Genomic DNA, 72,089 nt, shown 5'->3' on the forward strand with positions numbered 1-72,089 from the left:
CAATATTTTTTTAAAAATTTCATCCAGTCACAGCCTGGAAAGAATAAACTGAGTTAGCATCTCACTTGCCTGACCTCACATTGATTATTCTATTTCCATGACAATGATCCCACAATCAGCAAATATCAGTTGAATGCTTATAGTTCAAAAAGCAAGGGACGGCCAGGGCCTGAACATGAGATCCATTAATAAGTCCCCACTCCTTCTTTTCCTGTTTTGAAGGGAGTTGGGGGTTTACCCAGCAACCATACTGTTTACTGCTTCCCCGCTTAGCACAGAGAGAATCTGCCACCCCATGTGGAGACTGTGAGTGCCAGGGACATACTTTCCCTTGCATTTAGACCATGGGCATGTGCCCCAGGCATGGCCACCAGAACCTAGATGGCACTCTGCTGAGACTGGAGTGAGAAATGGAGGAAATAGGGTAAGAATATGGTTCTTTTCTGTGATCAAAAGGACTTTGAGAAAAGTTGCCTTTATTTAGCCTTTTTAATACAGTTGTTTAAGATACTATGCCAAGAAATTCAGCAGCTCTCATGTAATCATGGAGGGAAAAGCTTAAGAACAAAAACCAGCATTCTCAGAAAGAGCAGAAAGGAAGAAAGAGGTCAAGTCTTCAATGATATTTTGGGCCATTGGACTAAACCTGGAATTTCCCTGCATCTGTACTTTATGTTATGGGGAATAATGATTATGCTTCTAATCACATCTATCTTTAGTTGGGTAGTCTGTATTGGAAGCCAAAGACATCTCCATTAATATGCCTGTCTAATTCTCCTTCTTTCAAAACTCAAATGAGACATAAATGTCCAAAACAGCATGTTGACCCATGCCACAGCACCTCCACTTTGATCCCCACCCTGGTGGGACAAAGAGACCCTTCCTTTCAATTCCCATGTTACAGCATACAGATGCTCACTTTCCTAGAAACAACTTGGGTTCCCTAAGATCTGTCTCACCCATTAGCTCTCAAATCCAAAGCAACAGTGTCTAGTTGATGTGACCACCTTCCTCTTCTGTGGGTGGCAGGGAGAGTTCAATGCCTTTAAACTAAAGGGGGACCTTGCCCTAAGTTAGAAAAGACAAGGATAGTAGTTGAAAATTTTAAAGCAAGGGGAATTCTATGCTGTGATATATTAAAGCCATTAATGGTTCAGTCTCCCCCTCAAGATTATAAACACCTTGAATGAACATATGGTGTCTTCTTCTTTTCTTACATCTTAATTCCTCCAGGGCCTTGCAGAAAGTTTAGCAGCTCGGCTAAGTGGGCTGATAGATATAGAATATAAATGTTAAAGCTCAATGAGCCCTTAGAGAGTCTCTAATATAAGGTTCTAACTTTACAGGCAAAGGTGATGAGGACTGGCAAGTTTATATAACCTTTGCAATTTGTAAAAGAGAGGCAAAGCTAGAACTACCACCCAGGCCTACACTCTCCAAATCCAGCATTATTTCTATTCTACAAGAAGTACGAATGCATTTGTAGTCTAGGTGGGCAAAAAAGGTATCTGAAAAAAATGTAACTAAAAATGCATGCAGATACAGTGAGTGCTATGCATTGTTGCAAGAAGGGAGAACGTGATTTGGACGAGGATGGTCAAGGTTGACTATTATATCTGCCAGGCAGCACAACCGTCTGGATTCATGGATTTGTTGACATCATCATTCAGATATCAGACTGGGGAGGTCCTCTATAACCTTCTAATCTAAATTAGCAAACCTCCTCATTTATTCTCTCCACAGCGCCTTCAATATTTTCACATCTCCCAACTTTCCATCTAACTTTGCACATGTATTTATGTGTTTGTCTGTTTATTAATTTGTGCCTTTTCCAGAAGCGCAAAGACCATGTCTATTCTATTCCTCACTCTATACCCAGCACCTCCCACAGCTACTGACACATCGTAAGCAGTCCATATCCAGTCAGTTATTCATGTATTCAAGGACATCCCAAGTGGTGGGGCTACAAAAATGAAAAAGGGGAACAAAAGCTGTTCTCTCCTGGAGCTTATATTCTACAGAGGGAAAAAGAAAATAAGTAATATAGTATAGCAAAATATTGTATGTTTAAGGAATTTCAGAGTCATCAATGTGAAGATGCACTATTACTCTTCTGTACAGAGAAAGAGAGGTCAGAAACTTTGCCATGCCATTAATGCTTCTATGTATCTTAAATTCTCAGATACAAAAATAGAAATAAAAGAGCATTTTAGAATTTAAGAAATATAGTATATTGTATATTAGATAATGACAAATGTTTTAGTGAAAAATAAAAATATAGAAGAAGTGTTAAGAGAGAGTTCCTTGGATTGATGAATGAATCTGGTTGGAATTAGGTATGGAGAGATGAGGAATATCAGAGACATGGGGAGATGTAAAGAATTGATGTGTTAATCAAGAACAAGCCTTGTAGCCACATATTTAGTAAGTTTGATGGCAGATATAGCCTAACCCTAGCCTGACAGTCATTTGTTGTGTGGGCTCAAGCAGTTTTGGAGTCTTAGATTCTTAATTTCAAAAGTGAGTATTATGAAATGTGATATTTAAGATACTGTATATAGAGGATCCTTGAATTTAATGGATATCAAATAAATGCTAGTTTTTGTTACCTTTATTATTTTATTCCGCAACTCCTAAATTAAATTTTAGTTGATTTCCTATTTATTCTTTGCCTGTTGAACTGTTGGACCATCACCTTGACTTGCCAGTTCTGGGCTCCTTCCCACTCCTCTGTGAACTCCAACCAGCCCCTGTGTTTGTCTTTTGCACCATCTCTTTACACTTGTCACTCATCTGTCTCTCTTACTAGATTATGAATTCCTTGAGCAGGTGAATCCTGAATTTGTCCCATCCATCATATATGTGGTACGGTGCATGACACCCAGGTATTTGAAATACACAGAAATAGTCCATGGAATTCATAGGTCAGCACTCATCTTGTGTGGGGGTGACTTTCCTCGCAAGTCCCCCCAGCCTCCATGGCTGAGTGTAAACATGACAGATATGATATGATCTGCTTGGGGAGGAAAGGTGGCCATTTTCCTAGAGGAAAAGGCCTTGAGCAGTGGCCAGTTTCTCAGGGGAAAAAGGCGTTGAGCCCCCTCCTCCAGGGGTTTTTATCGGGTTGTAATACACAGGAATACAGGGTGGCAAGGATCAAAGGAATCTGAGGGCTTAGTCTGAGTCAGAGTCTGTCAGGAACAGAATTTTAGGGTTTCCTGCTTGAACCTTTAATATATGAATGAAAGCACTCTTAGTAGAGCAGATTTCACAGGTTTATCAGGAAGTCTTTGTGAGGCCAGATTTTCCCCAGGACACGCTCTAGCAAGGCAAGGAGCTGCACCCCTCCCCATCAGGTATTCAGGCTTAAGGGGATCAGAGCCCGGAATTGTTTCTCCCAGAGGACATGGTGGCTTGGGCTATTTCAAAGCGGGGTCGGGGGGGGGCGGTGAGGGTCCATTGCTCCCTCTTTATTGCAGCCTCCCTGAGTCCTTCCATGAAGGCCTCCCAAGTGATCGAGTCTGGTTTAGGTTGCCCCTCCTCTGAGGGGTCTTACCTGTCATTGACTTCCAACCAAGCTTTGGGGGCAGGGAGAGGAAACTGAGCCAGCGTTTGCTACCAGAGTCAAGCTTTGTCTCCTGAGGTCACTAGCCACAGGGGGTAGAATTACAATTCCTAGAACCAGGCAGAGTGGCCCACAACCATCTTGGACATTCCCCATCAAACCAGTTAATATTCACCACAGGCAGTTACTACTTTCAGTTTGCTTTGGATGTGCTGGCCCAGTAGTCCCTTCCCATGGTGAGCTGCTCAGGTGTACAAGGTTCTACAGAGAATGAGAAGGTTTCCCACCTTTTTGTACCGCTGCCAGAATTTACGTCCACCACTGCCCTGTGGGAGGGTTGGCTTTTAAACGGTACTTCAAACTGATGGGGGCTGACTGTCTTCCCTGCCTCACTCAGACAAGTGTGCTGTTAGGACCCTCTACTCTAGGCCCACTAGCTGACATGCCGACCTGTGAAGTTATTTCTTCGAAAATTACCGAGTTCTTTTTATTTATTAAGAACTGAGTACAGAACCAAGATCCCCATTAAAATCTTGAGGTGAGGTCTCTCTAGGCCAAAAAACACAGCCTTTTTCTGGCTTTGCAGGTCAAGAACCCATTAGAAAAAATTCTTCCATCTGCCTAAGGATGGGCTTGAGTCCAGCCCCCTGGGCACCACAGCTACCTACCTGCGCTTTGATGCAGATGGGTAGCCAGCTAGAAAAGGCAGAGCTCTAGCATCTGACTCTCTTTGTGACTCTGGCCTGAGAGTGAAGGGAGTGGAAGACGGAGCACAGGAAAGCAGGCCCCCAAAATCAACAAACTGTACCCTGTCTCCTAGCCAAGCCACTTAGCCATGGCAGAGTCCCTTGATGCTGTGAACTAGTTTCTGCAGCATGAACGGGGGCCAGCCCTGTATCGGATGAGTCACTGTAGTCTTCCATCTTGGCACCCACAGTCCTCAAATAATCAGGCCAGGAAGGATTCTAGTAACAGTAGAAAGAACTCTTTGGCCCACAGAAGCTTATCGTCAAAGGATGGATAATGGCTTTAATCGAGGTAAGCAGAAAGAGCTAGTGAAATGTGATGGGCTATGGCAATTCTGTTTTCAAAGAGGCAGCTTTGCCCACGAGTCCACAGGTGGACTGTAGCCTCCCCATCCTTATTTGAGTGTGAACAGGATAATCTATTGATCTTCCTGCTTTATTTGCAATGTGTATGGCACGGCTATGCAAAAATGAAGTAAAAATGAAACAAATGATGACTTCTTTATGAACTACATTGTCTTGCTCTGTGGACAGAAAATAAAGTGTGGAAAACTACTTCAGCAAGAGCAGAGTGGTTTACAAGTGGTGCTGTGGTCACATTTCACAACCTTTAGAGTTCCTTTGTCCCTCAGACAGCAGTAACACCTGGCGTTCAAGATCATCCACACCTGTCCTGCAGCTCCTTCCTTTTCTGCAGCTGTAGCACCAATGATAAGACCTCTCTCACCTGTGCTGCTCACTCCCCTCTGCTGGCCCCATGCACCCTGCCTCGCCCATGTCGCCCCCGCCATTGTCATCAGCACACCCACACCGTCCTCTGGGCCATCAGTAGCCTTGTTTTTCCTTCCTGGAACCCATTTCCTTCTCACATCTGCCTCTCAAAGCCCTGCCAGTTTTTCACAGCACCTGTCTTTCAGGAAGCCTTGCCAGATACTTCCTGTCACCAATCCCACTTCCAATGCATCCTTCTGACCCCATAAACTCCTAAAGACTTCATCCCGCACTTGCATCATTGTGCCTTCTGACCTCCTGCCTCTCTTCTTTTTTATAATATTTTTGTGAAAGAGAATAGGCCAAGCTCTGGTTAAGAAATGGGATAATAATCTCTCCGAAGGCAAGGAAGACACACATGGACGTCCACCTTCCCCAGGTGTCTGAGGCAGAGTAGAAAGAAGTTAGGAAAAAGTCCCGACAAGTGCAGTGAGGAAGTAGGGGCGGACATCACAGGCAGATGAGCCACTAGGCCTCACCTCTGTGCATGATCAAAGGAAGACAATTTATGGTGGGAAACCCCAGCGGCGGTTGCAAAAGTCAACTAACATAGGGCCTGGCTGAAAATAGATCATTGCACGATGGAGGAAAAATTGATCGGAAAACAATTCCAAAGTTCGTTATATCATCATTATAATGAAAATGGACACCACAAGTAGAAGGGGGGAATGAACCATATCAGTAAAAACAACCCCCTCCCCACCCAACCGGAAGTCAGAGTCAGAATTTGACACCACAGAGCTTAGAGAAGACCCACCCTTGGAAATACCTAAAGTCCCACGAACTGACTGGCCATGTGACCATCGCGAGTTGGCCCACATCTGCCTGGACCCATACTTTTGCTTCTTTCACTGCGGGTGGTGGCAGCGCTCGCTTCTTGGCCAACTTTTCTCTCCCTGAAAACAAAACAAAGCAAAACAAAACAAAACGTGCTTTCGTTCTCATTCCGACTCATTCTTGAATTCTTTCCTGTGCGAGTCAAGAGCCCGGAGGTCCCTGACCATTCCGGTGACATTTTCACAGCGCTGAGCATGGGGCTGAGTCCACTGCAGGCAATCCACTGCTGGACACCCAGGTCCCAGCTGACTTGCCGGCCATGGCTGCCAGGAGATTTTCTGTTTTGAGTATCTGATTCATACTTTTAAACAGGTAGTAACTGTAGTACGAACATTCTTTGAAACTGTAAAATCTCTTCATTCAATGGCCTAGCCAGCGAGTCCACACAGCACAGGGTACAATCACGTCGGTGAATTTGATTGCAAACAGGCCCTGATGCTTGTGGAGAGTTGCTCTCAGCGCCTGGTGTATCTTTTCCCATTTAATACTTGGAACGGTCTAAGAAGAGAATCACAGTATTAGCTCCTTCCTTGTGTAGATGGAGAAACTGAGACACAGAGAAATGATAGGGCAGAGGGCGAGGATTTGAATGTAAGTAGTCCAGCTTCAGAGCCAGAGCTACCCCGGGCTCTATAGCTTTTAGTCTAATGACTTGACCGTGTTGACTACCAACCCCCCAGAATTTCATCCTATATTACCCAAGCCATATCTTCGGTGGCTTTTTTTAAAAAGGCCACAGGAAAACCCCCCTTCCACACTTCCCACTGTGCCCGCTGAAGGGACTTCTGCTTTTGCAGTCCTTTCATCTCCTCCACGTCTCACAGCCACTAAGGAAGCAGCAGAGCTTCCTTCCAATGTAAATTGTGGTAAGTACCAGGTTGTTCAGAACCCAAGGAGCTACTGAATCAGCCACTGTTTGTCACTCCCTCTAACAAACATCTCTTTGAGATTCTGGAATGACTCAATCACACATCCCACACCTGCGAGAAAGAATCAGCTGCCCTGAGATCCCAGCTGCTGCAAGAGTACACAGTTTCAAAGGGCGAGGCCGTTTATAGACTTGGTTCATACAATGATGCACCAGTGAGGAGAAAACAATTCCCATTTATATGACATTGAAAATCGGGATGGTATCCTGGACCAGAACCCAGGGGTATAAATATGGAAATATGACAAATGAGGATACACCAATGTTATTATTCACCAAAGTACAAACATCACTTTAAAACTGAGCAGCAAATGTTTCATCATATTTCAAATCAATTTCTCTGGTGAAGTCATGGGCCATGAACCTTCCGAAATTGAATGCAAAATTTACGTGCGCTGAAGTACAGTTTGCTAGGCAGAAGACCTGCACCTTTCATGAACTCGAATTGTCCCAGCCATGAGGCTCTCTCATGCCAAGAAAGTGTTCCTGATACTAATCAACATAACAAACAAACAAGCAAAATATAACCAAAGACACTGAAAGAGAGAACAGGCAGACAGTGACCAGAAGGGAGAGGGGAGGAAATTTCAGGGGGAAAGGGAAAGGGTTTACAGGAATAAGTATAAAAGACACATGGACAAAAACTAGGTGGGATGGAAATGGAAGGGGGTGGGGAGGGCTCGGGGGTGGGCTGGGATAGGAGTAAAAGGCAGAAAACTATACTTGAACAACAATTAAAATAAAAAAAATAAAATTGCTATTTAAATTTCTCACGAAAAAATAAATAGTATTAGGGGGGAAAAAAGAAGAGAAGAGGAAAGAAAAGAAAAGAAGAGAAAAGAAAAAAGAAAAGAAAAGAAAAGAAAAGAAGAAAAGAAAAGAAAAGAAAGGGAGAGAAAGTGTTCCTGATAGACACTGCCTGGAAATAGAACCACTAAATCATCCTTTCTAGGCCCAGCCTTTGGTCTCCCTGTGCAAAACCCTCCCAGCTGGTCTGGTTCAGAAGTGCAGGTGTGTCTTTGCCTCCACAGGAACTCCTCCCAGCAGGAGCAACGTGTTTTTTGAGAGAAGAAATTGTAGCCCAATAGTGTCCTCCCTATGAGGACCCAAAAGGTGACCTTGGCTATTCTCAAGTTCCACTGCTCTTGCCTGTTCAGTCCTCACTGACTGCAGTGTGGTGCCTACAGAAATAGGAAGCTTCAAAGGCCAATTCATGTGCCCGAGGATGAGCTGCAGAGGCAGAAGCTGGGCTGCTTTGCACAGTGTTCATATTCCTCCAGAGCCAAACCCTGTCCTTGCTCTCATCCTTGCTCTGCAGTTTAGACTATTGCCCTGTACAGAAAACTCTTTTTCTCTGTCTACTTCCTTGCTCTGAATTCTTGTTTGTATGCCCACAATTTATTTTAACATTTTACCCAAGCATTTTCTTACACACACATTACTCAAGTTAATTCACCCTCTACTAGCAGGCAGTCGGTTACCTTAGCCAAGATTCCCATTTCCCAGGAAGAGATTTGCATTTCAGCAGAAGATCCACATTTCGGGGAATTGGCCCTGCTCATCTCCTGGCAACACTAGAGACTTTGTAATTTAGCATACGTATGGCAAAATGGGCTCTCACTGGTGAAGTTATGGGTATTCACAGCACAGGATTGGGCAAAGCGTGCATTCTCAATGTGAGTGATGCATCCCGGGCAAGTGGGCAAAACTTGTTTTGGGCGGGATAGGCTAAAAAAAAAAGTCTGAGCTTTTGTAAGGGTTTTGTGGTCCACAACCCTACCTGAAAAATCCTTACACCTGAATAATTTCTCTCCTTAAATTAAGTTAAATTAACTTAAAATTTTCTCCTGTGAAGGCAATAAAGAATAAAAAGTAGGGGAGTACAGTGCTAAAGGATTTTAACATCTACACTCTTGTAGGAATACAGAATGTAGCCAATTCTTTGTGCTTTATTTTTAGGATTGGTGAGTATGTTAGCTGTGCCTAATCTCATACAGACTTTCTATACCTAATTTGTTGAGAGTTTTAACGATGATATGATGTTGAATTTTGTCAAATACTTTTTCAGCATCTATTGAAATAATCACATATATTTATCCTTTATTCTGTTAATGTGGTGTATCACATTCATTGATTTACATATGTTGAGTCATCTTTGTATCCTAGGGAAAAATCCTACTTGATCATGGTGTATGATCCTTTTAATGTGGTTTGCTAGGCTTTTGTTGAGGATTTTTGCATCAGTGTTCATCAAAGATATTCGTCTGTAATTTTCTCATAAGTATCCTTGTCTGGCTTCAGCATTGGGGTAATGATAAACTGAAATTGGAAGTCTTCTCTTAAATTTTTTTGGAAGAGTTTGAGATGGTTGTTATTAATTCTTCTTTAAGTGTTCTGTAGAATTTTCCCATAAAGCTATCTGGTCCTGGGCTTTTATTTGCTGGGAGATTGTTGATTACTGATTCAATCTCCTTACTAGTAACCGGCCTGTTCAAAGCTTCTATTTCTTCCTGATTATGTTTCTAAGAATTTTATCATTTCTTCTGTGTTGTCCAGTTCATTGGCATGTAGCTGTTTGTAATAACTTCTTATGATTTTTTATATTTCTGTGCTATCAGATGTCATACTCAATGGTGAAAAGTTAAAAGTCTTTTTTCTAAGATCAGGAACAAGACAATGATGCCCACTCTCACTACTTGTGTTCAACAGAGAACCAGAAGTCCTAGCCACAACAATTAGGCAAGAAAAAAAATAAGAAGAAGTAAAATGATCTCTGTTTGAGGACGTCATGAGCTGATATATAGAAAACCCTAAAGATACTAGCAAAAATCCATTGAAACTAATAAATAAATTCGGTAAAGTTGCAAGATACAAAGTTGACACACAAAAATCAGTTGTATTTCCACACACTAACAATAAACTATCTGAAAGGGAAATAAAGAAAACACCCCCTTTATAATAGCATTGAAAACAACAAAATATGTAGGAGTAAAAATGTTTCAGGATCAGTGCCCTGGGTTTGATCCCTGAACTGTCCTGTGTTCTACTTCTGCCTTTAGGAATATTGCCTGGAGGAGGTATTGTTGCTGCATCCTGCCCCTGGATGTTGTCACCCCACAGCGTCAGGTGGGCCCCCAGCTCGAACTGTGTGTGGAAGGCCAAAGCTGTAAATAGACCTGGGACTTCACCACAATATGTGACCATGTGGGGTCTGCTTGCTAACAACTATCTGTGCATATAACAGATTTTGATTGAGAAGTGAACCCTCATCTATTTTGAACTGTTGGCTGCTCCCAAGATATACCAAATACCTAATCATTCCACAGGACAAAATTGACTTCTAGGTTTAGGAAATTCTTCATATCATTATAAGCAGCAGAGCTAGTAGTTAAGGGCATAGAATCTGGAATGAGACTGTCAGGACTCAAATTCATTCACTAGTTACTGATCTTGCACAATTTACTTAACCTCTCTGAGCCCCATCCTCTTTTTAGTAAAATGGGAAAAATAATAGTATCTACCTCATGGAAGTTAATAAATGTACGGTATCCAAGCTCAGTATCTGAGACATTGCAGGCACTCAAAAATGTTGTTATTATTATCACCATCATTATTCTTAGTAACAATTACACTTCAAGTATCTAGAAAAATAGGTAGAAACTAAAGAAATATAAAACTTCATATATGTTTAGCATAGATGTTTCTTTTATATATCTGCCTATTTGGGATCCAAGGAAATATCCCTTCTTGCACAGCACTTTAGGACTAATGAGCTCTTCATGTACATCATCTGATTCTCCTAGTATCTTTATGAAGTACATATGGCTTCATTAGGTAACTAGAACATGCATTTTATAAACAATGAGGCTCAGGAGTCTCAGAGACGCTAAGGGAGTTGACCAAAGTCACGTGGATGTGAATGGTAGCACTAATGTTCACTCTTCTGCTTCTTAGGACCTAAGGGTTTGATGATGATTGTCCTGCTGATAATGACCTTCCTGCTCCTTGTGGTCTCCCCATTTCCGCTCTACCCACATCACCACCACCCTAACTGATCTATTTGCATATATGTCAAATCCTTTCACTCACCTCTTAAGACATGGCAATGGCTTCTCACTGTCTTGGAATTACAGTGCCAAACCCTTACCCTGACCCTCTAGACACCACATGGTCTGGCCTTGCCCACCTCCCTGGCCATATTTAGATCTCCCTCTTGTTCTCTTAGCTCTAGCAGTGCTGACATTTAATCCTTCTGCCTGGAAGGCTCTGACCACACCTTTCAATGGGCAGCATTCCCATCATTCCATTGTCCCATCAGAAGTCACTTCTTCAGAGGGCCCTTCCCTAAGAAGCTCAGCGAAAAGGAGCTACTTCTTAGTCACACACTGTTATACTTACTACCTTATGCCTGGGACTTCAACTTCCTTATCACTCTCTGAAATTGGGTTATCACCATCTGAGGAGTTTATTTGTAGAGTTATGTGATTACTCTCTCCCCTACCAACCATACGTTTCAGAAGTGTGGGGACTATTTATGTCTATATCAGGGGTATAGTATCTGCCACCATGTACCAAATAAATGTTTGTCCAATAAATGAATAATAAGTTACTTTATTTGAACTGAAACAGATTTTCTTTCCTGGTTTTGTTAATGGTTCGGCTGAACATTAACAAAATTTCACGTCACTCTTTAGCTTAATATTCACCTGAAGGTGTTCTTTTAAGCTCAGACTTTTGTAGGCAAACTTTTATTCCAGGAAGCAATTCTCTCTTGTTGGCTAGTTTCTCTGAAAACTATCTCATTGAAACCTTTGTTTCTAAGGGCTTGTTTTAGTTAAAGGAAGGGAGTTTCCCAGGTAGAAGCACCTAATTGGCTATTAAGAGAATAGATCTTAGGGATCTTATCTGCCATATTTTCATTAGACAGGCTCAGACAAATTGCTCAGGGGTTGGAAGAGGAGCAAAATGCTTGAATTGACATTAGAAATGAGAGAATCTTTGAACTGACCCTAGAGAGGAACACATTACCAGAAGGGTTTTTGAAGATGAGCTCTCAGTGGGTAGGCAGTACTCTCTAACACTCTCCTCATCTAAACTTGTATTTGCTCAGGAGCCTCAGACGAGTGGCTGTTTGGGATATGCATCCCTGTTTAATTCAGGAGCCAATTTCTTGGGGTTGAGGAGCACTAGATGGGTATCCACGTTTCTGGGAATCCCAGTTGAAATGACCACAGCAATTAACAGATGAGATCGAGGTGTTTAAGCAAGGTGCTGTGTCTCTTCCTCCAGCTGCAAAGAACAACGGAAACTTTATAATGGCCTGCTGAAATTTTATCCCCTTTTCCCAACTTCCCCACCCAGCAGTATTATGAATTTGGCGTAGTCCCGAGCAGAAATGTCAAAGAGAACATTGTGATGTGTGTTGCATGTGCAGAAAGCTTTCCTAGGTCATTGACCTAAGCTTTGCTCTGCTCCAGTGGACAGGGCATACCATGCCATTGGATGTAACAGAACTTTTCTATCAAAAGACTTCACCAAGGAATGAGCAGGACTTCCTCCCTACTGGTAGCTGGCCAACTTCAAATAGTCAGAGAAGCCAGAATCTGTAAATCAGCATTTTAGAAGGTTATGTAGCATAAATCATAACTGCTTGAACGAACTATGGAGGCTTTTTTAAAAAGATTTTATTTATTTATTTTAGGCAGAGGGGAAGGGAGGGAGAAAGAAAGGGAGAGAAACAGCAATGTGTGGTTGCCTCTCACATGCCCCCCATCACTACTGGGGTCCTGGCCCACAACCCAGCCATGTACCCTGACTGGGAATCAAACTGGTGAGCCTTTGGTTTGCTGGCTGGCGCTCAATCCACTGATTCACTGAGCCACACCAGCCAGGGAGAGCTATGGAGGCTTTTTTGATTACATTGAAGAGTTCAGAAAAGGAGAAGGAAATATGAGGAAGAGAAAAAGCGAGACATTACAATTATACACACATAACATTTATTGAGCATTACGAAGCAAGTAGTATTTCAAAAGCCCATGTTCCCTTGAAAACAAAGCATGAGGGTCCCAGCCCTGAGAGACGAGGGTAGAAAGAAGCTGCTACTACAGAGTTCATTGTGCTCTGACGCAAACTCGTAGGTTTAAATCCTAATTCCTACTGTGACTGCACTAGGAGATAAGGTTGTTCAGAGGTAAAGTTAAGGTTTAATAAGGTCACAAGGGTAGGAGTCCTGATTCCACAGGCGCTGTTGCCTTAGAAGAAGAGAAGGAGAGAAAGAATCCCCTCTCCAGACACACACAGAGAAGAGGTGGTGGGAACACACAGCTAGATGGTATTCGCCTACAAGCCAGCGAGGACTCACCGAAGCTGGCACACTGATCTCGGACTTCCAGCCTCCGAAGCTGTGAGAAAATCATTGTCCGTTGTTTAAACCATCCAGGCAGTGGTATTTTAATATGGTGGCCCAAGCTGACTAAGACATATTCCCACCCTCCCCTTCTCTTGGGCTGACAGCAGTCGCTAAGCCCTGAATTGCTAGGCAGTGCTCTTTATAGATCTCAACTTGAAAAACCAGACTTCCCACTTAAAAAAATGCAGTCCTTCTCCCAGTGTTATGTGACATGGGTGACGGGGTGTAATATTAACTTATTTTAGTTATCTTCCCCAAAGCGGTAAGATTAATATTAAGAATGTAAGGTGTTTGAAAGACAATTTGACAAAAACTATCAAAATGTAAATTACCTGTACCTTTGTCTCAATTGCATTTCAAAGAATTTAACCTAAAAAGACCCACTCAAGTAAGTGTGCAAAGATGTGTGCCCAGGCCTGCTCACTGCCACATTGTTTACAACAGAAAAAATACTGGCAGCAGTCCAATTCTCCATCAGCAGAGCACTGGCTAAATAAATCGTGACACATCCATACACTAGAATCTTGCACTACAGTGAAAAGCAAGCAGATATTTCTAAGTGTGTATGTGCTCATCCTTGGTCTGTTTGCCACTACAAATCCACCTCTTGTACCCCTGTTCCCTGAGTCACAGGAGAGCCCACCAACACATGTAGTATCGCAGGTTCCTGCGTCTGCCGGCTCCTGTCTGCGAGTGGCCCATAGAAAGCTCTGGCGGGAGACCTGAGAGGCAATGTCTGTAAGAGTAACTCGGTCTGTTCAGAGCTGAGACCCTCCGGACAGAGCCCGGTGGTTCCAGCTTGCTGTAGGCGAGCCGGGTCCCTCCCTCATGGCAGTGAGAGGAGGTAATAGTTTCTTCACCCTTTTGCTTATCTCTGGGTTCCCTCCCCATCCTCGTTTGACTGTAGGAATTCCGTAACCTATGTAACCAATTCCATGGGTTAAGTTCTCTTTTGAAGTTCTCAGATGCAATGCTGCTATGAAATGGAAACAATGTGGAGTGCGGAAACGACCTTTGGAGCACTGTATTTGGGATCTGTTTTTGCAGGAAACAACAGGATATCTGTCCGTAGGCGTGTATTTGTATATGAAAGACCGTGCAAGAATCCTTAGCAGTAGTGGCTTTTGTTGAGGGCAATGGAGGTCGGCTGTGGAACACAGACTGACCCTCCAGAGTATATGTGTTAATACCATTCGAATGTTGTCTTTTACCATAAGCAGGCATTTAAAAATGGTTTAAACCTAGTTAAGTTGATAAAAGTACTTTTCAATTTATGCCGTGATGTTTAGGTTCAGAAGGTTTTCTCTTGCGTGTCTATATTGGAACCTATGATCCTGAGAGATTGGCAGGGTAAAGGTCACAGAACGTTCACCCAACAGATGTTAAAATGGTCATGTCCCTCTTGTGCTGACCACCTGCCAGTGCCCCTCTTATTGTCTCCTAACCTCTGGTTAACACATGCATTTAAAAAGGCCTGGTTTCAAATCACACTCGGTCGGGTACTCTTACTGTACCCATTTCTTCCCAAGGAGCACACGGTCCTGTTTACAAATGATATAGCTGTGTGATTGTTTGATTAATGCCAGTTGTCAATGCTTATTTTAGTGACAATGCGAGAGTCACACTACCGTTGTGTGGGGACCCCAAACTAGCACCTACTGTCCCCTGGTCTGACACTGACTGGTGACCTATGCAACCAGAATTGCTTCAGCTACACAACCCTGCCTTTCTGTACATTATACTTTTTAAGCAAGTACATGTCCATTTCTAGGCTATCACACCTTCAAAGTGGAATAGCTTTTGTCTAGAATGTTAATACAGTTAAAATTGTGTTTGTTAATGAAGGAACTGGCAAACATTAATCTAAGAAATAGAAATTATTATACTGCATAATGTTTCTCTCTTCCTCTGTTCCTTCTCATGTGAAATCAGAAAAAGCTTCATTTTAATACAGTATAATAAAGAGGAATATGCTCTTGTTCTTCAAGTTAATAACCTTTTACATTTGTGCCCTCAGAGCTTGTATTTTCAATTTTCAGGTGGCGAGGCTGAGGTGTAGGATGTTCTCAACACTTGATCAGCCACTTCAGAGCCCACAGCGTGCCTTGTCTCCCAAATAACCTAAATCAACCCCTGTCCTGAGTTTCAGGCATTTCCATTAGGAGGATGAATCTAAATGCCATTCTGTATCAGGAGCTTCGCTGCCATGCTATAGAGATAAAATGCTTTCTCGCGGGAGCTCCCAACCAATACCCAGGCACCATTTCTTCAAGCCTCAGGAGTGGCTGAAATGGAGGCAAGTTCAATCAGAAACACAGGCAAGTGAACATGTGTTTGACCCAACTCAGGCCTAACTCAGAAGAGTTCGAGGAAGAGAAGATGGGGATTATCTGATGAGGCATCACCTGGAAAGTCAGCATCACACAGAGCTGGTGCTCAGAAACAGAAGGTTAGGTTGATGAGACACTCTAATGTCACCTACGGCCTCTGCCAATGAGGGATCTGTCACAGGAAGATGAATGTAGTCTGCTAAGCTGGTGTGCAAACATACCCCTGTGGATTCAGTCAGGCCTCCCTGGGTCCCTTCCAATTCAACCTGAGACGAACTCCAGCTTCGGAGTGTCCAGGGTCTGCAGCCCACAGCCGTGTGTCGCCTGGGAGGACCCAGGGGGCTCGGCCAGACTGCTCCCGGAAACGAGATGACCGATAACTCATAGTTTGTGTCTGTGTCCTGTCAGTGAGTGATAAATAAACCTCCCACAGCCAGTCCCTGAAATACAGAGTCAATACACAGTCTATTTGGTGACTCCAGATAAATGGTGTCTCAGCTTTTCTCCAGATTACAGCCAATTCCCCTTCCACACACCCAGGCACTAACCACCACTGTGACTACTGGTACTTACCGAGTAGGAGCCGGGAGCCAGGCACTGAGATGGAAGCTCAAGGAGAGCACATGGGTCCTGCTCTCAGGAGCTTGGAATCTAGATTTTACCTTGTGCTCATACAAATGCCCTTAAGATTAGAAGATTATTATTCTTTTTTTTTTAACATTTTTTATTGATTATGCCATTACATTTGTTCTATTCCCCCCTCCGTTCCCCTCCACCCTGAACACCCCTCCCCCACCATTCCCTCTTCTTTAGTTCATGAACACGTGTCTCAAGTTCTTAAGATTCTATATTTCCCCTACTATTCTTTTTTTTTAACTTTTTTTATTGATCATGCCATTACATTTGCTCTATTCCCCCCCTCCATTCCCCTCCACCCTGCATACCCCTCCCCCACCATTTCCCCCTTTAGTTCATGAACACGTGTCTCAAATTCTTTAGATTCTGTATTTCCCCTGCTATTCTTACCCTCCCCCTATCTATTTTCTATCTACTGTCTATGCTACTTATTCTTATAACTAAGTTAATGAGCACTTACTGTGTGGCAGACACTATTTTAAGTGCTTTATGTATTTTATCCCATTTACTCCTCTTAATAACCTTCATAATCCTCTGAGGTAGGTATAGTTTTTATACATGGTATACAGGTAAAGAGAGCAAACAGAAATATGAACAGGTTAGCCGAAACTTGGCCGAGGTCACAGAGTGAGGACAGGGCAGGTCTGGAGTTCAAATCCATGTACCTAGTTCCAAAGACCAGCACCTTACATTCTCCCCTAAACCAGTAACTCTCCACCCTTTGTGTCACATGGCACTCATAAACTAATCTCTAACACTCTGTGGCACACCAAAAAATATGGTTTGCAGATATGACAAAAAATAGGCATGATTTTGATTCATTCACACTGGACGGTTATTGTCATATTGTTGGCTGTTGTCATTCTCTTCTTTGGCAATCTAAGAGGTCAGTGTCCCTGACTGAACAGTCAGGTATTGCATGGTTTTGAAATTGTCGTGCACACCGGTTGAAAATTGCTGCCCTGGACAATCATAGATACAATTTAGTAAATATGTCCTATGGACTAGACACTGTGCTAAGTTACCCTTCATGCATTAGTTTATTTAATGCTCACAAATATGATTCACCTTATTTACAAATGCTTTCATTTGCTGCCTCCCACATTTCTGTAGTATCAGTATTATTCTTGTCTAAAAGCTAAAGAACCCGAGGCTTGGAGAGACATGAAATTCTTCTGGGGTTAGTACTGCAAAATTCAACCCTTGATCAGTTTTCTCTAAGTTTGACTCCTATGTATTGGCATTAAATTGGGGATGAAAAAGTGGCTGCATCTGAAACCTGACACGCTCAGGGAGGCCACATGGAAGGAAGGCCTTGCACACTCAGAGCCTAAGGTGATCTGAACTTAAACTTCTTAACTAAAAGTGGGTCACGGCGGTAGTCAACTCCTCGGCCTGCAGCTTCCTTGACAAAGGTTGACTGTGCCTCAGAGGCCTGTCTGTTGTCTGCTGCATCTTAAATAGCATCCTTTGCAGTATCAGAGCGATCTTCCTCCCCAGGCCCCTGGGAGCACAGCCACCAGAGCAGCAGACCATAGGAGCCCTCGTGGTATCTTGCCCCTGTCTTCCCATCTCTACCCGCTGTAAATGTTCACTTTCCTGTCCCCACCAATGTAAAAGAAGTGTGCGTCTCTTTTACATGTTATCCAGTCCTACAGATTTCCCTGCTTTGCCTTCTCCCGCCCCCTTAACCTACATCAGCGGATTTCGTGTAACTCTCCTTTGATTCTAATGTATAAAATAAGCTGCAAAACTGCCTTTCTGGAGAAAATTTTTCAACCTGTTGAGATTTTGCTTCCTGGCAATTGTCAGTTTGGCTCAAATAAACTCATAAAAATTCTCTATAGGTTTGGATGGTTCTCACATTAACAATATTATATGTCAAGAAAAATGCCTTCACATAAGATCCTAGACAAACGTGACCCTCCTGAAAACAGTAATACTGCCATTTATACAGTGTTTCACAGCTAACATTTGAATTTACTTGTCTCATATTGAGTCTAAGTGTTAATAGGGCAGGGTGTAGATCTGAAATTCAAAACTGAAGTTCAATGTTGAGGGGCAGGTCTGGAGTGGTACAATGCTGTCCCCACTGACTGACCTTCATTTATTCACTAGTTCGCTGAAGAAACTAGCATGCTGGTATGTTCTGGCATTGGAGAGATGAAGATGAATAAGACCTTCTGCTATTTTTTAATTCACAATTACAGCAGAGGAAGCAGACATTCTTTTCCTCTAAATATTTTCTTATGCTCTGTGGATCCACTCCGAACTAGGGGAATCATACCCATTCGCAGAGGCAGAAGCTCTGATCCCTATTGGTCCTTCTTCAGTTCTTCATCTTTTAGTCCTTGAACTTGGTGAAGAGCAGATCTTGCCCTTTTCAAGAGACGTATAGCTGAATACTTGGCCCTGTTGGGAAAACTGGCTCTACAGCTGTGTTTCCAGTGTCTGTAAGCAGAGAGTTCTGGTGAAAATTAGACAACTAATTGGTGAGCCACAGGTCCTGGAATGGGACTACGGTTTAGAAGTCAACAGGTCCAACTTTCAGAACATCAAAATTTTGGAAGTGGATGGGAGACAAGCACCCTTGACAAAAGCACCAAACTTGTGTTTGTATCTTCAAGGAAGGACCTTGAAGAGGAAATTTTAGAAATTCAGTATGTAGAACATTAAGGTCCTGGTAGCCCTTTGATGATTAAGGTGTTGGTGAGCAAACAGTGGCCAAGGTATCCCACAGCCTGCAAGGTATATCTTGCCCTAGGCCGGAAGCTTTTCCGTTGCTGGTTCTCTCTAGCTTTAATCACAGGAGACAACAAGGAGTGAATGGGAAAATGCATGAGCTTTAGAACCAAAAGTTAGAGAAGTGCCTCTACCAGCCTTTGCAATCTTGGGGATTAATGATTACCAACTCCTCCTGCTGTGCTCGGAGACAATGAGGTGCATCAATGAGAGGTCTTGTGGTCAGGTCTCTCAGAACCGGTGGAGAAGGGGTCGGGACAAGAGGGGGATAACGTGTCTGGGACTAACCCCAGGCTGAGCCCGGGTCTCGGCTGGATGGGGCTCTCGGGGTGGAGGAGCGCCCATCCCTCCCACCGCCAGTGGCGGCAGCCCGGAGGCAGCCCGCTGGCAGGAAGGGGCCTGGAAACCTCGGAGCCCAGCGGAGAAAGAGCGCCTTGTTCCGCAGCCCCCGAGGGCTTCCCCCCACCCCCCGCCCCACTCCCAGTCACTAGACATCCCCGCCCCACCCCGCACTGTCCGTCTGTGCAGGAGATTTTTTTTCTGTCCTGGCTCTGAAAGAGTTAATCCCGGAGCTTTTCCTACCGGTATTCACCTCCCACCCCCACCACTCCCTTCCCAAGCTTCCTAAAAAAGGTGCAAAGTTTGGTCCAGATAGGGAATAAATGATCAAAGCGCAGCGGGTACTTCCTGTTGCAACACTATATATAACGTGGTGACTGCACGGGCTGCGGAGACGCACCGAAGCGCTCGCCCGCGGCTGTCGCCTCCTCCCAGCGTCTCAGGTTTCCCGGGACCACAATGAACAAGGTGCTGTGCTGCGCGCTGGTGGTAAGTCCCTGGCCCTGGGGAAGCGGGTGCTGGCGCCCCCGGCGCCTGGAGAGGTAGCCTGCCTCCCGGCGAGGCCGCCGGACCTCCCCGCTGATGGATGGGGACAAAGCTCAACTCGCTCCCCTCCCTGGAGAGATTTAGGGTCAGTTTGGAACTGGAGACCTCTTTCCAGCTAAATTGCTTCTCCCAGGGTGTCCCCGGACTCTGGAAAGTTGCTGCCGGATTTATGCAGAAGAGGGGAGCTGTAGACCTTTCCAGTCAGAATGATTTTTATCTATTTTATGGACTGGCTTTCTTCAGCTCAGATAATTAACGCCCTGATATAGTTCATACCATCTTTGCTTAGCCAACTTGCCATTATCATCATTAGCAATAAAGTAGTCCCTTAGAATCAGAGTAAGTGGGAAGGAGATGTCAGTCTTTTTAAAACTATTATAATTAGAACAAACTTTGGATACAGTTATATAATAGATACAGCATTAGGCTCATTCTCCACTTAAGCAAATGTTATGAGAAATTTTGAATGATTAGTATAAGAGAAAAAAGATCATGCACTCACACACACTTCTTAACTGTGCAATTTAACATTTTAATAAAATTTTATTATTAAATGACTCATTCCAGCTCTAAATGCCAGTAAAATGGGGAAATATTGATGGGATAATGTTAATTATGTTCTAAAATACATTTAAATAATTGAAATTGAACACTGCATAGGGCTAAAAGTTCTTTTTAATATATTATTTGGAGAAAAATGGAATCCCTGTGACTTGATTTAGCTTCTTTAAAAAAAATAGATACTGGACCAACTAAATGAATAAAGTTTGAAGATTGTTCTGTGGCCAGTGACTTAGTTCCTTTATGTCACTAAAGTGAGGAATAGATTGAGATATGGATCAGACATTCACAAAAGGATAGGAAAATCCATATTTAAGCCACATATTGTTTTGAAGCGTTGGGGTAAATGCTTGAACTTTAATATCCAACCCACAGTGAATGCAAGGCTAGGAGTCTTCCAGTTAGTTTCTGGGATACACAAACTAACTAAATAAATAGCAAATTCACCAAAGAAAAGGTAGGTTGGTCGGCAGTCCACATATAATAAGTATGCTAATTTTACCTACTTCCATGTAGATAGATATAACTATATAGATAGAGATATCATAACACCTAATGAAGTTTTTCAAAGAGAACACTTGTAAGCTAGCACCCTGATCAAGCAACGCTATATTACCAGCACCCCGGAAGCTTCCTGGGCTTTCTCTATGTTGAGAGAAGTCAATATTCTGACTCCTAACTCCATACATGAGTTTTGCTTTTATCTGAACTCTGTGCAAATGGATTTTACATACATTTTTGTGCCTCACCATTTTCCCTTAGTTTTATTGTTAAGATAATTTTCATTGTGGGACGTACGGTAGTTTGTCCATTTTTACTGCTGTATAGTATTCCACTGCATGGGCACAACACCATTGATTTAGTTATTCTACTTTCTGGCTGGTATAAGTAACCCTGCTAGTAACATGGGACACTTTTATTCTTCCTAGCCTTTCATATCCTGTTAAAGATTTAATTAATGACATACGTATTCTCAATGACTTCAATTTCAGAATTTCCACTAAATAATATAAGTACCTAATAATGTGTTTCTAAATAATAGACAAATGCTTTGACTTGTGGTCTTTACAGGAAGATAGATATTTATGTAGGTAATACTAATTATAGATGATATGGTGTTATCAAAAGAGAAAACTTTGCATCATAGACATAGTAAATCAAATAGGAAAGATTTCTCTTTCCCTCTCTGTACTTTCTGAGATTGATTTTATGTCCTCAATGATTGGAAATGAACACTGTGTACATAAACATAAAGAGCCAAATGCCCTTTTTCAAATATTGAAATGTAGTTCTAGGAACTGGAAGCATTACAGATATTTAATACTTTGTACCAGGCACGCCCAGGCATTGCCACTGGGCAGCAGAGATGCGGGGAAAACAAGATGGGCACCATTCCATGTGCCCATGGACCACACAGCCTAACGGAGAAGCAGATAATGGACGAATGGTTGTACAGGTAATGAGAGTAACAAGTGAGCGAGTGCTGGGTGACCTGGGAATATAAAAGACACTGTCCTCTAGGACTTATAAGGGAAGCTGCTGTGCAGTGGTTAGCAGGTGGACCAAAGTAAAATATCAGTGGGCATTTGGTAGAGTATGGTGCGCAAGTTACATCCCTTTTGAGTTTTTGTTTTCTTTTCTTGAAAATAGAGATAATGATATGCACACATGCTAGAACCACATAAAGTTTCAGTTTTATCCCATCCTCTAGAATTATGCTCACAGATAACTGTGGGACAATCTAGAAACAAGTGGGTTATGTATACAAAGTGCTGGTGATGCTCTAAAGAGGAAGAAAAGGACCACTAACTAATACCTTGAAAGAGGAGTAGAATGTTTCATTGTTAGAGATAAAATCAAGATGTCCTGAAACCTAAGAAGGGGGAGAAATAAAATTCCATGGTGAAGTAAAGTTCTAGACCCTTTCATGAGAGAAGAGGGTATGCTGGTGGGCAAGCAGTGATGGACTGTGATCACTGAGATTAATGTCATGGACTTTCTGAAATGCTCACCAATAGAATTAAGCAGAGAACCTCTTTTCGAGGTGAGGTAGTCACATCAGCAAGTCATTTCTTTCATGGTTGCCCCGGGGAATGCCTGATACACTGAGAACACCCTGGCCTTGGCTTAGATTTTAACTGGATGGCTGAAACTTTCCATCATAAGTGCCAGAACCATCCATTGGCCTTCTCTATGCTAAGCTCTGAATTAATGTTATGATACTAGAACTTGGTGGAGGCAGGAGAAGGGGTAGGGGGTCGCCGATGCTTGTTCTCAGAACAACTTGCCTGATCTGTTGATTCTCCTTTAGGATCATACTCTTTCCGATTTTTGGTTGTCTTGCTGTTTACTTTGTTTTTTATTCCTCCTCCAGTCCCGATGGTTGAGTGTGCATATTTCACTAGCCCTTTGGTTTGTTTGTTTATTTTAAGAGAATGGTCACTGTAAAGTTTCTAGAAGGATCTGACGTATACACAGTCCAAAACAGCCCAATCCCTGTCCCTAGCAACCTTCCTGGCCTCTGTTGCCTAGAAACCTTCAGCACAACTCCGAATTTCAATGTGACCTTTAATTTTACTTCTTAGGCTTAAAACACAGTTGTCATAGCCCATGGGTTGGGAAGAAGGCTTTCCTTGCCAGATGTTTTGTCCACTGGGATCTAGAAGGGGGACTGTGGTGGTGACTATCAAAGAGACACCAAACCCACACTCAAGGCTTCTTGCTCTCCTCCTCACTGACTTGCCTATTGGGTTTCTTCAGCCCTCCATCTGCATGTTCCCTTTTCAGAAAACTTTCCATGAAAGGCATTATTCCTATTAGCATCTCATTAACCAATAGCATTTCTTATTTACCAAGGAGAAATAAAAAGAAAGTAATTTATAATAAAGTAAGCTTCACTGAAATGCACAATAAAATAGCTTTGTGTACAACTGTCACAAATGTACCATTATGAACAAAGATTGGAGCACATGAGTCCCATTGGGGCTCAGAGCTATGATCAGCATTGGCTTTGGTGCTATGATTTTCTGAAATGGTGAAGAAACCTTGCTAAAGTTTTAAACAAAAACAAGTACAACCTTCTATAATTCTGAAGGCTGCTGAATTCTTGAAAAATCCAGTATTTGTAAAAACCATGCACAAACCACTCTGTGTCTGTATGAAATGGAGTTAAAATCTAGGCTCAGATAATGGTCAATAGGCTTTTTACTTGTATCAGTTGTTAATGGGACATTTGAAAGTGTGGGGAACATGGGCTTATTCTTGAACATTGAGGACACCTAGCAGAACACAGTCCTTCTGACAACAGAAATCCCCTGCAAATTTCTAGAACTTCCAGAGGATAGTGCCATTCTCACAGTGAACAAAATATGTGCTCTTTGCAAACATAGGTCTCCCTCTTCTTCATGTTTGTGCCCCTCAGGTCCCCACAGTGGCTGACACTAAAGGGGTGTTTGCTGAGTCAAAGGAGCTATGATGAGATTGGTTAGTGTGTTCTGTAATCTACCAGCAATTTCCATGGATGTTCCAACAGATTTTAGCTTATTGTCAGAGACCTAACATTCTAATGTTGGCTTTGATCTTTTTCAAGATATGACTATAGCAGTCTACCTGCCTGACCAATGCTTAAATATTCTTTTGTACATTTTTTTCTATTAAGTTCATGAAGGCTCATTCTCAAGGGAAAAAAAACTGGGTTCATATATTGACCCTTGGAGGCTCTGCCCAAGCTCAGTTGAACCTGGTTTTGACCGTCCCACCTAGTTGATTCAGGTATGACATGCTCATTTTTGGCTTTAATACATTTTATATGTTTGTAAAATGTGCCAATAGAGATACCAAGGAGGCATTTGGAGTTTTGAACAATTGGAGCTCAGTAGGAGCCTGAGCTGGAGATAAAAAAAATCTAGGTTATCAGTGTAGAGCCGGTTTTTAAAATCAGGGGGAAGGATGATTTCACGTGGTAAGAGAGGAAAGAAGGAAGCAGGTCCAGGGTACGTTTCTGATACTGATAGTCTGGTAGACAAAATGCAGATATAAATAATAATAGCAGCCATGTTTAGAAAAGAAAACAAAAATCAAAATAAAATTTAGCAACCCACAATAGCAGGAACTAGCGAATCGGAAATCCTAGCAACATCTGTAAACTATCTGTGCAAGAAGAAAGAGTGAGGTATGGCCAACTTGAAATAGATACAAGGACAGTATTTTTATGTGACATGTAATTAGTTTTTGGAACTCACCACCACAGAATATTTTGGGGTAACTAGCATAGAATGTCTAAAAAAAGAATTCTTTGAGACAGTTGTAAGGGATAAGAATAGTGTTACAACACATTAGGTAAGAAGCTGTGTGGTACCTGCTCCCTCTCAGTTACCTGGCCTCTTTAAATTAATGTGTGAAAGTCCAGAATCCTTTGCAGACACACTGAAATGTGTTTTTCCCAATGATGAGGTGACATAACTTTCCCAGTAGTGGGTAGAATTTTTTCACCCCAATTTCACAAAAGCACTTGAATCAGCCTGACCATAAATGGACAGAAGACACAGATGGGAAAGCAATGCCATTCCTGAAGCTCTTCCAAAAAAAAAAAGTATTCTGCTCCTAATGGGCTTGATTTATTACCTCTTATTGTGATTTTAAAAATTCTCTCTTTAAAATTATTGTTTTAATACTGTGAAAACACTGTTTGATTTCCTTGAAGCATCTTCTATAAAAGTAAAAAAGAATAGCCTTAGGATTTTCACTTCAATTTAGTCTGTGCCTCGGAAGCATTTTCTGTAAGTGCCTCTTAAATAATCAACTCTAAAATAGAAAAACAGGTGTCAAGATGAATTTAGATTTAAAGCAAGACAGTAATTCATCCAAGCTTTGTGACTGCCTTTGGTAAATTCAATTTTCTTCTCTGGTCTTTGACCCAAAAATCTCAATTCCTTTGCCACATAGTAAAGGTACTTTGTTCAGAAAAAAACACATTTCTTTTATCCTGGGAAAAAATGGACATCAGGACTGTATTCCTTAGGAAGTCCTCCCTACCATTAATTGCCACCACAGCCACCAAAAGAAATGTAATTTAGATATTCAATTGTGGGACATACTGACAATGAGACTTCTATAATAGCAGATAAGAGGCAAGAAATAGAATTTCTCAGCTTTGCTATAGACTCTATGGTCTAGTCCATGATTCCACCTCCTGTGGTCTTACGTTACTCATCTCTAAATGGGGGTGTTAAAACAGGTGTACGTGGAAGGCTTTCTCAAGTTTAAGCTCTGTCATTGAAAAAGTGAATTTAAAAAATGATTGATCATACTGTGTTCTATTTAATATTCCAAATGTGCAAAAACCAAATTGACTCATTGAAATAACTATCTGCATTTAAATACTTAAATAATTACTTAATATTAATATTAATGTTCTAGAATAAATATTTAAATCAAACTTATCCCTAAAGAAATGTTTACTTAAAAAAATCTATTTTATTGCAGTCGTCCAAGTTTCCTCTGCCCAGATGGTTTTACATATAAGCAATTTTGTTGATGTCAGTGAGATCACAAAAGGAAGCGTCCTTTGAACTGTCACCTAATTTAGGTAGCAGGACTTGGTTTAAGATCAGAGATTCTTTTAAACCAAAAACTATTTTTCCATTCTGAAGTTCTTGTTGTCCTTAGCCTAGTATGCAGAGAAGCCATCGATGTGCCTATTTTTTATATTCCATTTAGTTAGAAGCCAGGTCCAAGACCTTCCCTCAGGACTTACTGAAAAAGTGTAATTAAGGTCATTAGCCATCTCCTTATGCTCACTGGGCAGAATTTTTTTGAATTTGCATTCACGAGGAGGAAGTACTTGCCAATTGCATACCTCTCTTTAGAATAAATGTCAAACCTTCAGGCAGATTAAGCATCACCATTAACTAGTACACTGGACCACTCCCCCTGGCTGACCGGCAGGGATCCCTGCTCCAGCACTCTGCTGTCTGTCTCTGCTTTTACTGCCCAGTGAAAAGAAAAAAAAATCAACCCAAATGTGCTAAAATAAAGGTCATAAAAATTAGGAATGATGTTCATTGAGCAATGATGTAGTTGTTAATGCTTTTTGTAAATTGGCCTTACTTATCCCTTTTAGAAACTTGGTAAGACTATATATCGCTCCTCACCTTCTTCTGGGGGAGGTAGAGGGTGGCATGAGTAGTTCTGGCCAATAAGTCTCTTCTAGATTAGAGCATTTAATTGCCAATCTGTGACCCCCCCAACATTTTGTTCCTCTTTCTCACCTCCACAACTAGCCAGCCATGTTCCAGATATTAGTTGTTATATCATCCAGGTTCTGGACAGAGGACAGTGCTAACGGTCTTCAGGGGACCCAGTAGGGATGGAGCATGAGTGAGAAGTATACTTTGTTCTATTGAAGCCCCTGAGATTTTGAAGTTGTTAGTGCAGCATAAAACCCAGCCAGTCCTGACTTATACAGTAGCCAAACACCCATTGTACCTCTTTGAGGGGCAGGATCAGCAAAAGCACTTACAATCAAAATGACCAAAATCAACAGTTTTAGGTTATCAATTTAAACTCCTTTTCCACCACAGGTATTGTTAGTAGGAATACAAGAACCTCTTATGATGCTGAAAATTCAAAATTTAGAGATTACTTCAAAGCTTAGTTGGGCTTCAGAATGGGAAGACAAACAGATATGCAGCAGGAGACTCTAAATCAAACACCCTATTGTCTGAGAGTAAGCAAACAAGGGATCGTGTCTTTTCTTTTATCGATTCCAACTGACTCTTCCTTTGTAGAGGATCGCTCATCTTTGTCTTTCATCCAGACAACTTCTACCCACTCAGCTAAGCCAAAAGGAGGAAACCATAGGACAGAAAGACACCATTCTTAGAGTATGTATTCTGTATGAAAGTCTCATACCGTGATTCCCTTAATTTTCATGAAAATCCTATCATGCAGAGATTAGAATCTATTTTACAGACAAGAAAACTGAGTGGTTTTCCATAATGTTGGTTACCTAGCTGAGAAACTTTTTCTGCCCTGTAGGAGCTTACTTAGATCTAATAGTTATTGAGTCCAGTGAAAAATACCCATGAATCAGAGCTAAGCCTCTGTGGGTTCCTTCAACCCAGAGCTCTCCTCTCAGTTGGGGTGAGGAGTGCCCCAGGACAGGACTGCAGGACTAAGAGGGCCAACTCTGTGGGCAAAATGAAGCCAATGTAATTTGTGTTCCTTTCCCTCCTATGGCTCCAGGGGGTCACCATGGTTTTTTTTCTTGTTTGTTCTGAAATTAAATGCCTGGGCCTCTTTATTGGAAATGAGTTTTAAGCCAGATTCCTTAGGGAACAGAGCATGAGGCAAACACTTACATTTTAATACATTATTAGAAAGTGCAATCCCAGGGAAGCAGAGGGAGAGAAAGAAGAGTAAGGCAGAAAAGGAAGGAGAGCAGATTCAAGGGGGTGCGTTACTGAGAAGCTGCTGCTTCACGCACAGTGTAACTAAGAACAGCCAGCCTTTTTTATCTTCTTTTTCTTAGGTAAGTCCCTTTAACATTTCATATAATAAGGGCTTGGTGATGATGAACTTCTTGAATTTGATCTTATCTGAGAAGCTCACACCTAAAACAAAAGCAAACTAAGAAGACAGCTAGATCAGGAGCAGAACCATAGAAATGAAGATCACATGGAGCATTAGCAACAGGGGAGTGGGAAGAGGAGAAGGGTGGAGAAGGTACAGAAAATAAGTAGCATAAACAGTAGGTAGAAAATAGATAGGGGGAGGGCAAGAATAGTAGGGGAAATATAGAATCTAAAGAACTTGAGACACTTGGTCATAAACTAAAGGGGGGGAATGGTGGGGGAAGGGTCTGCAGGGTGGAGGGGAATGAAGGGGTGAAATAGAACAACTGTAACGGCATAATTAATAAAATGTATTTTTAAAAAATGAAAAAAAAGAACAGCCAACTTATAGAAAAGAGTTTATTTGAGCCAAAATTTTGAGGACATGCCTAGAAGCAAACTCTCAATGAATTGAGAAACTGCTCTGGAGAAGGGAAGTTTTACGGTCCTCTCATGTGTTTAGAATCAAGGCGGAAACAAAAAGAAGGTGCATGAAATCCATTGGTGATAAATTAAGGAAGTGAGAGAAGGCAAAGCAGGAAAGTGTCTAGGACTGGACAAGAAGCACAATGGAGAAGCACACACTTCTTTTACATTGGTGGCTACAGGATAGCTAATAATTAACATGGCACATAGAGGTGGTACCCGGGGGACAAAATAACAATGAGGGCTTCTGTGGTCTCTTGCTGTGGTGTCTGCAGTTGTGCCTTCAAGGAGTCCAGGACAGAAAATTACTCTGACATTTCAATGGTTCGTTATCCTAGATGGACATGGACAGGGGCTCAAAAGTCAAGACTGACCTTTGCTAAGGAAGCTATGAGCCTAGAATGTGACTACCCGCCATGACCCGCCAGGAATTTATGATCAGATCATCCTTTATGGTTACTTTTGGTCACTCAGCTTATCAGGTTTGCCAAGTAGCCCCCTGATCTTATCAGGTGTATTATATAACCCCCCCTTTTCATTCTAGGTAGATAGATAGACAGATAGAAAGATTGTAGTTCATCGTTTATATGCCTATCTCAGTCATAAGACTGTAAGTCCCCAGAGAGAAGAATCAGTCGTTAAAAGTTTAGATTCACACAGGAGTGGATTTGCATCCTGGCTGGAGTGTGTACTAGCCCTGTGGCCTGTGCCAAGTTATTCACCTTCTCTGGGAATCAATGTCTTCATCTATAAAATGGGGATAATCCAATTTCCTTCCAGATGGCTGGAGGGAATGGATGATAATAGCAAGCAAAGAAGGAGCTTAGTCTAGAGCCCACTGAATAATGATATTGTAATATATTAAGCTGTGATTATTCACCAGACCACACAGGCGTTCTAGTATGGTGTTTTATAGGCTATAGGCACATAGTAAGTGTCCACATGTTTAAGTAAGATGCTGTTTTATTTCATTTCTACTTCTAGTTTCTATTCCATTTCATAACCACCATGGTTTTTCTTCTCTAACTTTCACCAGCTGCCCTCGACCATATATTGATTGAGCTTCATCCAGGTCATTAGCAACCAAATGAGATTCTTAAGATGATATGAGCCATGTACTATCTTCAAAGGAAAACACTGTAAAAATAAAATGGAATTTAAAAAGTGATCTTAAAAACTTTCCACGTACTAAGTGTATTGCCGATTCTGGGCCCCAAATGCCAGGGACTATAGATGAAAAACTCTGTAGATCCTGCCCTGTGCCTATCAAGTGAGCCTGAATGGACATAATGATAAAGAAAATCACAACCAGCCCTCCTGCTGCATTGCAGTTTTTATAATTGATGTTATATCTCAAATCTGGGGATTAACAGAAGCCCAAGAGAAGAAATATTAAGATCTGGGAGCCATATTGAAAAAATATGTGAGATTTCCACATATATTCCTTAGAAAGTTTAAGTGTTTACCTGCATCACAACTTTTTTCTTTCAGAAATTGTTTTCCCCTGTATTTATTAATCTGCCAAATGTGAATTGTCTGTAACACTCCTTTGAAGCACCAAAGGCATCATAAACAAATCTGCCCTGACAACTCTGGTTGTTTCCAAAATTAAACAAGCTACAGCTAATTAATTTAAAGCCGTCAGAGAACTAAAGGAAAGTCTGAAAAGAACCAAAAAATCCATTTATTATTATTATTATATTTTGAGAGAAAGGGGAAGGGAGAAAGAGAGAGAGAGGAATATCAATATGAGAGAGAAATATCAATCGGCTGCCCCAATCTGCAGCCCAGGCATGTGCCTGGACCTGGAATTCAACCAGCAGTCTTTTGGTTTGCAGGATGATGCCCAGCCCACTGAGCCACACTGGCCCAGTGAAAGAAAAAAAAAAACAAAAAAAACACAACACATTCGATGTTAAGTTTTACTTGTAGACAGTTTTTCAGCCCCAAGGGAAGCAAAATAGTGCAGAATTTGGCTCAGTGATTCATCTGATTAATCATAATTGCTTGTATTTTCTTGCCCCTGTTTGCTGAGCAAAAGAGGTGGGCAGCAAATCAGTTCTGTATAGATGAACGGATTTAATTCTTCTGCTGCAGACATAATCCTCTGCCAAACAACTGGCTGTTGTGAAATTTATGAAGGGGTGGTGGACCCTCACGTAGGGAGCTGGCAGTGGCAGATGAACCTCCCCAGTGAACTGCGTGCTTTTTTTTTACACACTGACCTGTAGAATGGAGGCTAAATGCAAATAGAACGGTTCAGGCAAAAATGAAGGATGTCTTTCAAAACATCTTCCTTTAGGCAAATTGTCATCACTATCATTTTACAGATGAGAAAATTGCAGATTTCATGCTTCTCCTTGCAAACTTATCCCTTACATGTGGATATTTATCTGCAATCATCAATAATCCTAGTTACACATAGTAGATATTCACTCACTATATTTATTGGACTGAATAAAATTAAATTAGCTATATTGAACACTTGCTATGTATAAGACACTATGTTAAGCATTTATGGAATATGAAGACAAATACTTTTCTGTTAAGGCCCGTGGAGGAAACCCATGGAACTACCTCGAAACATTTCACCTAAACCAAGAAAATGACACCAGTTGGAAAGACACAGAAACTGATTTTGAGAACAATTCAGGGATGGTTTTTCTGGAAACAATTCAGAGATGCTTTTTCAGTTAAGAACACGGTAGTTATTCAACTTATGGCACATTTTAAATGCATTTATTTTTAAGATTTTATTTATTTATCCTTAGAGGGGAAGGGAAGGAGAGAGAGAGAGAAACATCAATGTATGGTTGCCTTTCCTGTATCCCCTGCTGGGAACTGGCCTGCAGGGAACTGGGTTGCAACCCAGGCATGTGCCCTGGCTGGGAATTGAACCGCGATTGTCTGGTTTGCAGGCCCACGCTCAGTCCACTGAGATACACCAGCCAGGGCCTCTTATGGCACATTTTAGGAGTGCAACTTCTTATAGGGCAAGAAACAGGAAAATATCTCCAGGAATGGGTCTGATTCAAAATGTCTCCCATTTCTCATATCCTGTGTAATTAGCATATATAATAATGCTTCATACTTGTCTGGGACCTTATTTTTAATCAAGTTCACTTGTGTCTTTTAACTCATCTAAAATATAACGCTTGTGCAAGGATATTCTCCTGTTAGAAGATTATTCTCACTTTAGAGGTAAGATATTCTCATTTTAGAGGCATGAGAGTGGCCGGGGTTACTAACCTGGAGGTCTAACTCAATTTGGATCCCTAGGTTGCATATTATAAATGTAGGTGCCACACTGAAAGTGCTCTTGTCAATTCACGTTGGTCTAGTTAATCACCATGCTATATACTTTTTAAGTTATTCATTTTCCATTTAGTATTCTTGAAACTCCCTGTGATAGCCCTACTTTTTTTTTAACCTTCTCTTTTCATCCAATCCTGCAAGTGTTTTTAAGTCCCAAGGATTAACAGTTTTGTACTTTTGGCTTGTGTACAATATCATTGCGTAATGCCATCTGATCTCTTTTTTCCTGGAGTCATTTATGTGTGTATAACTTAAAAGCTGTGTCCTTAGCTGCTTTTCTGCCCTGAATCCCATACCTATATCCATTTGGGTCTCATGGGTGGGAGATATTTGAAACTAAATTCATTGTCTTTCCTCATGATCCTTTCCTTTCTATTTTGTCACTAATTAATGGCAATACCACATACCTAATAGTTAGGATTCATGGGCATGTTCTTCAGTTGCTCTTTCTAACCCTCCCCCCATTGCAGATAGCCAGTAACAGATGTTATCCATCCCTTCCTCTCCTCGTTACTAGTGTCTAACTTCAGCTCCTCCTCATTTCAGAACTGTTTCTCTGTTAAGACTTTTTTTTCTCCTTTCCTCTGCAACCAATTGTTGTGCAGTGATTTATGACTATTTTCCATCAGGCTAGGCTTTTAGATGAATGCTCATATGAAACAGGAACATTAACTTATTCAACTCCGTCGCTTAGTAGTGTTTCCAGAGCATAGAAATTGTTTCAATAAGTGTTTGGAGATGAATGAATAAATGAGCTATTTAAGGAATGGAAAAAAGTACAAAGGAACTGCAACACTACAAGACTATAGAAAATCAAATAAACAAACCTCCATAGAAAAAAAAGGGTTGGCTTATATTTTTAGATGTTCAAATGAATGAACAATGAAAGAATCAATGAGTGAATGAATAAAGTTTTACAGATGTAGCCCAGAGCTACTCACAACAAATATTGCTTTATCTCATAAACTTATTTAAAATGTTCCATTTCATTATGTAGCAGGCTTTGATAAAAATATTGGGAAAAAGTCATTTTTTTAAATAAGCTTTACAGTTCATACTAAAAGAGCTCTTTAGGAAACTCACCATGATATACTCATATATCCTGAAGGTTTCCTTTCTTGGCCAAGATGAACTATAAAATGGCTTGGTTTCCAAACTGACCAGCTTACCTAACTCTGGATGGTCCTCAAATAGTTTTCTGCGGCAAAGATCATGACGAGGGATCACAAAAGGAACTCCCAAACCAAGTAGTTATTTCAAGCTTTGCGTGGGCTCCTTTTAATGAATTTTCCATAAATGGAAACCCACTGGGTCACTCATGGTTCTTGCATGCCACAGGGCAAGCCCAGCGGTATGGGACTGGCTGCATTGCATAACGCAGAAATAAACTTTGCTGGAGGAAGTGTGTTCTTCTTTTGTCCTTTAGAAAGAAGCAAGCACCAACAGAATGCTGTAGTCAAGTCGACTTTCATGTGAGAAATGTCCTTCTCAGTAACTTTGGATAAGAGCCAGTCTTAACACAAAGAAAGAAAAGTCAACTGCAGTTCACCTAGACTTCAGAAGGCTTTGGTTGATCTTCTAACTTTCATGATCTCCTAACCCTATGCTCTTGAGTCTAAGTGAAAAATCAGCACTTCAGGGCTACTTTCGGACTACATGAAAGCCATAGCATAAGTGAGAGCATTTGGTAGATGTTAAAGGACTTGGACAGAAAGATAGTATTCTGTGGTACATCCTCTGGGTTTGAATTCTGCCTCCACTAATGTTATGACCGGGAATGGTTAATTACTCATTCTAAGACTCATTTTTGTAATTGGTGGAGACTTGATGAAAATGGTGAAACCTCCCAAAGTGGGCACAAAGCAAAATATTATACAGATTATTTTTCAGTCTACTGCTGGGCACAGAATGTTTGAAATGTTCGCAAATGAAGAATTCAGTGATTAGCTGAAAAATTAGTTACATCTTTTAATAATAAAAGTTATACACATATATCTTAAATGTTGTATTTTGACTTAAAACATTTAAATAAATACTTAATCACCTATGCGCTGAGACCTGGCCAGAGCCTTTCTTGGAATCTGTGTTTGCAAACATGGGGCTCCTTTCTTATGAAACCCACATCTGCAATGTAGAGCCCATTCATTCATTGTTGAATTTAAAGGTATTTGTGAAATTAATTGACTAGATAATTTTTCTAGATGTGTTCACCATTTTGTTTTTACAATTGTCTCAGCTCCCTCAAATTTCTGATAGGTTTTCAATAAAATTTTTTAAAAGTTTTGTAGCTCATCTTTATCAAGTCATCCCCAGAGCATTCTGTTTATTTTATATAGTAAAAGTTTCTTTTTTCACCCATGTTTAGTGGTTTACATAATAGTCAGTGGAACTACCTAATGATAGTTACACTACAGCATTTACAGGTACATGTATGCCAGGAACATAAGCAGAATCATCATCAAACACACAACTGACTTGTTAAGTGTGCACCCCCACTGGTGAGGGCACACAAGAGTGGCATGCTGGAGGACAAGGTAGAGCTGAGAGTGCTCATCAGCTGCATTTACAGAGGAAGGGAGAGGCATGGGTGAATCTGAAAAGTGGAGGTTGGTAGGGTTTCACAGTCAAAAGAACTTTCACAAATAAAGCAATGAAGAAAGGTAGTAGGAAGGGGGTTAGAGCAAGACATTTGTTTCCAAATTCATTGACTACTTAAGCCCTGTCAAACCACAGAATATGACAATGGGAGATTTAGAAAAGGCTTTAGAGAATAACTCATTCAATCCACCCACCACTTTCATACACTGCCATCATCTGCTGACATTGGGTAGGTGAGGAAAGATGTTGGGTTTGAAATAGAAAATTCTTTTACACGGTCCAACATTAAACATGGAAGGAGAGAAGAACATAACTATTAGAGATGGAGCCCGAATGGTCATTTCGAGAAAAGAGGGGTGGGGGCTTCAGGAAGACTTCCTGGACTAGAGGGAAGCACCAGATTGGAGAACTCCTATTCCCTTCGAGGAAAAGTGATCCACACCCAAGAACAGATGGGTAGGGAATGGGAGGGGGAAGGAAAGGAAACTGGAGAAAAGACTCCCTTTAATGTTTTCTTCCAAAGTCAAGTATAAAACACCAAAAACAGTCCCCTCTTCTACAAAGAGCTCTTTACACTTCCACAGACATACCAATGCATATGGCCTGGCTTTTACAGACGTTCCTCAGTGGTCATGAAATTTACACAAAAAGAAATGTTTTGAGCTCTTATTAGGTTTTAAATATTATCAGCTGGCAAAGGAGACAAAGCCAATCTTAAGATGATGTTTTCCTATGGCATCTTTTTCATTGCATTTCCAGGAAATGCAAAAGAAAGTAAGAGAGAAGAGTGATGAAGAGTTCTATTAATCTTGCCCATCCTCTGTATAGTAACTGGTTCCAGAAATTTTATGTGGGAATTGGGGCTAACCAGAGACTGAAACCTAAACATTCAATTTTGGCCACATAGAGTTCTGTCCTTTCACCAAAGTGGAAATTTTTCAAATAAAACACAGAGGCCCAATGGAACTTACTGAGTGAGAACAAGTCTTCAGTTCCTCAAGGCTTTCCTATTTTTTAAAATATATAGGGTAATTCTATGCAGTGGCCTTGGAGAAATTGCCTTCACTAATACAACTGCTCTCTAATCCTAAAGTCAACCTTACCTATTTATTTTTCTCTGTGGATGCCTTTCACCTCAACTTCCCTGTATTTTGAAGAAAAGGTAACTAATTTCCAAAGCATGGTTTCAGGAAACCAACAGTGTCATGTCCAATTGCCTAGAAAAATACAAATTGATTCAGCATTCTGGTTCAATCTTGTATTTGTGGGGGGGTTTCCCCATCTCATTCTCATGGCTTCTTGCGAAGGGAGATCAGAGTAATGCTAAACAAGTGGACACAGCAGAACCACACTGAAATGGGGAAGAGGGCATGATGGGAAGTTGGGCTGGGGGAGATCTCAGGACTGCGAGCCCCACCAGGAGGGGGCTCACTCAGCAATGGCATGCAAGACAAGCATCTTAAAAGCAAGAAAGCCTTCAGAAATAAACAGCAAGAGAAAAAAGCATTTCTTTCATAGTCTTTGCAAGTTGCACCAGGAAAAATTTTTATTTTCTAGAATTGAGGATTTTAAAAATATCCACACAAAGGGCCTTGAAAGATATAGCATAATATGTTCAAATGACCAAGAAGCAAGAAAATCATTTCGTCTTGTTTTGCTTCTTTTAAAAATACTGATCTTTACTCATGATTATTTATTTCTTCTCTGCTGTCTGCCTCCTCACTAAATGGTGAGCCCTTGAAGGCACGGATCTTTTTTTGTGCACCACCATATACTAAGTACCGTCTGCAGTGCCTGGTATGCAGTGGATACTCAATAAATGTGTGTTGAGTGAATAGAGTCCATGTATTTCTGAGCAAACTGGTACTTTCACCCAATTCTGGCTCATTTCTTTCTCCTAACGTCCACCCACTCCAACTGATCCAATCAGGAACCACAGGGAAATTTAAGAACATTTTCCCCAGAACACCTCAGGGTTATGAAGGTGGCTTGAAAAGGTCACCAGAACAGCCCTGCTTTTGCGCCGTCTTCTACATTGGTTGGTTTGGAGTCCTCTGAACATTTCTCTTGGATAAAAGATCCATGGCCCAATGGGGCATATTCTGTTTTTTTCACCCTGTTTACCAGCTCACATCAGATCCAGTCAGCCCCGATGCTTGCTGTGTTCCAATAAGAAGCAAATGAAATTGTTCAGATTCAAATGCCCAAATGCTTATTTTAAAAGGCCATCTTTACCTCTGTCACTCCTAATTCCAAAGGGAGTGCTATTTTCCTAGCTTGGCATGCTTTTCCCAGGTCAAGGGGTTTCTGTGAAACGTCCTGAGTTCTGCGAAGAAGAGTTTGAAAAAATTTATTATGTTTGGCCTGCCACCTTCCCAAAGCCTGAAAATAGTCACTGCTGATCCCTTTCCCAAAAAGCAAATAATAAAAACCAAACAAACCACCCCCTACGCACAAATAACACTATTTCTTCCAAGCGTGTGTTTCCTGTAATTAGTATGAAGAACTACTTCAATGCTCCCTATGGAAGACCCTTTGAGATTTGGAATACAAGATGGAATACCTTGTTAGAACTGCCCTCCTGAGAGGCACCCTTGCTCACAAAATCTCCTTCCTTCTCCTCCTCCTCCTTCTTCCTTTCTCCCTTCCCCTTCTTCTTCCCCTCCCCCATCTTCTTCTCTTTCTCTTCCTGCTCCTCCTCCTTCCTTTTCTTCTCCTTCTCTTCCTCCGTTGTCTTTTTGTATAGACTTCTTCCTGCCATATGTATGGATACTCCCTGAAGTTTTTCCCAGTTAATATGAAGTGAGGTGGTCATTTAATTTTCTAGACATCATTGACCTGTAAGAGTCAAGACTGGGCCATGTGATGTTCTGAAAAAACATCAGTCTTAATATTCTAGGATTCTTTCCAGTGGATTGCAAGCTTTGCAGAGACAAGGATCATGCCTGACTCACCAGCATATTCCTGGTACATTCCTTATAGGCATGCAGTACACATCTGTGGGAAGAATGAATATTGGAACAGTCAGGATGACTACTGGTATAATCATACTTCACACATCTCCACATCTTGACTTCACTACACATTTGGAATCATTAAGTCTGAGCATGGGTGAACTGCAGGGACATAATCATCTGGTCCTAATCATGGCTGCTGTGAGCCCCTCATTTAAGGGCTGTAATCTCTCCCCTCACCTCCATGGTTTTAATCTCTTTTACTTGCTCATTTTTCTTATAACACTTTTCTTCTAACATGTAATTTACCTGTAGTTTGTTATTTATTTTCTTGCTTCTCCACAAGAGGCAAGGGTTCCTTGTCTGTTTTATTCACTGCTGTCCCCCAATGGCCCAGAACAGAACCTGGCACATATTAAGGGCTCTATAACTATTTGTCAAGTGAATAAACATTAGAATTATCTTTGCATATGGACTGTGAGTATTTTTCTTAAATCCCCAGCCCAATTGCATACCTGTGGAATCAGGATGTTAGAGGTGTGGACACCAGAAATCTACATTTTTATCAAAATGTGTAGTATGGCTCTTCTGAAAATCACTAGCTCACCCAACTCAGTCATCTAGAAACAGTCCTGAAATCCAGGGACGTATAGCGTCCTTGTGGCCATGTGGGCTATTTAATGGTGCGTCTAACTGTAATTATGTCTTTTCTGAGGAGCTTTCTACTCCAGTGATCTCTGAGCTGGATTTACTTAATAGAGGTTCACTGCCATTACCATCTTGGTCTTTGAGATTAAGGTAATAGACCCAAAAACTGTAGTCTCTGAACTTACTTTGTGGTGCCACTCGGAAGGCAGGAAGTTCAGAAAGGACCCTTTGATGTCTTTGCACAGAAGAACCACCCTATTTCCATGTTGACATGCCACTGTTTCCCTTCTTCTTCCAGTTCCTGGACATCTCCATTAAATGGACCACCCAGGAAACATTTCCTTCAAAGTACCTTCATCAAGACCCAGAAACCTCTCGCCAGCTGATGTGTGACAAGTGTCCTCCTGGCACCTACTTAAAGCAGCACTGTACCACAAGGCGGAAGACCGTGTGTGCCCCTTGTCCTGATGACTACTACACAGACACTTGGCACATCAGTGATGAGTGTCTGTACTGCACACCAGTGTGCAAGGAGCTGCAGTATGTCAAGCAGGAGTGCAATCGCACCCACAATCGCGTATGTGAATGTGAAGAAGGGCGCTACCTGGAGGTGGAGTTCTGCCTGAAGCACAGGAGCTGTCCCCCTGGATTTGGAGTGCTGCACGCTGGTATGTCCCAGCTTTCAACAGGCTGCAGAAGTAATTAGGATCATATGAAGTCAAGTGGTAGGGAAAGTTTAAGGGAACACTTTTGTCTGATGGTATCACAGAATAGCAAATTGCAAAGGTAATAGAACCCACTAGGTATATACTATGCGTCTGGATTGCGGCCGGATGACCATTTCTCAGAGCAATACTCTGCTGCTCTAGGGTGATTTAGTGGCAAATCTCAAATGCAGCAAATTGCTCTGTAATGAGATGCGTGATGGATTGCTTTTTTAAAGGGACACTCTCTGAGCTGCACTGTTTGTAACTGATAGAAACCTCCATGTTTCACTTCGGCATGGATAGCTTCAAACTGCGGTCCTTTTTGACAGACATCAGGAATCTTAATTGATACCAAGAGAATAATTAGTCTGATATTGATGGGACTCTGGAGTGCTAACAATGAACAGTTATAATTAATTAATTTAAAAAATGAGAATGGCTTAGGGAAATGCATTTCATTATAAAAAATAAAGCCAGTCCTTCTTTTGGCATGGGAGTTTAGTATCTGGGAAGATAAAGACTATGGCAGTATCTCATCAATGAGCTTATTCTTTATCTTAGACAAAGCAGATTGCCAAGCCAAGAGTAAGTACTTGTCTACAGACAACTGCTTTCTCTTTGTGCATTTTGAACATCATAGGTTAAGGCCAGTGAGCACTGAATCTTTTAAAGCTGCAACCACATTTTTTTCCCTACCAAATTCACAAAGCTTCTGTGTACTCTCTTAACTTGGGAAAATTAAGAGTAAATTACTTACTTTTTTAGAGGGAGTAGTAATCAGTACAGATTCTGATTACTCAGTTTGAAGCAGTATTTCTCAGCCTGAATTATCCAACATTTTGGGCTGGATAATTCTTTTTGTGGGCAACTGTCTTGTGCATTGTAGAGTGTTCAGCAACCTCCTTGGTCTTGTCACTACATGCTCCTCCTGGAGTGGTGACAACCAACTGTGTCTCCAGACATTACCAATTAATTGCCACTTGTTGACAACCACTGTTTTAGAGGATGCTAGTTATTTGTAACTATTTTAACTTCTAGGAGTTGTGATATATAGAGTTCTAAACTATTAGATGACAAATACAAAACATTCAAAAATTGAAATCTATTGTTTCTTGAGTTGTGAATCTTGTTAAATTAATCACAGTAGAGGCAAATTGCATGAGAGTTCCTTAAAACACCTTGAGTATGAGTATTTAAGGGAAAAATTGATGATACTTCCTAGGTTTTATTGAGTGATACTTTGGGACACAAAAACTAAGCCAAGTTGTAGGAGGGAAATGCCCATCCAACAAAAATAAATTTGCTTAATTCAATTCAGTAAGTTGTACATGTAAAAAAAATTAATGAAGGCACCAGGCTACTTGGAAATTAGAAAGTTTTGAAAAAGAATGGAAAATGCAAGGATTTTTCTCTCATAAGCATGGAGAGCTGTTTGTAGAATGAAGTGACCCAGTAGCCAGAGGACCGGCGCAAAGATGCGTATTTTCTTTTGTGGCACCGCAGTGGGGTTTATTTACCTCTCGCTTCCTGAGAACCCACAGGGTAGTTCCTCATGGACAATAAGAGAGTTTCATCCCAAGGATAAGGAAGCACTATGCAAGGTTACTCTAAAAGTATTTAATAATCGTTCTTTTTTTTGTCATTTTTTTTGAAGTCCAATTGTCTGTATTTTACTCACTCAGTTGTAAGAGTCTTTTGTCATTACTTATGGCTAGCATGGTGAAATTCTCAACTGTAGAACAGAATTCCTCTCATAATTATGACATTGAACGTTTGGACTGCCATATTATATTCTTTATGTTTCCATTGATATTAATAGGGCAAAATCATTTACTTATATGGATGAACCTTTCTTTATAAAAAGTTCTATCAATTATAAAACAGGGAAGTCCTACTCGGCAAGGTGATTATATAAAGTTTCCAAAGACACTAAGAAACTTGACTTCTATCGTTCTTGGATTTCTTTTGTTAAAGAACTTTAAAGGCTAAGCTGCCTAAAAGAATGTCATGTCTTGTACCGATGACTTTCTCACTGGGCTGCGTGCAAAGACCCAATCCGTCAATGTCATTTGAATAAAGCCAAGTTCTTCTTTGTGCAGTTGGCTTTCCAGAACATGTGGTTGGCAAAGGGAGACTTGGATCCATGGGTTCAAGTCCACTGACTTCCAGAATATCAGCGATGAAAGAATACCATGGAATCTCTGCCCAAGAATCTTCACTTAGGATATTGTAGGATTTGGTGTGGAGTTGAGTGTCATTCAAAAAGAGGAATATAGTTTTAAAAAGTACTTTAAAAAATATTCCCCTTTGTCATTTGGTTCCTAAGACTTCAGTCACTGCAGAGCTGGAGGTGGTATTTAACACGCGGAGGTTTCCTGCCTGTGTTTCCCACCTCCCTTTTTTTTTTTTTTTTTTTTTGCCAGCCCTCCCTCATTTTTACTGGTCAACGCATTGATAATCCCTTTTGAAGAAGCAGGAGATGAAACTAGAATCAAACCATTTTGCTTTTTTCCCCCTGGATTTGATCCAATGAGATGGGATGTTCAAAATTTTAATAACTGAAGTTTACTAACTTTCTGTAGCTTTCACTTGTCCCTTTTGCATTTGTTATCTTGTATAAGCCAGAATTGGCTTAGAAAAGCTACTTTTGAATGATGGAATCTAAATCTGTTCAACTAGCTTACACTAGGTGGAGGTATATTCATATGCAGATGTGCTCTAATATATGATTTATCCATGAATAATAGAGTCAAGGGTTTGAAGGTATTTATTTTTAATGGCACCTTTAGCTGTTGTCTGGTTCAAGTTGGTCTATCAATGATTTCTCCAGATTTGTCAAGTATTTTTCCACCATGAAATAAATGCTCTTACAATCACCCTTCCCTGAAATTTTAATGACTAGACTCTTAAAACTCCACAGTTTAAGCAAACGGTATGTCATTTCCCATTTACTGTGTACCTTAACTGCAGGCTTACGCTTTTGAGTCAGCAGCCAACTTTATAGCCACCTTCAAAAGTTTATTGTAATGCTGTAAATTTTTACCTCTCAAGGTTAGCATACTTATGAGTTGCTTCACAAGTAAGATTCAGGAGAGAAAGAACTTCAGTAGGAACAGATGAGAATTGAGTGGCACGGTTCAGTGGGCACTGATTTTGGAGAATGATAGCAACGCAGTTACACAACATCTATCTTGATGCTTCTCCAGAAAATTGTGTGAAGGGTATGGTGGCAACACTATTGACGTTATAGCACACACGGGACTAATGAACACCCTCCCTTCTCTCCTTCCCTCTCACAGTTGGAAGTGTTTTGTGGGCAGCAGCAAAACGAACTTGTGTTTGTATTGCGAGGAGGGGAGACTGCCAAGGGGCTAACTGGGGAGTTTTGTTCTGTGTGTCTAATGAAGTGAAAAATAAGAATGCCTGAAGTTTGGTACAACATCAATAGTAAAAACGTAGCAAAACAGCCTCGAAAACTAAGTGAAAAGTCTTTCTAAAACTGTGTTGAGGGTGTCTACTGGGAAAGCATTTCAGAAGAAGGTGCTAAGTAGTGTGGTGTTTCCTGTAGGGACCCCGCAGCGAAACACGGTTTGCAAAAGATGTCCAGATGGCTTCTTCTCGAATGAGACATCCTCAAAAGCACCCTGTAGAAAACACACAAATTGCAGTGTGTTCGGCCTCCTCCAGACTCAGAAAGGAAATGCAACGCATGACAACGAATGTTCTGGAAGCAGTGAACTGACTCACAGATGTGGAATAGGTAATTATCAATCAAATAATTGTGCCACCTCTGGCCACCTTCTTAGTCAAACTTGTATTTTCCCCGTCTTGAATTTTAAGACCATTCTATTCTAAGACTGTTCTTTGTGCATCACTGCTAAAGCCACACTCAAAGTCCTTCAAAAAGTCCTCATTTTCTCAGAGGTCATGCTCCAAACCCTGACTTTCCTCTTTTCACACTTGGATCAAATCTCACTCCTGGAGAAATGGGTGGTGTCATGATGATGTCTGAGGCCAAATTAGCAGAGTCTAAATTGCAGATTTTTTATTATGTATTTTATTACTTTTAAGAATACCTGTCTTATTAACCCACGGATAAATTATGTTGAGAAGCACAGTAACATAAATTGGGGACAATTTAGAAATTAGAAATGTAAAACTGGCTTTTTACCTGTAGTATTGCTGTGTCTATAACACAGAAGTTCCCAGTTCCTTTTGCTTTAAACCCTTTATTCTGGAAGGGTCACTGGTTTAGAGCCCAAGTAATCCAAATGCATCCTATGTTGGTGAGGCCACTAATCAAATCGGGGTCCTCACCCTGTCACTCCCACCAGGACACTACTCCTACCAAGGATTCATTCCACTGACAATAGTCTGTCTTTTAGCATTCAGCTAAACAGCATCGTGAACCAGCCTGACTCTCCCCAAGCACCTCTTTGTACTACACAGAAGTGAACACAGCCTAGAAATGTGATTTGGGAGATTTAAGTTTCCAATCCAGTCCCAACGTTTTTTCACTGTGTCATTGAAATCCTAAATAAGTTATTTAGCCTTTCTTCTTTCACATCTAAAAAATGGAGTAAAGGAAGGGGTAGTAGGAAGAATGACTTCTAACTTTAACATTCTCTTTAATACATGTCACATTTTGGTTTTGTCATCCATTGAGCACTTACTGTAGGCTCTGCAAAAACCTGTTAGGCTCCTCAAGTTTAATCGAGGGCATGAATGGCAGAGCCAGGACTCAAACCCAGGTGTGATGAATCCAAAGAGAAACTCTCACTCCCTGGGATATACTGACCCTACCCAGGCATGCAGGCCATCTCACCTCTTTTCTAAATGACATCTTTCCTGTGTGTGACTATTTTCTCATTTAATATATGCTCGCACAGCTATATCTATTGTCATTCCCAAAGGTAAACATTGTGTTTGTGTGTGTACCCAGAATAGTGAACCAGAGTGCACATTACCCCAGAGTACTTCCGAGCTCCTTTCAAAGCAATGATTATATCTGTTTGGGGGCTGATCTTGAAGTATCCTGTGGGCACTGGGTATACCTTTAACAGAATGTTAATATTTATATTAAGTCATAGAGGTTTTGCTGTAATTTATTTATAGCACTATTATGTTCTTATTAAGTATTTATTAAACTTTCTCCCCCCAAAGGACCTAACAAACATAAGAAAGGACAGAAGTCCAGTTGGGTTGTCAATCTACCACTATGAGCAGCAAGAGAAGGCTGGTTTTATTCAAATTTTTCATTTTACCACATCTTATCTTGGAAAGCTCAATTGTGTTGGTCTTTAAATTTTGGATTTTGGCCAGTAGACTTCCAAGAGTCCAATTCTTGAGTGAATCTTGGTTTTTCCCACTTCTGTTAGATGTCACCCTGTGCGAGGAGGCGTTCTTCAGGTTTGCTGTCCCTACCAAGTTTACCCCTGACTGGCTCAGCATCCTGGTGGACAATTTGCCTGGCACCAAAGTAAATGCAGAAAGTGTAGAGAGGATAAAAAGACGACACAGCTCCCAAGAACAGACTTTCCAGCTGCTGAAGTTATGGAAACATCAAAACAAAGACCAGGATATGGTCAAGAAGATCATCCAAGGTATGGTAACCTGAAATAGATAAGTCGATCAGAAATGAAAGACGCCCTTTTATCATGGATTTAGTTGTGTGTACGACGTTTCCTACTTGGAATTAGTGTTGCACTGAAAGCATTTTCACAAAGAGATGGTGTGGACGCTGTTGTCAGAACCATCATGTAGGGTTTTATTTTCACCTCCTACACATCTCCCCACCCAACTGTTTTTTCAGAGTGTACATAGAAGCCACAGTGCATTTCTAGAGCAGGGTGTAGACCTCTGGAAAGTTGATTCTAAATCCCTTAGCAGTTTTATTAGCATCCCCTCTGACCTTCCTAAAAGTTCTTTAACCACTTTGAACCTTACCTTGCATTTCCACTAAGGAGCTCTGTTGTATTCATTTGGTAATTTTCTCTGGAGAGCTTCCCAGTATTTTAGAGATATCCTCTCCTTAATCCTCTCACAAGGCAGCCTATTTCAAAATTACCATTTTAATAGCATATGTTGTAAGGATTAATGAGATAAGGTCTGCAAAATGTTTGAGTTTCTTAGAAAAAGGGGCTAGTTAAAATCAAGTACTCTCATGTTTCAGAGTTTTCTATAGAATCTCCTTTAGAAAGTGAGTGTGTGTGTGTGTGTGTGTGTGTGTGTGTGTGTGGTGGGGATGATGAGAGAATGAATTCAAAGGGAAAAGAAAATTACATACAGTGTGGACTGCAAGGTTTAGGTTATACAGTGGAAAGAGTTCTGAAGTCAATTAGCAATGGGAGGACATGCCAGAAAAAAATGAGGGAGGTTTTTCGTAATGCAGACAACGTCAATGAGAAATTCACTCTCCTTTCCACTGGAGTTAAGTGAGTCTTAAAACTACCATAAAATCCTCAAACATCTGAAACTAGGGCAACAGATTTTGGGAGACTTAACATTTTTGGCAGCTGAACATATTCACTTGTTCAAAGAGTAAACTTTTCTCCTGTTTTTGGCAACCCAACTGTATTCTTTGAAAGTATAATTAGCCCTAAAGCAAAAAGAAAAGGAAGCAGAGAATCAGAGACTGTTCGAGTTGGAAGGGAGCAAATCCCGACTTTATAAATGAGGACATTTCAGCCCAGGAAGATGAACTGACTTGCCTTAGGGCTCAGATACTAAATGACTTATGTCATTAATAGAAACATTAGTGGCTCCCTGTTATGTTTCTGTCCTAGCTCATTACAGAAATATTCTCTAGGCTGCGTCTATCATCACGTCCCTGAGCCTCATATTATGGGTTTTTTAAATTTTCTTCCCAGTGGTGGTAAATCCTCTTGTACTCTTCATTAAAGACCTTTTGAAGCAACTAACTCTTTTAAAATAGTACATATGTTAGATATTGACTAATGAAAGTTTTTATTACAAAATAACTAACTAGTATACTTTCTGTTTTTCTGAAATGTTATGGTTCTAATTTCTCCAAAGTTTTTTTGGAAAAACTGAGAATGAAGTGCCTGTAATTTTCTACTAGAGATTCAAAATTAGGGTTTCTCACTGACCTTTGTTGGATACCTAGAATATACAGCACATTATCTTACAATAACACAAAGTAATAATTAATTTAGTTCTCAGAAATTCCTAGCATGCCTTAAGCCTCCCTCCAAACAAGTGAAGTCAAAGGTCATCCCTCAAGTTCTGAAACCTGGAGAACCTTTGCCTCGGGTACCTGCGGCAGCATTAGAAGAACAGGTGTGATGTGGATGTCTCTCTGTGCTTTTCCTCTGTGCAGATATCGACCTCTGCGAAAACAGCGTGCAAAGGCACATGGGCCACGCAAACCTGACCTTCGAGCAGCTTCGCAGGTTGATGGAGAGCTTGCCAGGGAAGAAAGTCACAACAGAAGATATTGAAAAAACAATGAAGGTGTGCAAATCAAGTGAGCAGATCCTGAAGCTGCTCAGCCTGTGGAGAACAAAGAACGGCGACCAGGACACTCTAAAGGGCCTGATGCACGCACTAAAGCACCTGAAAACCTACCACTTCCCCAAAACGGTCACTCAGAGTCTGAAAAAGACCATCAGGTTCCTTCACAGTTTCACCATGTACAGATTGTATCAGAAGCTATTTTTAGAAATGATAGGGAACCAGGTCCAATCAGTAAAAATAAGCTGCTTATAACCAGAAATGGTCATCCGGCTCTTTCCTCACCATGGACCAGATCCAATGGATAAGTAAACTGTTTCTCAGGCCCTTGAGGGGGTACAATGATTTCTTTCTCATCACCAAGGACTAGATTTGGCCCCGGGGCACACACACACATACAAGAAAACTATGGTGTGGAGAAAGAAACCCCAAATAGTTTATCCAGCTGGCAGATCTGGCCCCATATCTACTGACTCTGTTTTCCCTTATCACTGCTTTCAGTAATTCAACTGGAAATAAGAAACTAGATTCCATTGTGCCTTGCTAAATATGAGAATGTCTAACTTAAATAGCTTTGAAGTTTCAGCTGTCCAGAGGCTTTTATTAGAAAGCCATTTTTTTCTCTGTAAAAGTACTAATATATCTGTAACACTATTACAGTATTTGCTATTTATATTCATTCAGATATAAGGTTTGTACATATTGTCATCCTAAAGGGAAACTGTGTAAGACTTAATTTTAGAAAGAAAAATTTATATATTCTGTTTATTATTGACAAATGAGAGAGATAAAATATATTTTTTAATGGAAAGTTTGTAGCATTTCCTAATAGGTACTGCAATTCTTCCTATGTGGAGTGTATTTGTAATATAATTTAACCTGTATAAGCTATGATATCATGTTATGGAAAATGCATTATTTAGTCAGTTGTTTAATGTTGGAAAGTGTTTGAAATATAAATTATCTGAATATTAGACGCGCTGAGAAATTGAATGTATCTTATTTAAAAGATTTTATGTTTTTACTATATAAACAACACCATTAAAGTTTTCAAATTATTTTTCATTGCTTTTCCTCTTGTTTTTATTTGAATGGACTATTGGCGGGTCCGAGTTTTTATAATTTTCTCCTTTCTTATATCACCAGGACCATCCAAGAATTGTTAAAAGTACAGATTTCTGGGCCACTCTATTGACGAACTCTGGGGAAAAGGACAAAAACTTGCTTTTTTAACAAGCTCCAAAGCACTTCTTACCATCTTAAAACTTTTAAAGTCAAACTTAGCATACAGATGGTGCAAACCATTAATCATGGCTGACACTAGCTTTGAGAGGCCAACTCTGTAAGTTATTGTGGTTGCAAGTTACAGAAACTGGCACTTTCTAGTTTAGGAAGCAAATTAGAACATCGGTACACACTGGGTTGAATGGTGCCCTTTCCCCAAATCAGTTCACTTTATAATGTCCACAACCAGCCAATGTTGCCTTAATTAGAAGAAGGGTCTTTGTAGATGTGATTAAATTATGGCTTTTGAGATGGTGAAATCATCCTGGATTTTAGACGGGCCCTGCATCCAATGACAAGTGTCTTTGTAAAAGACAGGCAGAGGGGAGGAACAGAAAAGAAGATGATGTGAAGACAGAGGCAGAGATGGGAGTGATGTAGCCATAAGCCAAGGGAGCTAGGGGAGGCGAGGAACAGATTCTCCCCTGGGGCCTCTGTAGGGAGTGAAGTCTTGCTGACATTGGACTTCTGGCCTCCAGAACTACGAGAATGAATTGCAGTTGTTTGAAGCCACCAAGATTGTGGTACTTTGCTGCAACAGCCACTGGGAACTAACATAGGTTGCATCCTAGGCTCACAAAGAGCAGAATTAAGATCACTCTGGCACCATTGTGGGTAGAATTTCAACAGTTTCCTAATCCTCCATTTCTGTATCTTTCAGCTCCAAATTTCAAATTCCCAGGAGAGAAATTCTGATCCTACATTGGCACAAAGACCTGGCCAGTGAGAACCTGTCTTTATCAGCTGCAACACCTAGGAAGGAGATACTGTGAACGGGGCCCACTGTATCCCATCTTTTCCCGTCTACATTCTTCTTTTCTCTCACTCTATCATGACGTAGAATTTGACGTCAGTGCTGATCAACCACACCTTGCGAAATCAGATCATGTGTGGCAGATCCAGGTTAATATTACGCCAACTCTTACATCCGGGGAAATGAAAACCAGAGGGGAAGTCAAGGGGCTCCAACATGGGGAACCAGAGACCCAAGGCTGTAACACTTGCAAAAACAAGTGCTGCAGCCCAAAGTGGGTGCAAAGGAGTGAACCGATGGTCCAGACTTTCCCTGCAGAAGCTCCAGTTTCTCCACCACAATTTCTGTTCATGGATATGGAAGTGGCCCGCCCACATCAGTTCAGCTTAAGAAATGTTTGAAAGTTAATGATATCAAGTCTAAATCATTCCAGTGCTCATTTGCTTGGTTTTCCTGGTGGCTCCTTTGCGTTAGGTTTACCTGAAGCTAATCTTCCAAGAGAGATGGAATGCACAAGTTCATGCTTCTTTCTCTTTTTTGAAACTTCTAATTTTGAAATAATTTTAAATGCACAGAATCATTAAAAAGATAGTATAAAGTACCTGCAGTGAACTATTTTGTAAAATATGCTTCAATCATTTTGTCTGACGTTTCTCATGAATAGACTGATATTATGAGGAAGAATATCACATAGATGATGGTCCTCACATCATGTTGCGGCAAATGATATGAAAATGGCTAATTGTTGTTGATATTGACTTTGATGACTGAGTTCATTTTTATACAAGATGTGAGATCTGTATTGAAGTTTTTGTTTTTTTAACATACAGCCATCCTGTCATTCCAATATGATTTGCTGAAAAGACCAAGTTTTCTCCCTTCAATGGTCTTCAAACCTTTGTCAAAAATCAGTTGATTATATTTATATGGGTATATTTCAGGACTCTTTTTTGTTCCATTTTTTAAATAAATTTATCTTTTTTACCTATGCCACATTGTCTTAATTACTATTACTTTATGTAGAAAATCTTAAAAATTATTTCTGATGATTATGCTGTCACTTGGGAGTATGTATGTGTCTGTGTTTCCCTTGCTTTTTTGTGTAACTCCTAACTTTTGGCTAAGAGTCAGATCTATTGTGTACGCCAGTGGAAACTAAGGTACATAGTTTTTATACCTGGATAGGGACATGCCTCTTCTTCTGCAAGTGTAACAGAAGACTCTGCACTAATTCAGTCGGTAAGTAGACTAGTTTTTGTTGTTTTGTTTTTGCTGTGGTTATACTTGGAGCATCACAGGTTTCAAATTTCTGCAGTGTGTTTTTTGGATGGTGAATGTGTATTTGATCAACACCTGTTTGATCCTGAGTTTTAGGTCTTCCCCTGAGCTACACCTCAAAGAGGTCCTCTTTGCCCATTCTCAGATTTCTCCCATTCTTCATCCAGCAGCATTTCATTGTTGCTTGTCATTGGAAGCTTCTAAGTTTCATGGCGGAGGAAGGGAGCTGCAGTCTCTGTCCCGATTAAGTCCCTTCAGTGTGCCTATGTCCCCAGGTATGTAGCTTTTTCAGTTCTCAGGGCCCTTCTCAGCCTGCAGATGTGAGTTCAGCACTTAATCCCGCCCCTTGTCACAGGAATGGACTTAGTCCTGTTCTCTTTCCCCAGCTGCAATGAATATTTGCCATTATTTAGAGTGAGCACTTTTACACCCCTACTCTCAGATTAATGCTTTTGTTCTTCTGGGTGAGATGTCTAGCCCTCACTGCAGGGCTGCTGCCCCTCCTTCCAATATCTTATGGTTTTTCTAATCTACTCAGTGAGTGCTCAGTGGGGTTCAGGGAGAAAGAGCCTGCAAAGGTGTTAGGAGGTCATCAAAATGACATGACCCTCAAGCTGGACCCAGGCAATCAGAGGCTTCAAACCCACTCCCCTATCCTTGGAACATGTGCTCCGCATACCCTTACCACAGTGGCAGCAATTTTGAGGATGACTCCTTGAGAGATGAAGGTGGAATGGATACATGACTGAATTCCATAAAGGCCTCATAAACTTTTAGATTCTGGAGGGCAGATGCAGAGACCAACTTGTCTTGTGATCATTCAAAATAAGCCTCCTAGTAATTTCCCTTACACATTAAACTGCCTCTTATCAATTTGGGGTGGTCTGCCTCTTTCTCTGGTTTCTCCTTGTCTTCTGTAGGCAGGGGTGCATTTTCGGATTTCACCTGGGGAGCTCCCAGGGTTGCAAACCAACAAAAATGGTGCAGGCTCTCCCAATTTCTGCAGCACCCAGGAGTTTCACACTGTTCCACCAGCCCACAAACAGCCTTTGTCAATTTGTCGACTCTCCTGGCTGGACTCTTTTTTGTGTATATTACTTTTCCTTTTTGTTTAAAAAATATTATAAAATTTATGCCATAGTAAAAAATTCAGACAGTAGAAGAAGGTGTACGTAAAAAAAGTCATTTCCTCACTCCACAGTCCCACTTCTAGGAGTTTTGGTATCATTCTAGAAGTGTGCTGTCTCTACATAAGCATAAATATTTTTCATTTTAAAAACACATCCATATTTCATGGGTGTCTTTCCACATCGCCACATTCAGACCTGCTTCATTTTTTTAGGATCAAATAACCAATTTAACCAATTGCCTATATATGAACATTTTGATTGATCGCAGTATTTTATACACAGCATCTTCACATTCTGTTACATTGAATTAAAGTGGGTGAATACTAGAAAACATTTCTCCTAAAAGTTTACAGTTTTGATTGACTAAAATAGATTCTAATGATTGGAATAGATTTCTAAAAGCAGTGTGGCTAGGCTGGCAGGTGGACTCCAGAGCCGAGGATCTCATTGCTACTAAAAGAACAAGGTCATTGCTGTGGCAGTTCTGAAATAGTCACATACTAGTGCTCGCTCAGGTGAATGACTACAAATCACAGCAAAGAGCAGAAGAGCCTTACATGTAAAAAAGGCCCCTGTCACTTTATGTCCAGGAAATAGTTCAAGTAGCAGCAAATAGCTAAATAAAAAAATAAATGTTTCAGAGCAAACTGTTATAGTCATTTAGTATCAATAAAATGGTCCAAAACAAACCAGAAGACCATGGCAAGTTATGGCTGTGTAAATGATGAAATCTGATATTTACTGTTTAAATTCAGCAACTGAAAGAATTTCTTTGTAAAGAAGATGAAAAAGAAGTTTACATGGGTTACTTCCAGACTACATTATTCTTTGGAAAAATACAACCTGTGAGTTTGAGTTTGGGTATTACTGCTATGTCTTTCTTCTCATCTGCATCATGGTGATTAACCATGGTTAATAAGGCCCTCATACTCTGGGCACATTCTTGTCCATATAACAGGAAAAGCAGTGAACCTTAGCTGCAAGTAGGCTGAACAGCTAAAGGGTCTTTATTTTTAAGCAGTTGTTTATATTGTGAATTAGAGAAAGAACTTGAAGAAGACTGTCCTTTGCTATGTAGCCAACATAAAGGAATGATGAATTCACTGGGACACCAGGCAGTCCTTCTGTCACGGTTCACTTTTCAGACAAACTCAACAACACTTTCAGAACTTGAATCTTGGTGCTTGCATTTCATGTAAGCGGCACTTGGAACAGGTTTCTCATATACTCCCTGCCGCCACACATAAATAACCTCCCTCATCATCAACGTCACCAGAGTAGTACATTTGCTACACTTAAAAACCCACATCAACCCATCATCATCACCTGAAGTCCAGAGTTTACATCCATGCTCACTCTGGGTGTTACTCATCCATGTTTTTTTTTAATTTATGAATTTGAATTTAGTTATTGTGTTTACTTTTTGTTATATAATTATGAGAACGTCACTAATTCCAACCCTACATCCTCCAGCTCTCTGCGTTCATCCCAGGAAGAAGCTAGAACCCAGTCAATTATGTTCTTTAAACACGTGCTGCTAAAAATTAGATGGGAGTTAACGATTCTCATGGGTCCAGACCCACCATCTCCTCTTGCCCATCCAAAAACCTACACAGGTTGTAAAGTATTTCTGATGAGTTTGTATTATGGACTGAAAAATTCAGACCAAGAAAAGTATTTTATGAAGCCTTCGTAGTCATATAACCATGCTTTTCTATTCTACCTATTCCATTAAGCATCTTATTCAATACATCATCTTTAGTATTTTATTTACATGTTGAAAATTCAATTTGTTAGTTCAGTGAAAAAATATTTTTGAATGTCCAGTACACTCAAATTAAAGCATTTATACTCAGTTCTAAGCAAGAGATACAGTGGCAAAAAATTACTACTCTCAGGAGCGTAATCTTAGGTTGCTTTCACTTGCTATTTGTGAAACCATCCCTGTTGAACACAACAGTGTTTATGTTAAAGTTGTAGAGCTGAGTATGGGAGAGAGGGAAGGCTCTAACAACAGGGAATTCTGTGCTCCTCTTCCCAGTGCACAGATTGACAGCACTTAGCACCTTTGGAGATGCTCCTTAAATTGATGGCCAAATTCAATCTGAGGGATAAACTTTGACTACTCTCTTATCTTGATCAAAGTTTGTAATAGTAGCTATAATCAGTGTATATGATTGCTGATACTGAACATTACTATACTCTAATTCTTTGACTTTCTCCCTATTGTTTTCCAATTTTCTTTCTCTTCAAATCTAGGAAACTATAAAACATGGATTTAGCAGTAATAGTAGCCTGCAACAATAATCTCTGTAACTGAGTTTAAATACGTACATCTGTTCTGAAGATGGTTACAATCTAGTTGGGGAGACAAGACATAGACATGGAAGAGTAATTGCTAATACCAGATGGTACACACTTAGTGCCAATAGAATTGTGTAAACACAGCACAGGCATCAAATGTCCTATCTGAAGCCCAGGGCAAACCAATAAGCAGTAACTTTGGCTGAGTCTTGTAGACACATCTAGGCAGAGAGAGATATGTAGGGTATTTTAGACATAAGGAATTGCATTGGAAAAGCCATAGAGGCTAAAATGTACATAATATGTTCAGAAAACATTGTCTAGACTCATGCAGTTTATATAAAAAATTCAAAGAGTAACATAAAATAAGCTCACAGCAATTTATTATTAACACACTGTGGGTTGTAATAGGAAGACTAATTGCTTTGTCTACTCAGAACTCTTCATTTTAGTTTAGTAGGCAGCTCCTCCTTTTAGGAAACCTCTCTCCCACCTTACCCCAGAGCCTCTCTTGCTGGACATCCCAACCCTTCACCATAGCTATTCCAATACATTCAATAAGAGACCTTTCTTGAGACCTATGCATTTGAAATTACTTAGTTTTTTTTCTGTCCAGTGAAAAGCTATGAAAGTGTAAACATAAAGCTGCCAGAGACCACAGAGGAAGAGACTAGCAGAGAGAAATTGGAAGAAGAGACAGGGGGAGAGTCCCAGTGATGTTCAAGCCCCTGGTTCTGTCCACATCTTTTCTTCCTGTTATTTACTTTTGTGAACCATTGACTTCTCTTTCTCATCCAAGTCAGTTTCTGTCAGTCATTAATAAGAGTCCTGTCTATGGATTCTTAAATATCAGACAAAAATATTTGAATTTGAAGAGCTCACTCTGATGATTGTGAGATCCTTACCACTTAAGAATCTTTCATTTTACATTTACCTATAAACACAATAGGAGCCACTGAGGATTTAAGAAAGGTATTGATGTTTTCAAAGCAACATTTCAAGAAGAGTGTTCTGGCAGAAGAGTAGAAATGGGTCGGTGGGGAAATAGGCTAGAGCCAATTAACCCAGAAGAATTGCCTATTGAAATGGTTCAGCCATGGGGTAAATAGACAACTCAGACTAGAGGCAGGCGCCTAGAGGGGAAAGGAAAGGTCACGTTAAAGAACCGTTAATCTTTCCAAAAGAGTCACCAGAGGAGGGCTGTCACCGGGCATTTGGTTATGACTAATGCATTGAAATTTCTGTCTTTTTCCAAATATTTAATACCAAATAAATCTCTCATTTCCTTGGGTTTTCTTGAGCTTTTTTTCCCAGGGAAATCCACCTCATCTTTTGAGACACAAAAGCTTAAGTCATATTTCCACAAATATTCTTCTAACTAAAACAAAGACATCTTCCAAACTGACATTTCTGTAGCAATTTTGGTTTTTCATGACTCACTGACTTCAGACAAGAGGAGGTAAACTGGGTACATCATGCATAAAACCTGTGTCATTCTTGTGGAATCATAGGTTTCTGAGAGACAACGTGAGATCATCTGTTCATCCCACCTGCCTTGGTCCAGCCATTCCTAAATCATCCTGGATAGTGATGACCTCAAATTGAAGCATTTTACAAATAATTGCATTGCTATAGGAATGCCCCCAATTCCACAAACACATATTCTTGGATTCAATAGTGCCCACAGTGAACTTGAGACTAGGCAGAAATGGCTTCTTTAATAGAAACTCCTACCTTCTTGAACTTCTAGAGCAAATGGGCCTTTATACATTGTTCTGAGTGTGTATCATAAGCATCACTTGGGATATTTGCTCAAAACGCACATTCCTAGCACCCTCTCGGGATGCTTTTAATACCATGGCTCATGAGCAGGATGCTAGAATTCTTAATGGCCAATTTTGGGAAATATTGTATCTAATCCTCGAGGAACTAAATGAGCCTGGTTGAAATTAAATCACACAGCTAGTAGAAGTAGTCAGAGCTCCTTAGTCTTACTAAGACTCTTGTGTAACTTTGTTCTTCTCTTAATGAAGGTGGGGAACAACTAGCTTTTCCTCTTTGGGTAATTTAATCTCACTGTGCATATATATGTATCATTGAAATTATCACCTCATCTCCCTTGATGCTAATACTAATGGTAGTAATAACAACAGCAATGATAATAGTCATTATTATTTATTAAATGCGTTTCTGCTTGCCCCAGATTCTGGATCCATTTAGGTTCTTAGAAAACGATGTCCCATGAAACCACAAACCAGAAAGTCACTGATTTATCTTCAGATTTGCCATTGCTTCTACACTGACCCCAGTGCTGACAATAAATGGCCTTTATGGGGAACTGGCTAGGAGCACAGCCCTACCCTTCAGATCATTACAGACAGCATCTCATTCAGTCCCCAAAACCCAACTGGCTGACTCTCCCCAAGCAACTTATTATGTCATTACCATTTTACTAAATGTTAACAGCCCTAGTGGCTGACTTCCCCTGACATCCACCATTCTTTTGTTGGGATCTCTTATTATCTCCTTCTTGAACTGGGTGCCATGTTTGCCTGATCCAGTCACAGATATCCCAAGTCTTGCACAACCAACAATGATCTATCCTGCTTACACATTTGGATTTGAGCTCGAGCTGCCAAATGTCACTCCTGAAATAGGATAACAGCAAGTATCAAGACAGAAAAAGTCACAATTCTGAAAAACAGAAGTTCACCAGCCAGGAATCCAAGAGTAATGATTTTGTATGGAAAATTACATCTGCTTTCTGTTGGGTCTGGATCAGATGTTTCCCTCCAGCTGGGAGAATATGCCACTCTCAAGGCTCTGCTTTGAATGGTGACAAGATGTACTCTTCCATTAAGCACTAGTGGCAAGGAGAGCAGCCAGGATACACTTATTAAGAGGAGATGGCAAAAGAAGCAAGCTTCGCTAAAGCCTCCAGAATAAATTTCTGTTTTAACCCAAACCATGGCGTTGAGACTGGGTATATAAAAAACATTAAAGCTGGCAGGCTCGCACTTGGATAGAGCTGGCACAATATATCATTTCCTAATTATTTGAAAATTGGCTTTGTTGACTAAGCTGTGTTTTCAAAACAGCATAATAAAGTTTCTAGAAAAAATAAAATTTGATGGACTCTGGGAATAAAAAGAAAATGAGAGCAGATTCCACCGAGGAATAAGTAGCTGTCTTTCTCAGAAACAGGCCCACATGGGTCAATAAATCTTTAGTAAAAGGATAAAGAGCTTTGGAGGAAGACACACCTGACTTTCAGTCCTGTCTATTCTCCTAAATAGTGGGATTGCTTCGGGGCTCAGCCTCCCAGTCGACATAACCAACAGAATAAAACCTTAGAAGCTTATTCGGATGTTCCTGTTTCTACCATGGTATTTGGCATAGTGAGCCCATCATTTTTTTTACACTTTTCTTTCACAAGAGAGAAACATACACAGGGGATGTTTTCACCATTTTGTGTGGTCATTTTGAGGAAGATGATAAAGGGACATTGCTCCAGAAAACTGCACTGGTTATTTGGTTCAGAGCAGTAACCACTTCACCACAAAATGAAATAAAGGCAAGTCAGGGAAAGGCAATTAAAGAAACCAGGAGGTATCTGCAGGCCTGGATTTCATTCTGGGCCCCAGACATGCTGGGCCTCCCTGGAAAAGTCACTGAAGCTTATCACATGCCTATGAGAAGGTGCTCTGGAGAATGCACACAGCAGCTGCCACTCAGAGATGGTTTGTGATGAATGGGCACCAAGCAGTTGCAGGCAGTGGTAGGAATGTCCTCCCTTCACATACATAGCAGAGGTCATAAATTTTCTGTCGTCAGACCCTCTTGAAGCCAGAACTCTCTAACAGATGCTGGCATTTGAGAAGTTGAATCAGCACATTCCCCCAAAGACAGAGAGATGGTTGAGTGTTCAGTGAAGTCACATCAATCACTCTTTCTTTTGATGAATTGGGATAAACAGAAATCTCTCAGAAATAACCGTTCCAGTTGGAAATAATATTAAAGGACAGCAGAAAAATAACATTCATTGAGCATCTGTCATGTGCCAAGATGTTACTTTTTTAATGTTCATTCTTTTAACAGCTGTACAAGTTAGGCCTTAATATTCTCATTTTAAAGACAAAAGGCTACAGACCAAAGAGAACAACTTCATGCCTCCCATTTCATAGCAAGTAATAGAGACAGAATTTGAAATATAGTTTGTCTTTTAAATCCCTGATATTTTATTCTGTCACACTGACCCAAGGACACTGGGGAAGTCAGTGGACAGTCAATTAAGACTCAAGAAGTGGGCATTAAAAACTTATATTTAAGTTCTCTGTGTTTTCTTTTTGCCCTAGTGTTGAGGGAAAGTCACGAAGTTCTGAGTTTTACCCACAGATAAGTGTATCATGTTACCACCAAGTGGGCGAACAGAAATTCAATCCTCACACTAACTAGCCAGAGTCAGCACAGACCTTGGAAGGTGAAGGCAAAATCCCCCACAAGATCAGAGGCCGAGCTGCCAGCCACAAGTTTCAGGAGTCCCCAGGCCACCCGTACTGTGACAGACTGGCTACAAAAAAGGGGTTCTCACAACACCCTCAGATTTGAGACTTTGTGAGGATGATTCTTAGAACTCAGGAAAGCTTGTTATAAAGTTTATTATAAAGGATACTCCTAGGGGCACGATCTGCAAGAGTCCTGGCTACGCAGCTTCCATGCCCTTACCATGTGCAATCAGATGAATCACCCTCCCAGAACATCAAGAATGTGCTTAGCAACCAGAAAGCTTCACTGTTCGATTTTTATTGGGGCTTCATTACATGAGCATGATTGCTCGAACTCAATTTCCAGTCCCCACAAGTCAAGGTAGCTCAAACTCCCAGCACTTTAAGCAACACAGTTGGTCTTTCCTGTGACCAACTCCCATGCTAAATTTATCTAGAGGGCTAACCATGAGTCATTCCATTATCATAAAAAGATATTCTTTGTCACTTGGGAGAGTCCAAGGATTTAGTCTTGATCCCAACCCACTCCTCAAACTTGTTCCCCTTTCATCCTCAGTTCTGTCAGGGGCACCACCAACCACCCTTTCAGCCAGCCACACCAGAAAACCTGGAATTGCCTTTGACTCTGCTTTTCCTTTGCCCTTCTCAAGTAGGATAATTTCCCTTGGCTTGATTTGCTTCTGCAGGTTTCCTATATTCATCCTACACTCTTCACTTCCACTACCACCATTAACACTGCCCCCGGAATTCCAACCTTCAGAGCCTAAGTTGTTGGTCCAGCTTCTTGACTGATCTCTTGCCCCCAGCTTCATTCACTTCAATCCTTCTTGCATGCAAATATCAGGTCAATCTTCTATAAAGCAGCCAAGTAATTAAGCAATCTGCATGAGAAAGCTTTTCTCTCTACCATGAGGTCCCCTGTGACAACAAGCTTCCTTGCCTTTTGCTCAAGGGAGAGTAGGAAAACCACCAGAGCTCCAAATGGTCTTGAGGAAGAGCACACAGTATGGTAACTGGAATGAGCACTGAAGCTAGAGTCTAGAAGGCTTGGCTTTGAATCCCGGCTCAACTTCAAGCTACCGATGCCTACAATGTAGAGGCATTGCAAAGGACAGAGACATAAGTTACTCAGTACATAGATGATTATACACAAAAAATCTAATCTTCAGTTTAAATGGGTATTTTTCACTTTTACCACACATTTCTCTAAACTTTTCCTTTTTAAGGCATTATTTTAACTTTCTAGCTACTGAAATAATACTATAAACAGTGGTTGAAATAATACAAATTAATTTTTTTACAGTTCTGGAGGACAGAGGTCCAAAATGTATCTCACTGGGCTAAAATCAAGGTGTCACAGGGCTGTGTTCATTCTGGGTGCTCTGGGGTAGAACTTATCTCCTTGTTTTTTTCCAGCTTCTAGAGGCCACCTGCATTCCTTAAGTCCATTCTCCATTTTCAAAGCCAACGACATTGAGCCAAGTCCCGTTCAGGCCGTCACCTTTCTGTATCTCCTTCAGTCTCCTTCTTCCACTGTTAAGGACCCATGTGATTACACTGGGTCCACCTGGACAATCCAAGCTAATTCCCCATTTTAATATCAGCTGACAAACGACCTTAATTCCGTCTGCACACCTACTGCCCCTTTGTCTTATAAAGCAACATATCTGAGGTCTCAGAAAATAAGATATGGCCACTTTAGGTGGGGGTGGTGGGCATTATCCTATCTCATGCCAACTTCAGGAAACATGTTAAATAGAAAGCTTTCTCTGGTAACTCTCACTTGCAGTGTTTTCTTTGCTCTAATCCAGTAGTTTTCAATCTTGTCTGTACATTGCATTCATCTGTAGAACTTAAAATATATATATTGATGCCTGGGTCTCATCCTTGAGAGGTGTGTGTTAAATCAATCCAGGGTGTGACCTGAGCAAAGGAATTTTACAAAGCTCCCTCAAAAAGTCTAGTATGTAGCCTAGATCGAGAACCAATAGTCCACTAAGTTTTTGCATTTTCATCTTACCTGTTAATGTAGGGAGGAGGTATCATAAGACGATTAAAAGGAAGACTGGAATCTAACTGCCTATATTCAAATCTTGGCTCTACTTCTAACTAACGATCAAACCTTGAGCTATTTAAGCAATCATTTGGTGCCTCTGTATTTTTACTTGTAAACCAAGAGGAATAATAATGCCTCATAGGTGTGGGTATTGGTAGGTATTGTTGAGAAGACGACATGATACATAAAAGTGTTTGGTATAGCTCATGGCTCAGAGTTTGCTCCCAAAAAATACTAATAGTATCATATTTGTTCACCTTCTCTTTGAAACTCACCTAGAAGCTTTGCCTGGGCATCACCAAACCCTCTTTCTGTGGTTCTCAAAAAACGCTTGGTATTTGAAACAAGCAAGCATGGCCAAACCAGCTATTCAAGCCATAAATCTGTTTTTCATGTTATTTGTAGAAGAATTTGGTTACATCTTCACTTTCCAAGTATCTCTAACCAGTATAACCTGGATGCAAATTAGAATCATTTTGGAAATGTTTAAATTACCAGGCCCAGGGCCTGGCCCCCAGAGATATTAACTCAGTGGGGGGCCAGGCATCAGTATCCTTTAGCTTTACAGGTAATTACAATACACAGCAAGGGATGAGAACCTGAGACCTGGACTACACGTCTATAAGTGTTGCATTCTGAGTACTTCTAATGAAGCTAATGACTTAGATGTGGGACTACCATAGCAGGTCTATTTATTATAAGAGAGCATAATAAAGAGAAAGTAAGGAAAAGGGTGTTAGAAAAAAAGAGAAACCGGAAACAGAGAAAGACAGTCACACACACCTAAAAGGTAGCTCTTCACCACTTGTTGGCACCTACTCTATATATTAACTATGTTCTGCCATCCCCAGTAGGCCTTTAAGAAGACATGGATATCCTTGAACATAATCTGATTAGAGGAGTGGAGATTTTGCACCCTTCCCAGAGCTTTTGCCCAAAATACTTTTAGCCAAACTCGAATCCAGAACAGCACAGATTTGTTCTGTGGCTACTCAGGTAGGTAGCATTGGCGAGGTATAAAAGAAGACTAAGCTAAAAGTTTGGGGCTCTTCCTTCAGCAACTCCTGAGAGGAAATTCCTTGCTCACCCTGGGTAGTGCACAGGTCATTATGGGGACTGCAAGGAACATGAGTCAGAGGAGACAATTACTCAAGAAAGTTGCCCAATCTCCGGACATCCGGTGGTGGAGAGAGGCTCCAAATGACCTCAAGGTGACTGACTCCCAGGCACCAAATGCCAGCCAGTCAACAAACAGCATTAGGCAGGTGGCCACAGCACAGAGAGCTTTCCCAGCTGCTGCAAAATGATCTATGGCAAAAATTGCCATAACTTGAATGGACATATCTTGTTTAATTTATAAAATCTATTCCTGCTTATGATCTTAGCTGGCTTTTTTTTCATGGAAAACAAAAACTTTTTGTAGATCTAATATTCTCCCCATACCTGAGGTGGAGAGTCAATATATGTATGTGAGTAAGTGATAGAGAAAAAGGTTCCCAGCCTTATCCACATTCTGGATCACTTCTTCCTTAACAAAAGTAGAATTAATCATGACATAGATGATTATGAAATAAACTATAAGTATTTAAAGACAAAAAAATGCCCAGGTGATGAAAATTAGCATCCATAGGGTACCAGTAAGGCTCCATCTAAAAACTCCCTAGGAAAGGAGAGCTTAGGAAGGTATTTCTGAATCATGGCAAGTTGCACTGGGAAAAAGAGATTGAATATACACAGTAGTTTTTACCAGCAAAAAGAGAATGTATACATATATGTATAAACATTCCACTGTACATGTACTGCTTCTGGAGTGGAAATGAACTCTCATTTGCCAAATGTTACTGTGATAACCCTCACTTTTAATACTAATTACTGATTAGTAAGCATCTGAATAGAAGAACAATGTCAGATTCTTGACATGCATTCACAGTCTACCCCCTAACAACTGCCCCACAATAGGTGAATACTTCTGTACAAAGTAACACACGGTCACGCAGGAGGGGACTGAGACCCACCAGCCAGCGTCCCACTGCCTGGGGAAGGCAGAGCCATGGTTCAGACCCAGGACTCTCTGACTCCGAGCTCGTGCTTTTTCCGCTCCCCTGTGCCATCTCCTCAAAGCCCATAATTAAGCACAATAATATACTCTTCGCAAATGAAAAGATCACATGCACAAAAGTGACGAGACGACTTTTGGTTGATGAGCTTCCAAATATGCGTCGGATCCTTTTTCTGGAAACCGCATTTGGCACAAGGGGCGTAAAGTCCAGACAGTTTCAATGACGGAACTCAAAGGGCTTGGTGGATGTTGGCCTTGAGACTGAAATAGCTCTGAGCCCTCCCAGCCCGGCGTCTCCCCGCCGGCCCCCTCCGCGGAGCTCAGACTGCTCACAAGGCTTGCAAGTGGGTGAGGTGACGGCGCTTGTGGGGTTGGAAACGAGGCACCTTGTGGGGTTGGAAACGAGGCACATCGTGATCTCGGTCCCCATCCCAGTAACTGTTTCCGTGCCCTCCCTCTCGCTGGAGCTTATTCTCGGCTCTGTAAAACTTTGTGCTTGTTTGTTTTACTTTCAGCTTTAAAAAAGGCTCTTAGCAGCAGTTCAAGACTTTTATGAAATTATCTATGGCCACTTAGAGCAATCCAGAGGGCTGCTGGACAGCGAGTGCAAGGTGGTGCTTGAGACCAGATTTTAAGTGGAATCTGTTTTTGTCTTTTGGTTTTTGTTTTTTTTTTTACCCCATTCCCATCCACCTTGTTTGTGTCAAAGAGCATCTTCCTCAAGTTGAAAAGTCAATCAGCAGGGTGTGTGGGGCTCACATCATGTCCAGTGGCCTAACCTGTGACCCGTGGGTCATCTGCAGCTGTGGCTTCTGCAGGTGGGGCCATCCCCTCTTTGTCTTCCTTGGCCTTCAGTTCCTTCTTCCTTGAGATCTTATCCTTTTCCCTACCTGGGTTTAGTGTTTTGTCAAAAGGATGCGAGAAAGAGTAGTGTGAGTGGGTACTGGAGTTGAAGTCCGGGCAGCTCACTCTGAGTTTACTTTCCTGTTCTCTCACTCGGGCGTCTGAGGACTGGTCGCCCGACTGTCAGGACCTCCTTGTCCTGGATATCAACTGAAGATCACATAATTCTTGCCCCACTTACCTCACAGACCTAGAGGAGGGATCAGGAAAAAGAGAGATAGGTGAAAAGGAACTCGGGAAAATACAAGGGACACATTAGTTTATTGACTGGCCACTCTTGTGATAGGGAGTGTGCCATCACGGACTTCCCTTTCCAAGGGGGGGCACAGAACTGGAAGCAAATCGTCGTGGGGTACAATGTGATGGAGTCGTGTGCAGAGCGTCATGGCGGCTTGGAGGAGGAGCCTGGCTGATGTCTGGGGATGCGGGGTGCCAGCCAGGTTCCAGAAAGACCCCACAGAGGAAGTCAGGTTTGAGCTGGACTCTGAAAGTTGAACGGGCGTCCCTGAGGAAACAAAGGGGAAAAGGGCGTCTCAGGAAGAAAGGCCAGCACAGGCAAAGGGACGCTCGTGTTCTTTAATGAAGTCTTTTCTCTAAAGTTTTTAAATAAGTTTAATATGATTTTTTTCTCCAAAGTTTTTTTGGGGGTGGTGGACATGTGGGGGGGGGATGGCTTTCGTAAGAAAGCAAAAAAAAATAAATAAAAACACATATGTTAGATTATTTTAGAGGCAGTGGGGCAAGGAAATGAGAAAAATTAATTGTCACTGTTGTTATTATTAGAGGTTAGCACACGTGGGAGCCTGAGTATGAATTGAGCGACGAGTTTACCCTCTCCACAAAGGAAAGAGAGTGCATCCTGGAGCAAGACTGGGAAGGGGGCACAGACATGGGCCTATGTTCCGGGGCAAGGTGATGACACCGCTGACTAGGAGGAAGGCTCTTCGAAGGGAGTGCGGACTCCTACTGTCAATAACCCTAAGGAGAATTTGATGCTGGAAAAGGGAATGGACCCCAGGAGGGCAAAATTGATCTCTGAGCCCAGACTCAAAGAAGTCCAGACAAGTTCAAGGACATTTTTTTGACATGTGGGAAAATGTCTCCTCACATGAAAGGCAGTCCTCGGGCCTATTATTTCTGAGAGTCTTCCTATTAAATAGTGGTTTTCATCCCTTTCTCTTATCCCAGAGCTATCAGCCATGGCATGGGAACCTCATTAACTAACTGGTCTCAGATGCGCTACAGGGAAATGGAAATGAAGGCTGTTCAGGCCCAGACCAGAGCAATAAAGAGAAAAGGAGTGAGAATCATGGTTAACACTTAGCGAGCATTATCTGGTGCCAGGAATGAAGGATTAGGAGCTTAAGTGGATTGTCTTATTTTCTCAACAGTTTTGAGAATATAGAACTCTGGTTAACTTCATTTTACAGGTAAGGAATCTGAGGTTTAGTGTGGTTAAATAACTACTGTGATTCACAAAGCTGGTAGGTATTGTTCTGTCTCCAAAGACGATTCTCTGAGCTGCTGCCCTGAACTACCTCCCAGCTTATGCTCACAAGGGGGTAGCAGCTTTGGTTCGGGCAAGCAGTGAGCATAACCGTGGAGTGGATACCAAGAAGAAAGGCGTGTCCTGGGGAGCTGTCTGAGACAAAGAAGCCATGGTGGGTCCCTTACTGAAAGATGGGAGAAATGCAAGCAAAACCTCAGATTGACATCAGGGTTGATGGGAGCTGTGGCCTGGGGCCACTCTGAGAGCAACTGGGGAGCCAGGGAACCTGAACATGAAGACAAAACTGCTCCTGCTCATAGTCATGAGTGGCCTCAAGCCTTCGGACTCTAGCCTAACCCAGTGATGCCCAACCTCTTCATCTCCTGGCACACATAAGCTAATTACTAAATTCTGTGACACACCAAAATATATATTTTTGCCCATATGACAAAAAATAGGTATAATATGGATTCATTCATACTGGATGGCTATTGTTGAGTTGGCTGTTGACACATTTTACTTGACAATCTAAGGGAAAAGAGGTCAGTGCCCCTGACTAAATAGTCAGGTATGGCATGTTTTAAATGTTCTTACGGCACGCCAGTTGAAAATCACTATCTGACCCATGTGGTTGTCATTTTGAGTACAAGCTGGTGAGGCCCTGAGGACATCCAGCTTGCTGTTATACGGCAATGAGTACATGGAAGGGAACGGCGGGTGGGGGGGAACAGGAAATTATCAAGAATTTACAAATGGGCCCATCGTCAAATTTCAAACTTGAAAATTCCTGAGAAAAGACTCTGTTCTGCAAAAGCCTAAACAAATTACACACTGATATCATGCTGTTTTTAGAGCTCTCTGACTTTATTTGCTGTTCCATTATCGGCTCCACTGTTACTAATGAATTTTCCGGTGGAGTGCAGTGCTTGGCAGCCCAAGGAGGGAGCTGGCAGCAGCATCGTATCAGAAATTCCCTACAGGCAAATAACCTCAGTGTCTACCCAAGGGGTCTCAAAGTCATGCCGCGGCCTTTAAAACCTGTCCCAAAGGATCTGCATGGAGTCTCAGCCAAGGGACTTCATTCTCTCTTGGTGAAGTCTCTCCAACTCCACAACTCCTGTAGAAAGTCCCGCAGTTTCCAGATGACCTTACCCCCAGAAGTTTTCCAAATAAGGCCTCTGAATTTTAAGATCCCTGCCCCTCAAAATGGGCAATTTTATATCAACAGCAGCATCCAGAAGCTTTTTAGAAAGGCAGAATCTCAGGCCCCACCCAAGACATAATGAATCAGAACTTCCATTTAGCAAACTCTTCAGGTGATTGGTGAGCATGCTAAAATTAAGAAGCACAGCTGGAGTGTTTGAGATCTTTAAATATCAAGCACCACATAGGATATTGTAGCCGTATACATCATTAATTCAAGTATAAGTTTATGTCTCTCAGTTAATTAATGAATCTGTTAAGTACCGACCTCTCCATATGTGTCCTTCACTTTGCTAAACACTATTGGTGATGGAAAAAAATCGAGATATGACCCTTGTTGAGTGCATGCTTACTATTCTGTTGGAGAAAGAAAATACACAGATGCTCAGAGTGACTTTTCAGAAGAGTAAATCAGACCCCCTCACTGCCCCACATAAAATAATGAGCATTCCCCAATGCCAGCTACATGAAGACTACACTCCAGCACAGCATATGAAGCCTTTAAACAGTTTGGTGCATGCCTTCCTCCCAGTCTTATCTGGAGCCACCCTCTCTCCCACAGAGGCTGGCTTTGCTCCAGCCTCACTGAACATGAAGGTCCTTGAATGTGTCGCTGTCATCACCATGCTTTGCACTTGTGGAATGACCCTGCCCCTTTCTGCCCTTCTCCCCTTTTATGGTAACTCCATTTAATTATTTAGACTTCCCTCAGCATTATCTTTCTCAGCAATCTTTTCTATGGCTTCAACTTCTGGAGAAGTGTTGCTCCTTCAGCGAATTTCCATTGCAAATTCTGTTTAGGACTGTCTCTTATAAAAAAAAGACACCCAGTAAAGATCCTGTTGAGGGAAATAAAAATGGCTTATGATACAGCTATAAATCAGTGATAATACGAGCATCACCATCTCCATCTCAGACATACATGAGTCCTATCCCAGGACACAAATGCCCTAGCCCTTCCCATTCAGGCTCCTCTCACCCATCATTTGGCCTGCTGGGTAAGCCCCATGCCATCTGGAGGTTCAGTCCTGGGTTTGGGATGTCCATCCTCATCCCATTCACTTGGGAGACTCTTTGCATCTCATCTCAAATGCAACATCCTCTAAAAAATTTCTTTCCCTTCCCGAGAGGGAGTTGGACCTTCTCATCACCATGTTCCAATGCCACTTTGTACCACCTGTCTCTATCAAAGATCTTATCTGAGTAATCATCAATCTTTGCTTGCCTAACTTTCCCCCCCCCCCCAACTGTGTTTCTAGAACAGAGACTTGTCTTCTAAGGCAGGAATAGGACTGGTTGTGTTTTATCTATGTCTCTATCTTCAGTGTTTTGCAAATGCCTGGCCAAACTAGGCAATCACTTCCCAACCTCTGTTAATTAATAATTAGAACTAAGCATATGTCATTTAAAAATTCATGTGCGTGTGTTTCTTCCACAAACATCCTCCTTCCCTAAATCTAGGATAGGATCCAGGCATGTACAATTTCCAAATGCTTCCCAGATAATTCTGATGTCCAACCAAGACTTAGAAACATTGCAGTAGGCCTTTAGTGACATGTGTTTATAAAGGAATCATCCATTCACTACACTTGGACACGATCCATTGCTTTTCAAGAAAATTTGAGGTACCTCTTTGACCTTATGCTTGATTGGATTGCCTAGTGTTTTTCTCTTTTCTTTTTCTTTTTGGCTGGATATATCTTATATCTATCTGTATCCAGGCTCCACTGCGATGTTAGAAGCTGTATATAAACTCATGAGATTAATTGTGTGTAGCCATCCTCATATGTAACATTATAATAGGAGGCAAGAAGAGCAAATGGATTGTAACTGGGGTAGAATAATGGCAGAGACCTTTCAGGCAGACCTAGTTTTCTCTCATCCAATGTTTCCAAGACATCATGCCCAAACCTCTACAACATTGTCCCTGAACATCCCTGGAGTGAGCTTTGTCCTCTGACTAGACTATGCTCTTGCTAGAACCTTGAAAGCAGAGCTATGCTGTAATCTTAAATCCTATTCTTAGAGTCTGGCACATGGTAACGGCTCAATAAAATGTTTAATAACTGATTGACTCCATTCAGCCTGACAGTCTGAATGAATAAATGAGTGAATGAGACAATACAGAGGGATGAGGAGGAAGAAAGATATTCCTACAGGAGTCGGTATTAGGAATTACGATTTTCACAGGCCTAGAGAAGAGAATGAGCTTGGTACATGCATAAGACAATGAAATAAGAAAAGAATTGGTGACATACGTGCTCCATTTGGGAGAAAGTTGGAGGCCTCTGTGATCTGCCTGCTCTCATGAGTTTTCTAACAACGGGCTGCTGTGCTGTTTGGGAGGAGGCTTCCCGGGAATCAAGGTAGAGCGATTCCTGACTGTTTTGTACGATTCTATGTTGCTGTTAATAAGGGAAAGAAATAAATGACAGGGAATATTCATTCACTATCTCTTTTGTGTGCGTTGCTTTGCATGGGCTTTCTCCCTGAATCACAATAATGGCTTCCTGTACTGTTACTGCCCCTGTTCCAGTGATAGAAATTAAAGTAAGAAAGTGTAAATGACTCTCACCACCTGTACATTTCCCTGCATGCTTTGCTGCTCTCATTCACTTAAGCTACTTGGGCCTCAATTTCTGCAGTTGAAAAATAAAAGGATTGTGCCAAATTGTGTTTAGGGGCCTTTTAGTTCTAAAGCCAATGGGTTTATCTTTGTAGTGAGGTTTCTCAACCTACAGGCAAGTTCCTTTGAAGCCTATTACTTGGTATAGTACTATGCACTATTCAGAAATTGCTTACTGAATACAAGAATTGAGTTTAGTAGTTTGGGCAGCTCTGGGAAATAAAGACAATATAACATTTTGCTTTAGTTAAAAACATTTGTTCACAGTTCCTGAACAAACCTTGCATATGCTTGTTTCAAACGTGAAGAACATGTCAAAATTGTACTTTGTGTTCAAAGTCCAGCTCAATCCTCCTCCTCCAAGCAGGACTCTCGGGCTGCCAATGAACCAGTTTGTATGGTAAGAAGAATAGGATTATTCCACTTGATTTAGTGGGAAGAGTAAAATAAATGATGGAAGGCAACTTCATTATTCAATGTATTTTCTTGTGGGGCTTTAAAGAAAGTAGGGTCTAAAATTGCTTTTCTCTAGAATCGCTGGGATTCAAAGGACCCCGTCACAGTCTTAGAAATAAAATGACTAAATGTACATCACCTCAAACTTTTAAGGTTTTTCACTGGCTTTTCTTAACCAGCCTTTTCTCTGCTGTCACGTGCTCCCAGCCCCTCCCTGCCTGGGCTAGCAGCGGAAGATTACTGAAGACACTGACCTTGTCCACTCCATTCTTGCCTGCAGTGACCTTGAAGAGGGCCGGGTCACTATGCATGCAAGCTGAACCACCTGCCTTAGGTAAACATTTCTTCCTTTTAATGCAGCTTTGTCCATCTTAGCAAAACAAGACGTAATTGGCTTCATGTAGCCAAAGCCACAGAATTAAAGTGCTCACTCCCAGGTATGTACACATATTATGATCTCTGACATTCAACACAGATGACTAAGGAATATGTTTTCTATTTCGGGTCACTATGCTACACGAAGAGTGAACTGCTGCTCTTGGGAGTTTTAAACTCAACAGCAATCTTTCTTCCTTTGAAGTTGATCATTTAACACTTGCTTGCTTTTGTGTCCCTGTCACCTGGCAGAGTGACCAAAATGAGTCATTCAGCAAATATTTGTTGACTGAATTCAACAATCAATGGATTCATCCCTGTTTTTCCTTTCTTTCTCCCCTAATATGACTCTGTGAGTTTGTCATGAATATAATAAACACATGAACACTAGAACATCTGAGTCATAAAATGGAAGAAACCTGTGTCGCCTGGTGCCTGGCTAATGTCCCTGCAGTCACACTTGCGATTCATTTGTTTTTACTTGCCTCTCTCCTCCCCTGCACATGTGTTTTCCAAGGGAGGGGACCGTCTTGCTCATCTTGGTGCCATCAACATTTGTTATTGTGCCCTACACATAATGAGTTTAGTAGATGTTTATTAAACGAGTGAGTAAATATAGTTCTGAAGTGATCTCTGTGCTCCCTCCTTGCCCCTATCCTAGCTTGCGCTTGGATTTTTAGCTACGTCTCCATTTTACGTAGATGGGCAGCTTGTCGGAAAATTAAAAGTAGATTCCTCTTACAGGAAGCAGAGAGTCCTGATGTAAATAATCTTTTTAGAAATAATTTTTAAGTTGCAAAATTGTAATGCTCGAAGAAACCTCACAGATCTTTCAAATGTAATACATTAAGACATCTCCCCGCCAATATATTTTTATAAAGATGATATATATAATGTATTCAAAATGAAGACAGAAACAATATAAAAATGATCATCACAGAGGAGAAATTAAAACACAAGGAATCAGCACATCGAGAATTTTTCACACGAGTGTGGTAGAGATTGTGGGGGTGTAAGTGTTCTCAAGCTCTGCCACAGACATGTGGACTGGTCCACACAGTTCTGAAGAGCCACCAGGAATTACTGGTATATATCACGGAACCCAATACCACATCTACGAAGTCTCTCTACACTTGCAGGAGTATGTTCATTGCTGTCCTACTTGTAAGAGCAACCGGTTGTAAACAATATTGTTTGCAATTCTCCACTGAAATTGTTTTCTTCCTTTATCTCCTTGGGCGATTTCTGGATGGTCTTTGAATCCCTGGGACTGCGCGGTAGATCGTCAGCGCCTATTTTCTATTGCTCCCACCAGTTTCTCTTCCGGTTGTCCCGCCTCCTCGCGTGCCTGTTGTTCAGCTTGGTTGGTTTTGGCGGCTGAGACTTTGCATTTGTCAAATTGTTTTTAAAAATAACGTGAAGTCAAGTGTGTTAACTTTCCCACAGATTTACCTTGTTTTCCACTGAGAGCTATTAGCAATTGTAGATCATCTCAATTCAATTTCAGGAATTAAGAGAATGTGATCAGTCCCTTTTGAGGGCTAACACATGGGAGTCAATGCTACTCTTAGTGTTTCACTCTTTGGAGTCCCATCCCGAAATCCAGGGGGTCACCAGGGCTTACAACACCTCTTACTTTGTGAGGCGGTCAGAAAGTCCTTCTTGGCCTCCTCATCGCCTGGGGAAAGGCAGCCTCTAGTGCTGGGCTCACAGCCCTGGGTTCCTAACCCCCTCAGCTCCTCACCAAGTAACTTCTCACTCTCTTTTTAGCCCTCTACTGTCTTCAGGCACACATTAAAAAAACAAAACATTTATCTAACTTTTCTGGTTGTCCTAATGGGAATTCGGTCCATACAATTTTGCCCACAAGACCAAGAATGAAATTCTGAGAAACCCTACATGTACATCAATCATGGTACACTTATACAATAGAACCTTATTCAGCTGCAGAGAAGATATTTTTCACCTGCTGATGTAGAGCTACCTTTAAGATCTATTGTTTTCTGAAAAAGTGAGATGTAGAACAGTGGACATGCTATCACTTCAGCATAAACTATATCCAGAAAAATTTTAAATTGTTTAATACTTTGATTATTTGGGGATTGGGAAAGTGTATGGCCATGGCACAGAACTGAGAAGAAAATTCTTTGCTGTCAATCATTTTGTACATTCGAATTTTGAAACAAGGAATGTATTACTCACTTAACATAAAAACAAATAAAATAAACAATAAATTATTTTATTAAATCGGTAAAACTATGTGCAGGCACATTTTTATCACCACAGTATTTATAATGGTATTCAACTCACAGCAACCTAAAGGCTCAACTTTAAGCAAATGGGTAAGTCAGGTGGAAATAGCATATTCTGTGATGATATTAAAAATAAACATGGATTCACTATTTTCCTATTGCTGTGTAATAAATTACCACCCACTGAGCATTTAAAACATCATTTATTCCTCCATCATTCTGTAGACCAGGAATCCCACATGGCTTGGCTGGGTTCAGCTCCAGCTCTCACTAGGCTGAAATAAGGTTCTCGGCTGGGCTGAATTCTTATCTTAGAATTCTGCCACAGTGAAAAAATGTGTATTGTTAAAAAAAGGAAAATAACAATGACCCTTAAACATATGCAAAGATATTCAGTCTTACTAGTAGGAGATATTACACTGAGGTACCCTTTTGTCTGTCAGACAGAAAGTTTTACAAATGTGCTAATGCACTGGACTGCAGAGGTGTAGAGAGACAGCCTCTTTCCTATCGTGTTTCAAACTTGCATTACAGTGGTACATAAAGCAATGTTTATAAAAGACGAGAACAGCCAGGTGAACTATGTGTCTGTGAAAGAGATTAGAAGAGAGGATGCAGAAATGCTAAGAATCACATAAGAGAATTTTTACTTTTTCCTTATTCATGAGATTTTTAAGATTATTATTTACTTATATCATTCCAATGTTATTTCAAGAGGAAGGACAGTCGCTTTTCCTATCTCTTTTCTGTTACCATACCACAAAGAAATGGGTAGATTTATCACAGTGCCCAAATGATTGCTGTTGGCTGGTATTGCTGAGATTAGAACACATGACTATTACAGGTAACTGCCTGTTACCTACTGAGTGCTCATTACTTGCTAGGAACATTTGATGTGTAATAAATCCTCACAACAGTCCTATTGAATTAGTATTGTTTCATTTGCACTGGGATTTTACTCCCAAATCCACTCCAAACTCCACTCCAAACAAAGAGAGTTGGCAAGGATTCCACAACTCCTTGCTCAGTCTCCTGTCTCACAAAATGGAATGAGAGTCACACCTAGGACATGGCAGTTACTATTGGTGTCCAGTACTGTGTACCACATCCTCACCTGCGCAGCCCATCTTCCAACTGCCAGCACCTCTGGTTTATTGCCTGAGGTTTTCCTCTGACCAGGAAAAGCCTTCAGGTCCTATATGGGGAAGGCTGGAAGTTCTGGGGGAACCAATGTCCCTTCCCTTCCTCCATCAGCCCACAACAAATGAGTA

General features: G+C 41.1%; 1 protein-coding gene across 1 annotated transcript; it reads left to right on the forward strand.

The window, feature by feature from the left end:
• The first annotated feature begins 19,454 nt into the window (after window positions 1-19,454).
• Window positions 19,455-47,175, forward strand: TNFRSF11B (TNF receptor superfamily member 11b). The gene is made up of 5 exons (XM_037148790.2): window positions 19,455-19,792; window positions 38,263-38,632; window positions 42,240-42,431; window positions 44,050-44,274; window positions 46,011-47,175. Exons 1-5 carry the CDS (start codon window positions 19,763-19,765, stop codon window positions 46,397-46,399), a joined length of 1,206 nt encoding a protein of 401 aa, XP_037004685.1. The 5' UTR covers window positions 19,455-19,762; the 3' UTR covers window positions 46,400-47,175.
• The last annotated feature ends 24,914 nt before the right edge of the window (window positions 47,176-72,089 follow it).

This window comes from Artibeus jamaicensis, unplaced genomic scaffold (assembly GCF_021234435.1).
Source record: "Artibeus jamaicensis isolate MK-2021 breed Jamaican fruit bat unplaced genomic scaffold, CSHL_Jam_final scaffold_916, whole genome shotgun sequence".
Taxonomy (NCBI): domain Eukaryota; kingdom Metazoa; phylum Chordata; class Mammalia; order Chiroptera; family Phyllostomidae; genus Artibeus; species Artibeus jamaicensis.

Coding starts and splice junctions, on each gene's coding strand:
- TNFRSF11B (XM_037148790.2), top strand. CDS start 19,763: ATGAACAAGGTGCTGTGCTGCGCGCTGGTG. Junction 38,633..42,239: donor ATTTGGAGTGCTGCACGCTG/GTATGTCCCAGC, acceptor TGTTTCCTGTAG/GGACCCCGCAGCGAAACACG. Junction 44,275..46,010: donor GGTCAAGAAGATCATCCAAG/GTATGGTAACCT, acceptor TCCTCTGTGCAG/ATATCGACCTCTGCGAAAAC.